This window comes from Schistocerca gregaria, chromosome 5 (assembly GCF_023897955.1).
Source record: "Schistocerca gregaria isolate iqSchGreg1 chromosome 5, iqSchGreg1.2, whole genome shotgun sequence".
NCBI classification, from domain to species: domain Eukaryota; kingdom Metazoa; phylum Arthropoda; class Insecta; order Orthoptera; family Acrididae; genus Schistocerca; species Schistocerca gregaria.
The window spans coordinates 293,812,882-293,884,970 of record NC_064924.1 but is presented as its reverse complement, the minus strand read 5'-3'; the positions used below and the strand labels follow the sequence as shown (position 1 = coordinate 293,884,970).

The 72,089-nt window shown below is 40.5% G+C and overlaps 1 protein-coding gene across 1 annotated transcript; it reads left to right on the top strand.

The window, feature by feature from the left end:
* The first annotated feature begins 14,585 nt into the window (after window positions 1-14,585).
* On the top strand, window positions 14,586-49,483 carry LOC126273107 (thioredoxin reductase-like selenoprotein T homolog CG3887). The gene is made up of 4 exons (XM_049976551.1): window positions 14,586-14,818; window positions 46,219-46,348; window positions 47,215-47,410; window positions 47,489-49,483. The coding sequence occupies exons 1-4, from the start codon at window positions 14,658-14,660 to the stop codon at window positions 47,611-47,613; spliced, it is 612 nt and encodes a 203-aa protein (XP_049832508.1). The 5' UTR covers window positions 14,586-14,657; the 3' UTR covers window positions 47,614-49,483.
* The last annotated feature ends 22,606 nt before the right edge of the window (window positions 49,484-72,089 follow it).

Sequence of the window (72,089 nt, the reverse complement as noted above, 5' to 3'; positions counted from 1 at the left end):
ATCAGCTATCGATGGCCCTTCAAAATTACCTTCTTTCATCGAAAAGCCTGTAGTTAGTGACGTAACATGTAAATAAAGAAGTTTTGCATAACAAACTTATGGAAAAATACTCTCCGCTTTGCATGTAATCAGTTGCCAAAATCTCATTTTGACATGTCAAAGCGTTTACGAAGTATGAGGAATGTTGCGGATATTTCATTCTGGCTTTATCGCTGACGTCTGCGATCGCAAATGAGTGTGCTGCATCACACCAGTTTCCAGTTTTCTCGATACTGGTAACAGATAGAGACCAGCACCCAACTCAAAAGAAAAGTTCAGTATGTTAGCTAACTTTCACATGCAGCAACGTATTACGTAATATGCACCAAAAGTAAAGACATAGCGACACTTATTTTTCATTGCAAACTTTTTCGAATTTGGTGCAGTGTCTTGCTCAAGTGCAAGTAACACAATAAACATGACCGTTAACGAAATGCTGGACACGTCATCATGAAGCTGACATTTAAAACTGTGATTAAAACCCAATAGGTTCTGTAAAATCGTTTGAGAAAGACTACAGGGCGTGCGCCTCGATTTTGTCACCGGAGCTTGACGACGACCGGCCGAAAGCAGACAAACAATGCAGAACTCCCCTTCCCAACAAACGAATGTACCCCTCCCCCCCCCCCCTCCCCCAGCGCATTGGACGAAAACGTCACAGCACATTGGGCCCGTATCCTGTGCGGGCTATACGATGTTTTACACAAGACAGTTTTTTCTCTAACTAAAGAGTAAAAGTTCATTTTCAACAATGAGTGATAAAGGAGAAAAAAATCACCAACAGTCTCCGGAATTCAGGGCCGCTGTGATACAGATTTCAGACTTGCAGTCATTCATTACGTGAAGAGAAATTTTCAAAAATTGTGGCTGAGGAAGTGCTGCATATGTCTAATGGTCCCTATGGTTAACAGTAACACCAGTAAAGAATTGGTAAGAAGGCTGGTATTTCTGTTACTTATTTAATGTGATTAAGCGCAACATAATTTATGGTTTATGTTACGTCTGCCACAGACGGCCCCTGCCAGGCAGACTACACTCAGGACAACCCTGTGTACCATATAACATACACAAGCACTTGCAGGCGCAACCAAGAGGAAAACAATTCTTCAAAATAAACAGAACTTGCTAGAGACTAATGCGAACCTTTTTCTGCTGAGGTCACCTCACAGACACAAGGAAGTGGGAGTACTCCGCCGACCTCCGCCGGCTTTATAAGACCAGCGCAGCAGCAGTGTAGCCAGTTCCTCGCCAAGCTAGGACTAGCTCCGACGGACCTCACCGACGCCTTGATGAATGGTCGTCTACATGTTATTTGTTTTCTTTGTGTGTATATAGCGATTGTTCGAGAAGTGTTGGTTAGTTGGTTTTGGGGGATTAAAGGGACCAGTTTCGAGAAGTGTAGTTCAGTTTCAATAAACGACATTATACTGAGTGTTCTACAATACTGAGTATTCTTCAGTTTAAACCGTGACCTTCAGATAAATTCGTTATCCTGCCCATAACCTCCACTGATTTACTGCTCTATACAGCGTTGTTAAAGGGTCACTTTTTCGAAACCCCATAATTGTCTCTCTTTGCCATGCAGAAATATGAAATTTGGCTCAATGGTACCTAGAACCTTCCTCTGTAATGGTGCAAAAAAGTGGCGTCCTGTGACGTCAAGCTCTGGCACGGTGACACTTCAGACAAGATGGTGACACATGCAGAAAGCAAGACCAAAGTTCAGAAGTATACGGTGAGCCCTAAGTTGAGTTAATGAGTTCACAACGGCACCAAATATCACCAATATTCTGCCCAACGCCGTGGACTTGTCACTCAATGGGAAGATCGTCACACCCTTTCTTACTCACATTTCAAACCTTCTCTTGACACCTCTACGTTGGAGATCAGAACCGCTATGCCCAACGTTGCTGGCCGCTGTGACAGAGCGGTTCTAGGCGCTTCAGTCCAGAGCTACGCTGCTGCTGTGGTCGCAGGTTCGAATCCTGTCTCTGGTATGGTTGTGTGTGATGTCCTCAGGTTAGTTAGTTTTAAGTAGTTCTAAGTCTAAGGGACTGATGACCTCAGATGTTAAGCCCTATAGTGGTTAGAGCCATTTGAACCATTTTTCAATCCAGTGTTGAAATTATGGGGCTTCCTTCTGAGTCGCCCTTCAGAATCGACACTAACGTTCCTGTACAGAGGCAACCATTCCCTGATTTCCATGCGCTGGCGTAATAGCCATCCATTTCGACATCCCTCAGATGTCTCTTGCGGCCAGCAGGCACTAGTTCAACGATGTAGCGCCTCTAATCTGTGGTGTAACGAAATAGTTGCCTGCACATCAGTGCCTAGAATTCCAACACGTCTTCACTGGTCATTGGGACTCAGTTCGAAGCGCGACTCATCACTGAAGACGATGAGGTTCAATGTTGAACGTGCCAGTGCCAGACACCGCTGCAAACAGGCTTGTTGATGTAGAGACGTCAATGGTGGTCGACACAAGCGGCGCCGTGAGCTCAGACCCCTATCTGTGAGCCACCTATTAATGGTCCTTGTGGTCGCTGATGCACCAGCTATACGCCGGATCGATTATGATGAATCCGGGGCTCTGAGTGCCTGCTTTCACGGCTGCGAATTTGACTGTCTCAACGTAGGACCGCTCTCTGCTTGTAAAGCTATATTACTAGAATGATGACTGTGCACACGACACTCTGCAAAGGTCTCTTCAATTTTTCTGTACGCACTATCTATCTTAATCGTAGTGATATATGACTCTACATCCTTACATTTGCCCCCTAACCATTCCTGTTTAGCCATTTTGCACTTCCTGTCGATCTCATTTTTTAGACGTTTGTAATCCCTTTCGCCTGCTTCATTTATTGCATTTTTATATTTTCTCCTTTCATCGATTAAATTCAATATCTCTTTTGTTACCCAAGGATTTCTCCTAGACGTCGTCTTTTTACCTACTTGATCTTCTGCTGCCTTCAGTGTTTCATCTCCCAAAGCTACCCATTCTTCTTCTACTGTATTCCTTTCCCTTGTTCTTGTCAATCGTTCCCTAATGCTCCCTCTGAAACCCTCTACAACCACTGGTTCTTTCAGTTTATCCAGGTCCCATCTGCCGTTTTGCAGTTTCAGTTTTAATCTGCTGTTCATAACCAATAAACTGTGGTCAGAGTACACATCTGCCCCTGGAAACGTCGGTCTTACAAATTAAAATCTGGTTTCTAAATCTCTGTTTAGCCATTATATAATCAGTTCGAAACCTTCTGGTGTCTCCAGGTCTCCTCCACGTATACAACCTTCTCTCATGATTCTTAAACCAAGTGTTAACGATGATTAAATTATGCTCTGTGCAAAATTCTACCAGACGGCTTCCTCTTTCGTTCCTTTCTCCCCATCCATATTCACCTACTACTTTTCCTTCTCTTCCGTTTCTTACTGTCGCATTTCGATCGCCCATGACTATTAAATTTTCAGATCCCGTAACTATCTAAATAATTCCTTTTGTCTCGTGATACATTTCCTCAATTTCCTCCTTATTTGCGGAGCTAGTTGAGATGCAAACTTGTATTGCTGTGGTGGGTGCGGGCTTTGTACCTGTCTTGACTACAATAATATATGCTGTTCATAGTAGCTTATCCGTGTTCCTATTTTTTTACTCATTATTAAACCTACTCCTGCGTTAACCCTATTTGATTTTGTATTTATAATCCTGTATTCACCTGACCAGAAGTCCTGTTCCTTCTGCGCCCGAACTTCACTAATTCACACTATATCTAACTTTAACCTATCCATTTCTCTTTTTAAATTTTCTAACCTACCTTCCCAATTAAGGGATCTGTTATTCCACACTCCGATCCGTAGAACGCCAGTTTTGTTTCTCCTGGTAACGGCGTCCTTCTGAGTAGTCCTCGCCCAGAGACCCGAATGGGGCACTATTTTACCTCTGGAATATTTTACCCAAGAGGACAACATCATCATTTAACCATACAGCAAAGTACAGGCCCTCGGAAAAAATTACGACTGTAGTTTCCCCTTGCTTCCAGCCGTTCGCAGAACCAGCAGAGCAAGGCCGTTTTGGTTGATGTTACATGGCCATATCAGTCAATCATACAGACTGTTAGCCCTGAAACTACTGAAAAGGCTGCTGCCCTTGTTCAGGAACCAGCATTTGTTTGGCCTCTCAACAGATACCCCTCCGTTGTGGTTGCACCTACGGTACGGCTATCTGTATTGCTGAGGCATGCAAGCCTCCCCACCAACGGTGAGGTATATGGTTCATGGCGGAGGGGAAAGTAACACTACATATGATAAAAACAAAGACGCTGTCTTTTGATGCTTGGATATTTGTGTTTCCCATCCAGTGCATTTATGGGTATGTTCGAAACAAGTTTATATCACTGTATAACGTAAGACAGACTGTCTTCACAAAAAGTTGTCACAGTTTGTTGTGAAGAATCGGAAGTTTTTGCTGTAGGAAATTCGTCCTCAGTAAAGTATGATAGTTACAGCAGCAGCAGAAATTTATAAACAGTTGCGTACAGAAATCACACCATAAAAACTGTGAAATCATGAAAGAGAGTTTGCTGCTCTTTCGTCATAGTTAAGACAGACAGCATATGACATCATCATACTGAAACCATGATCTCAAATAGCTGCAGATAGACTTCAATTGCAAGCAGATTAAAAAATAAACTTAATTTATCTTCACTGTAATATTTACATCCGAGTCCCTTTTATAATATTCATACAGTGTGCAACAATTAGTTAAATGAAAACAGTGTGAATGGAAGGAATAATTAATTTTACAGCTTCCGTTTTTTTAATTACCGAAACCCTTTGATACCTACAGTTCCAGTATTTCGTGCGAAAACTTATGAGGATGTTCACGTTGTTTTTAGTAAACTGGAAAATGCAACAATTTCAGGAGGCTGGAGAGATTCGGATAAAGTAACCGAGGCAAAATTGCGAACGCAAGATGATGCGCTCCATTTTGCTACAAATGATACCACGGGCAGTAGAGCAACTACGTACGACGTTTTTAAGCCAACACTGGTACAACGGTACAAAAGGAAGAACACGGCAGGGTCTTACAGGGAACAACGCCAGTGCAAGCGTATATTGGATGGAAAATCTATTGAGCATTTTGCTAATCGCAGTAGGAAAGTTAAAGCTAAAACGTATGAGTTCAGTGAGAACGATTTGCACAATGACGCAAAATTGTCTGAAACAGGGCAAAGGGCATTACATACAGTTTTGAAGTCGGTCGTGCAGTTAGGTTAGCATGTTGTGAGACACTTGAAAAAGCCATATAAACCGCAATTCGTTTTGTGGAAGAGCTGTGGAAATCTCAAATGGACTGCAAAACTACACTCCTGGAAATGGAAAAAAGAACACATTGACACCGGTGTGTCAGACCCACCATACTTGCTCCGGACACTGCGAGAGGGCTGTACAAGCAATGATCACACACACGGCACAGCGGACACACCAGGAACCGCGGTGTTGGCCGTCGAATGGCGCTAGCTGCGCAGCATTTGTGCACCGCCGCCGTCAGTGTCAGCCAGTTTGTCGTGGCATACGGAGCTCCATCGCAGTCTTTAACACTGGTAGCATGCCGCGACAGCGTGGACGTGAACCGTATGTGCAGTTGACGGACTTTGAGCGAGGGCGTATAGTGGGCATGCGGGAGGCCGGGTGGACAAACCGCCGAATTGCTCAACACGTGGGGCGTGAGGTCTCCACAGTACATCGATGTTGTCGCCAGTGGTCGGCGGAAGGTGCACGTGCCCGTCGACCTGAGACCGGACCGCAGCGACGCACAGATGCACGCCAAGACCGTAGGATCCTATGCAGTGCCGTAGGGGGCCGCACTTCCCAGCAAATTAGGGACACTGTTGCTCCTGGGGTATCGGCGAGGACCATTCGCAACCGTCTCCATGAAGTTGCGCTACGGTCCCGCACACCGTTAGGCCGTCTTCCGCTCACGCCCCAACATCGTGCAGCCCGCCTCCAGTGGTGTCGCGACAGGCGTGAATGGAGGGACGAATGGAGACGTGTCGTCTTCAGCGATGAGAGTCGCTTCTGCCTTGGTGCCAATGATGGTCGTATGCGTGTTTGGCGCCGTGCAGGTGAGCGCCACAATCAGGACTGCATACGACCGAGGCACACAGGGCCAACACCCGGCATCATGGTGTGGGGAGCGATCTCCTACACTGGCCGTACACCTCTGGTGATCGTCGAGGGGACACTGAATAGTGCACGGTACATCCAAACCATCGTTCTACCATTCCTAGACCGGCAAGGGAACTTGCTGTTCCAACAGGACAATGCACGTCCGCATGTATCCCGTGCCACCCAACGTGCTCTAGAAGGTGTAAGTCAACTACCCTGGCCAGCAAGATCTCCGGATCTGTCCCCCATTGAGCATGTTTGGGACTGGATGAAGCGTCGTCTCACGCGGTCTGCACGTCCAGCACGAACGCTGGTCCAACTGAGGCGCCAGGTGGAAATGGCATGGCAAGCCGTTCCACAGGACTACATCCAGCATCTCTACGATCGTCTCCATGGGAGAATAGCAGCCTGCATTGCTGCGAAAGGTGGATATACACTGTACTAGTGCCGACATTGTGCATGCTCTGTTGCCTGTGTCTATGTGCCTGTGGTTCTGTCAGTGTGATCATGTGATGTATCTGACCCTGGGAATGTGTCAATAAAGTTTCCCCTTCCTGGGACAATGAATTCGCGGTGTTCTTATTTCAATTTCCAGGATTGTAGATCGCCTTGTGCTCGAAGCTTGGTCAGGAACCAGTTATCATGGGAACTGGCAACAGGCCACAAATACTCGCAGGAAGGAGATTCGATGTTTCGTTCATGTAAGGAAAGGCCACATAGCACGGAAATGCAGAGTTAGGAATGCATGGAGCACGCTAAACGACAGAGAAGACAAAAGGCCCTCCACCACTTCCGCCCCCAAGAAGAAATAGTTACTGCGAGCTTCACGAATGACACTTTGGAGGCTCTGCTTGTTCACGCAATTTACCATGGACAAGACGTCCGTTTTCTAGTTGATACAGAAGCATATTTTTCTGATGTGGTGCCATGTAGTTAAGGAAATAAGCTGGAGGCAACGGAGCTGTACCATTAAAAGGCTAAAAGGCAACTGGGTGCAAAGATGTAGAGAAGTTGTGACTAGCTTCGTGATAGGCCAAGATGAATATGAGGCCGAAATGCAAGTGATAAGGCGCAGAGAGGAACGCTACTAAAGTATGTTAGGATTATATTTCCTTTCAGCTAACCACACTCAGATATATGTAGCAAAAAGAAAAATCTGATTCGGACGTAATGATTATGGCTGCTGTGGGAACTCTTAAAAGAAGTCACACTCAAATGCATGTCAGTGCCGCTGAGTAACCGAGCAGCGAAACAAGCATACCGTTCCGAGTTGTACATATGACTGAAAGTGGATGGACCCCCCCCCCCCTCCCTCTCCCCTGCAGACAGGAAAAATGCTGTATATCTACGAAAGATACCGAAGTGCCAAGGAAGTAATTAGTTGGCATCTTGGATATTCCAAGATGTCATCAGATCGCCGGGAAAGCATGAAGAATTACAAGTAATTAGTTGTTAACTGAGCCATAAGTAAACGGTGACTTGCTAGATCAGAGGCATTGCTATGTAGCAAGAACTGCCAGTGTCATTACGGACGAACCAAACTGATAATTGTCTTCCAGTAAGGATTGTTAACATGTATAGCACAGATGCAGAATTGCCACGCACAATATTGATGCAACACTATCGAAGACAGATCCATAAGATGTGATAGAAATCCCTACCGAGGAGAAACACGTACAGGTATTATCCCCTGAACGTCAGTAGGGAAGGGGCAACTAAAGAAGTACGCAGATCAGTCGAAGAAGTGGTTACTAAACTAAGCCAGTTACCACCAGAGGATCGGGAAATAATTTCATCAGTGCTACTTAGCTACTTTGATGCGTTCCATGAGTGGGATAATCTTGCAACAACTCCATTAGTACAACATAGGATACATACAGGATGAGCAGCACTCATCGCTCAACGACCGTACAGAATCCGCCCAGCGGACTTGTGTCGAGGTCCGGTGAGCCGGCCAGTCTGTGGATGGTTTTTAGACGGTTTTCCATCTTCCTCGGCGAATGCGGGCTGGTTCCCATTACTTCGCATCAGCTATACTATGTCGGCCACTGCTGCGCAAATAAGTTCTCCACGTATATGTACACCATCATTACTCTACCACGCAAATATAGGGGTTACACTCGTCTGGTGTGAGACATTCCCTGGGGGGTCCATCAGAGGCAAAACCACACAATAACCCTGCCAAAATGGTTCAGTGGTGGGCGGCGAAGGGATGAAGTGGACTGCGATAGTCCTCGTGGGGTGTGGACCACTGCTGCTGCAGCAGGGACAGATCCTCTCCGTCGTTTCTAGGCCCCCCCTCGATGTTAACTAGCTGGTGTGCCATCGACGCCGAGATCCATAATTCGACGCTGACAAACCACGTAGCCGCCGAATGAGTCCGGGTGCGACCCCAAGCACCACCTCATCACGGTATCTACTATGACTGAGGCAGTGGTAAGCGTGTACTAAGTGGGTATATGTGGCTTACAGTAGTATGCAAGTGTACAGCTGGTCTTTTACGGAAGTGACAGTGTGTTACTTCTTATGACAACCAAGTGATCCAGCGATAACATTGCCCTTATTGCCGAAACTAACATCTGTACTTCAACATGTTACGTATAAGGATACCAATTCTAGTTTTGCTTTGATCAATTATTTTTATTTTAAATTTTGTTCGTCCATTAAAATCCTCCCACATCAATCTGGTGTTCTTTGAGCCACAAAAAAGTATGGTAGTAGCTAGTGGTAATTCTAAACTTATTTTGAATTATAACCTACGTGAGGTAGAGGAACAATTTCAGAACATACTTGAAATCATTAATCTTGTTGAGGTAGTTCCAGTCAAACATGCGATATGGGACCAGAAATGTCGTGTTACCCTAATTTAGTTATGGTAACTTAAGATAGCCTTTACAGCGTACAGAAGGAAAATCGATTGCTTTTTAGGTCTTTACCCTACAATAATCTTGTTAGACACAAACAGGCATATTTTAAATTTGATCATACTATACTTAGAACTGTCTTTGGAACAAAACTAACAAAGATTTAGTGAGTAACAGAGCAGCTAGGGGGATAAGTATATTCTAATAGTATGGAATTTGCTCAACGTTCAGTGATACTATGCATTATGAATAATACCCTCTTTATTGGTAAGATTGTTAAGCGGATCATAGCTTATTGCACTGATCTCTAAAGTGAGACTACAAGACTCAAAAAGGAATTCCGAAAAGAAATCAGTAACTTGAACGCCCATGTAGTACTAAAAACTTTGCTGTTTAGATTTATTGGTAGCATGCACGACTGGATACTTCTAATCTGAGGCAGGCCATTGCAGCCAACGCAGCTAATCGTTTGAGCAGCGTTTTATTGCATCCTAAAGACTTTTTGGCATTGTTAAAGGCTATTGAAAGGGAACTAACTAATACTGTGATCATGATCCTCCCTGTCAATATGCAAATTTTATATTCCACAACCAATTGAGTGATGTAGATGTCATCTTGATGGACAATGAAGCATTCAGTAAACTAGCTCAGTTCTCAGGGTAGTTACGTAATCGTCTATAATTAATTGTCCTTTCCTTATGTATCCAACACTAAGCTCGTGAGAAATCGTGGGCTTATTGCACCAGAGAATATTTGCCAAGTCTGTTCAATGTACACTACTGTAGTACGTAACTTAATGTCGTGGTTTCGTCTCGATTCCCCAATATAAGATAACAAGAGTAGCATCTACAAATGAAATCCTATAATGGAACTGGAATTTTGTGAGCAGACTTTTTTCTGCCTGGGTAGTTATCTCGTTATGTAAAGAAAATCTCCAAATAAAATTGTTAAATTATTAGTAGCTGCCTCCGGTCTCATGGGATCTGAAATAAAGTTAATTGCCCTAATCGACGGCACGTCTCGTACATGAGCTAAAAGAAAAATGTTAAAGATTTTTCTAAGATGGCGCATAACAATGAAAATTCTTTGTTAAGGCCTATATCTACTTAAGACAATTAAAGGTATCAGATTTACAATAGATTGACCACAATTCCTTTGACAAAATAACCATTATATTTTTCGTGTTTTAAGTACACCTTACATTATCAGCTGGTACAGCAAGATGAGCTTTACACAAGAACGTCCTATTAGGTCCGAATCCAAGCAGATAAGATAATCGAATGACAAAGGAAAGATAGGTCATGCCTAGAAGCTCAAGAGTCCATGGAATTACATGTCCATTGCAGTTCTACCTCTTTTTCTTTGGCGTACTTATCGATTATTTATAAAATCTATCGTAATATTTAGTTTACTTTTTTTAAAAGAAAAACGAAGTCCACCCAGGAGAAACAGTACAACGGATAGAGCAAGGAGGACGTCAAAAGCAGACTAGCAGTGGCAAAAAGGGCATTCCTGGCCAAGAGAAGTCTACTACATATAGTATCAAGCATACACTTTCATTTGAGGAAGAAATTTCTGAGGAAGTACGTTTCCAGCACAGCATTGTATGCTAGTGAAGCAAGGACTTTGGGAAAACCGGAATAGAAGAGAATCGAAGCATTTGACACGTGGTACGACAGGCGAATGTCGAAAATTAGGTGGATTGATAAGGTAAGGAATGGGGAGGTTCTGCACAGGATCGGAGAGGAAAGGAATATGTGGAAAACAGTGACAAGGAGAAGGGACAGAATGATATGACATCTATTAAGACGTCAGGGAATGACTTCCACAGTTCTAGAGGGAGCTGTAGAGGACAAAAACTATAGAGGAAGACAGAGATTGGAATACATCCAGCAAATATTTGAGGATGTAGGTTGCAAGTGCTATTCTGAGATGAAGAAGAAGATGGCACAGAAGAGGAATTCATGGCTGGTTGTAGCAAACCAGTCAGAAGGCTGTAGACTCAAAGAAAAAAAAGGACTTCCTAATGTCTGATATTGTGCACCAGAATCAGGCCAAGTGTGCAACAGAGGAAGAGGAAGGAACTCAAGTAGATGAAGAAGAAGAAGTCTAGAAGACAAAGAATACCATATCAAATCGCCTCAGCAGCAGCTAAGAAGTGGTCTAGAACAAAAGAATGTCCATTTCTAACTGATTTCATCATGTGTACAAAAATGTCAATGAAAGAAGAATACAAAACTGTGAAACCTTTCATAGCCACTTATGTCCTTGTAGTTTTTGTCTTGGGATCATAGGGCAATGTTTGCTTGATGATTTTTCTGATGTTCTACCAGTGCAAGTGGATGAAACTGTCAACGATTTACTATTAAGTCCACCATCAACCATGGAGGGTGGATCTTTGACAATGCCATCCACCTGTATTGGCGAAATGTCGGAAAAATCGGTAAACATATGTGGGCCCAAGACCTTGATATCGAAGGCAATAGCCAAATTGTCAAAAGAAATGATCCTGAAACCTGTGAAGGAACACTTAACAGCAAATAATTTATTAACAGGAAATTAGCCAAACTATTTCTTGTCAATGGATTTTTCTAATAAAATTCAAGCTAGATAATAGTGTTGACAAGTATAGGACATGACTAATATATATATATATATATATATATATATATATATATATAATGCGCAAGCTAAAGAGGACGTTGTTTGGTCTCAAACAAGCTCCAACATGTCATAACAATCGTTTTGTGCCCTTTTCTTATCATTTTGATTCTAGAGAAGCGAAGGAGGACTTTGTTTATATGTGAAGGTCATTGGAGAGAAAAATGTTATTACTGTGCTTTATACAGACGATGGATCACTTATCATTTCAGATCAACAGTATGCTTTAGTGGGGAGTTGAAAGATAATTTCAGGATAGCTTTGGAACCAGCATCATACAACTTAGCTTTTGGAAAGAACATTTTATGATGATGTAATTAAAATAAATCAGAAAATATGTGCAATGAACTTATTTCACTGTTTTAATTTTTGAAGAAAGCAGATCAATGCTGACAGCTATGATAAGGAACTACTGACTTTGAAAACGAAAGTTATCTATCAGTAGAACTTAATTTCGCTCATTGCTGAGCAGTTGAACATACGGTGCACTTGATCTTACCTTCAGGCTGAGATTTCTTTCAAGTTCACTTCTTTCTGCTGTCATGGAGGACATAGTAAAGTTGAAACAAAGACTCTGATATATTGATAGCACAGCTGAAATAGCCATTGTGTATCGTTCAAATATGAGCAGTAAAATATTAGAAATCTATACAGCTCTACAGGGTAAGTTTGTACTATTTTTTATAATTTTTTGAAACTACTGGACATAAAAAAATAGTAACTGACTACTTGGAAAAGTGTAAATATATACCGACTATGACATATTAGAGTAAAAATTCAGTTTTAATGCTGGTCCAAAGTTACACTGCCATTCATGGTAATCTTAGACCAATCTTGAAAAACAAACAATTTTTCCTATATCTAATACTCTGGTTAAATTAAGATCGTGTTATAAGGAAATTAGAAGTAAAAACAAACAGTGTTACTCGTTACTGAACGTTTACTTTAAAATATCAAGATATTTGTATCGACCCAGCATAGTTCAACTTAAATTACTGTCACCAGAAGCTCTCTTTACAGCCAGCGCAATTAAAGGTATAATCAAAACCTAAGAGCTTGTAGGAAGTTGGAAATGTATCTGAAATATTACCTAGAAACCACAGAGGTGATAAAATTTACTTTTAGCACAATATAATGCAAGTAGCTGGAGAAGCAACTATTTGAAACATATTCGATAAGGGGTACAAAGATACCCTGACATGTAAGAAAACATTACCCTTATTAGCTGTAGCTTTTTTATGTAATTTAATGGTTGCTCAGTATCCAGTGTTGTGATCTTACATGTTGCTGGACCTATTTCGTGGTTAGAAAAAAGATAAAGTAACACTGCAGATTAAATTATGCTGTAAAGAAAATCATCTGGTGAGTCTCTTCATCTAATGAGAAAGCTGATGCAAATATCGATTCCTCAGATTGGCAATCAAGCTAGAGTGAAACTGACACAAAATCTTGAACTTCACTGATGCACTAATTATTTAAAATTTAGTATTTTTCCTTTCAAGAAAAAGCAAACAATGGAGAGCTAGGTATACTATTATACACTTCAACAGAGTATTGCATTACTACACATCATAGGGAAACATCTGACAAGGCCAACATTGTTGTTTGGGTCTAACTGCGATAAACCATAAGTTTTACTTCAATTAAATAAGGACAAGTATCAAAGCTATACAAGTTTTATATTAATTAAATCTATTCCTTGTTTAATAAAAACTCTTTGGAAGTGCTATAATGTAATAATCTCTAAAGTTACTGGGAGTATTTGTATTTGTACTGTATTTATTTCATACGCTTTCCACAGATAAATCAGTAGGTCTCTGTACCACATTTTGCTGACAGAGCTATATAAAAATGTTGTTGAAACATAAACGTTTAGGAAATTGTAATGAGAAAATCATTCACATCTGTGGTCTAAGTTGCAGACGACCAATATTTGATGTAAAGATTGACAGCTGACTCATGACGTAAATAAAAGTGGTACAACACGTATAAATAGACGGAAAGACAGTGGTAAGTAGCTGTAATCAGTCACAACTGACAAGTATCAAGGAGTATGTAACTGTTTAGAGTTATTTAAGGAATAAGGACCACACGGTGAAATGACAGCCATCTCATAGAAGGCTACTGGAAAAGCGCTGTGCAAGTCGCTCACGAAGAAGATTGCTTACTAAGCCCTGTTGCACACTAACTCTTGACTAATCATCGTCAGTCCGAACCCCGTATCTACTTCGAGTAATTGAAGAAGAAAATGAATAGTGAGCTGGGAGCTCGTTACAGATTTGTTTAGTCTACACGAGAAAGTCATATAAATGCTCAAGAAATGTGTGCCACAAGGACAGTGGGTGTAAAGCCATTTGCGGCCATACCACTTGCGACTAGGACAGAAAGGGAGGGAAATTATTCTATTCTATTTGCTGACAGAGCTATATAAAAATGTTGTTGAAACATAAACGTTTAGGAAATTGTAAAGAGAAAATCATTCACATCTGTGGTCTAAGTTGCAAACGACCAATATTTGATGTAAAGCTTGTCAGGGTGTTATAGAATAATAATAGATGTAGGGAAGGTGATTGCCAGATAGTTGTCGCATGCTTATAGTTCAGTTGCACTGATATATAAATGTGATAGATGCGAACATTTTGTTTATGTGCCATTATATTTAGTGCTTGATAACAATTGGTATTATCTAAACAGCAAGTTGACCTGCCGTATAGATTTTTATATTGTATGAGCTACAACAGATGTGATTTTTAGTGAACAGTATTTCAACATTATTACATTCGTTAAGGAATCGTCCCTGGTGTGATATCTCTTTAGAGATCACTGCTGGTGTGTTATCTCGTTTGCTATAACATCCTTGGTTTGTGTACAGCTTCACTCTGTAGTAGCTCTGGTTATTATGAATGTGTCACATGGTAGGGATTTAGCGTTATGGCACAGTGGGGTGCGTGTGCCGTATTTTGTCTGTTTACAATTTTTGCTTACGTGTCAGTTAAAGATCTATTTTCGTCGACCAATGCAAGCATAGAGAAACAAATACCAGTAACAAAAATTGACAGACTGACCGGACCTGTTTTGAAATTTCACTACTGGTAATTAAGGGCATCAGTTTCTGAATTTAGTGTGTCGTTGCAATGAACGTATGTGATTTGTGTAAAATATACGCTCGAAACGTGATTAGTGTTTATGAGGAAGTGTGTTGTGTTTGTACGTCTCCTGTGGTGTTCCTGTGGGCGAGGGATGTAGGTAGTATGGAATCAAATTGTCCAGTCCAGAATAATGAAATTAAGTGCGTCCCTAATACACTATTCGTATTGATGCAACCCAGTTCACTTACGGCACAGTGTCGCCAGCAATTGACACCGTTATTCGAATTCAATTTTAACTGCTAGTTTCAAGACTAATGAAACACTATTTCACTGCAGGAAGCGATAATTCTTTCTGGGTGGTTGCAGACTCATAATTACAGTCCAGACACTCGGGCTGACAGTTGCTTCTTGACATAGCCTACAATTATTGCTCAGACACCCAATTTGTTAGTTGCTATTCAATATATCCTACAAGCAAAAATTATGGGTACTATCTGGGTAGAGATGTCAAGTATACGGTTTCAAATGTATATTACAGTGCATACAGAAAATTTGAGCTCTGTATCTGCCTCACAGAAATGGGGTAGGGACGTTTATTGCAGTTGTCAATTTCTGATGGAACACTGCTATTAATGCTAATAAGACTTACCAGATGTCCGCATCTTTTCTCAATTTTACTTTCCCATGGTGTTGTTTGTGCTTTGCTGTTCCATGTGTGCTTATAACACTTCCAGGGGTGTGGATTCCATAAAGACCTCTGGTTGTATATCACTTTTAGATTTTTTTTTCTAATTGCATTTGCATTGTGTTTAAAAACACAGTACCAAGAAAATAGGCCATTACCTTTCTCTCATTAGTAACTTTTAAACTGAAATTACTGCATACTAAACATTACAGATGCTTTTACTATCTTCACTTTATAAGATGCATCCTTATTATATTTTACCCTGTCAGTGGTGGTGTATTATGTTTTTATTTATCAAATAATGTGATGAAACCCCTCTCAGTTAGCATACAATCTGATATCAGAGTCCAAATTCATTCTACAGTTTCATAGGCATATGTTAATGCCAGTAGCGTATCATAATTTTTGTTAGTTGCTGTTTCTTCATGTGGTAATCAATATCATTTGATTTAGCAATTCTGTCTATAACTTTTTGTCTGTTTTTATTTTGTTACATTCACATTTGGTTGTGCAGATCTTCCATTTTTTATTTTGTCATTTGTTTCATATTGGCCTCGTCATGCCCAACCTGGCATTTAATGTGCACATATAAATAACAAAGCAGAATACCACTTCGCCCAGTACCTGGTAATTTTCACTCTGTTTGTCTACATCCTATGTTATCTATTTGCTTACTCATCAGGAACGGACTTCGTTGTTTTAGAAAGTTTCCTGTTAGGGTAATTATTGTATTCAAATCTTTAATATAGACACACAGAAAATACTTTCAGAGTAGTAATTATCAGCTCTATTGCCATTAGAATTTCCTCATACTAGGTAGGACACTCTATGTTTACGTAAGCATCAGGATTGATTTGCTGCTGGATCTGAGGTTTTTTTTTTTTTAATTTGTTTCCTCATTTATTTAGTTCTAAAATAATAAATTGCGACAATTTGAAATAATCCATTCAAATGGGTTACCACAAAAATAATGTAGTACAGATAATTTAAGCATGGTGAATTATTTTCTGTTTATAGCAACACAAGTACACATCCATAAATAAACACCAATAATGCTGCATTGAGAGTAACTTTAAAAATACTCTTTACACTATAGGTAACACACTTTACATTTGGTTACTGGTTTGATTGTTCTCACACATTTCACCCTTACCTCTACCCTAATAGTGTGGGGGTACCTAGAATGTGCATTTTCTGGATGACTTTTGTGCATGCTGCCGATCTTGATGACAGTGCAGCTGCTGGATGTAGCAACAATATTGCTATTGGCTGATGGGGACTTCCTGTGTCAGCTTGATGTCTTGGGGACTGAAGCTAGGACCCACACTGGCTTGGTATGTTCCTTAGAGACTTGTGATTTTGCAGTAGATTGGTTGAGTGGCCTCCTCATCACAGCATCGGAAACAGATCATTGTATACTGGTTGGAGATGCATTTTGATGAAAACTGTGCAGAGCGTGATATACGCTTATGCACCCAAAGCTTTGTGGATGAAAAACAGGTGTTCACCATGGTGCAAAGCAGGCAGGTGACCATCTCTGCCAACGATGCTCTGCTGTCCGGTGTGTATAATGGGTGAAGGCCCAAAAGGACCCAGGGATGGGCCTTTGTCCATGTCTCACTTAAGCACTTTAGAGCTGCATTAAGAGTCCAAAGACATCTTTCAGCTATCACGTTGATGGCAGGATGTTAGCTTGTCATCTAATGATACTGGATGCTGTGCAAATTGGACAGTTATTGGAAAAACCCTTTTTGTAGAGCCACATGACAACACTGATCTCACTGCTGATGCCTGAGCTGCTAGCTCACCATACACGCCAGGGAATAGATGCCCATCTTCCTGGAGCATCAAGCCTCCCAGCTATGGCCGTTGTTCCAGATGACCTTTGCGGTGGAGAGGTGGTGCCAATGGGGAGAGCCCTCGATCAGAGTGGGTGAAATCAGAGCAAACTTTTGCACGTCAGACATATCAAATTCAACGAATAAAAAGACCATTCTGATCTGGCTATCTCATCAGACAGGTCTAGAAGATTGAGTTCGGACATTTATAATTATACTCTTTCCCCTACTTTGGCTACTCCATGGAAAGTGGGACAAATCAAATGATTTGAAGGAAACGATTTATCCAGTACCTGGTATGCACTCAAATAGTTGGAAGATACTTTTACTGTGACAAAAGCATTAATTTTTGTGAACACATTTAAGATAAAGTTGAGTCATTGGGGGAAAAAATGCGCATTGGGTTACTACTGATTAAAGCCGCCTATGTTGCACAATCTACACCAACTCATGCGTGTAAATGATTAGGTGACATAACAGTAACCATTACCGCACATAAAACTTTGAATAAGTCCAAGGAATCATTTTACATTAATACGTTACACTCCAGACAGATGAGGAACTATGGGCAAATTTTGAATGGTAAGGCATACGTTTCGTCTGGCATATACGAAAAAGGTCCCAAGAATAATCTTACAGATACAGTCATTGTCATTTTAACTTTTGAAGAAAATCTCCTCCCAGGAAAAGTTAGTCATAGGGTACAGGTGTGACCTGAAACCTTATGTCCCACCAGCCATGAGGTGCTTCCGAAGCATACACGTTAGTCATATGTCATCCTGCTGCACAGCAGATTCAAAGTGTGGAAACAGCAGATGGTCACTCCAAGGAGGTAGTTCTTGTAAATATCTGCCTTTGTGTGTCAGTTGTAGAGAACACCATCCTGCATGTTTGCCCATTCTTTAGGAAAGACAGGAAGATACAAGAATATAAATCTATTGCTGCATGCCATGTACTAAGGCGAATGGTAATTCCTACATCATGTTGGCATGATGACCTATTATGCGAAAGTGACACCCATCACCCTATCTACATCAATTTTCTCTAAACTGTACTACCCTCCACCCTTCTCTGCATGTACATACATATTCTGCAAGCCACCATGTGGTGCGTGATGGTAGGTACCCGATACCGCTATTAATTGTTTCCTTTCCTATTTCACTCACAGATAGAGCGAGGGAAAACAACTGTGCATATGCCTCCATTAGTGTCGTATACATGGTTTCCTTTACAGGTGAATCACAGTATGACAATCCTCACATGCTTGTTCCATTTCTGCTTTGCAATGTTACGCCCAGATATTTAAACAAGACTATGTCAAACAGGACACTACTAATTCTGTATCCAAATATTATGCATTAGTTTTTCCTACTCATTCATACCAACTTACATTTTTCTACATTTAGAGTCAGCTGCCATTCATCACATCAACTAAAAATTTTGTCTAGCAACTTACATCATCCTACCCAGTCACTCCAACACCTTCCCATACACCACAGCATCATTAGTAAACAACCGGATTGCTGCCCACTCTGTCTGCTAATTCATTTATGTGGATGTGAAAATTACCGAACTATCGGTTCAATAAGTCACAGCTGCAAAATACTAATGCGAATTTTTACAGACAAATGGAAAAACTGAAAGAAGCCGACCTCGGGGAAGATCAGTTTGGATTCCGTAGAAATGTTGGAACAAGTGAGGCAATACTGACCATATAACTTACCTTAGAAGAAAGATTAAGGAGAGGCAAACCTAAGTTTCTGGCATTTGTAGACTTTGAGAAAGCTTTTGACAATGTTGACTGGAATACTCTCTTTCAAATTCTGAAGGTGGCAGGGGTAAAATACAGGAAGCGAAAGGCTATTTACAATTTGTACAGAAACCAGATGGCAGTTTTAAGAGTCTAGGTGCATGTAAGGGAAGTAGTGGTTGGGAAAGGAGTGAGACAGGGTTGTAGTCTCGCCCCGATGTTATTCAATCTGTATATTGAGCAAGCAGTAAAGGAAACAAAAGAAAAATTTGGAGTAGGTATTAAAATCCAGGGAGAAGAAATAAAAACTTTGAGGTTCGCCGATGACATTGTAATTCTGTCAGAGATAGCAAAGGACTTGGAAGAGCAGTTCAATGGAATGGACAGTGTCTTGAAAGGAGGATGTAAGATGAGCATCAACAAAAGCAAAACGAGGATAATTGAATGTAGTCGAATTAAGTCGGATGATGCTGAGGGAATTAGATTAGGAAATGAGACACTTAAAGTAGTAAAGGAGTTTTGCTATTTGGGGAGCAAAATAACTGATGATGGTTAAAATAGAGAGGATAAAAAATGTAGACTGGACATGGCAAGGAAATCGTTTCTGAAGCAGAGAAATTTGTTAACATCGAGTATAGATTTAAGTGTCAGGAAGTCGTTTCTGAAAGTATTTGTATGGAGTGTAGCCACGTATGGAAGTGAAACATGGACGATAAATAGTTTAGACAAGAAGAGAATAGAAGCTTTCAAAATGTGATGCTACAGAAGAATGCTAAAGATTAGATGGGTAGATCACATCACTAATGAGGAGGTATTGAATAGAATTGGGAAGAAGAGGAATTTGTGGCACAACTTGACTTGAGGAAGGGATCGGTTGGTAAGACATGTTCTGAGGCATCAAGGGATCACCAATTTACTACAGGAGGGCAGCGTGGAGGGTAAAAATCGTAGAGGGATACCAAGAGATAAATACAGTCAGCAGATTCAGAAGGATGTGGGCTGCTGTCTACTGGAAGATGAAGCAGCTTACACAGGATAGAGCAGCATGGAGAGCTGCATCAAACCAGTCTCAGGACTGAACACCACAACAGCAGCAACATGTAGAAATTAAACACAGTCCTATGACACTTTCTTGGGGCACTCCTGACAATACTCTAGTCTCTGATTCACACTTGCCATCAAGGACAACGTACTGGGTTCTACTACTTAATAAGTCTTTGAGCCACTCACATATCAGGGAGCCTATTTCATATCCTCGTGCCTTCATTAACAGTCTGCATTTGAGGTACCGTGTAAAATAATTTTGGAAATCTAGAAATATGGAATCTGCCTGTTGCCCTTCATCCATAGTTCACAGTGACCATGTGAGAAAAGGGCAAGCTTAGTTTCACATCAGCATTGTTTTCTAAACTGTGCTGTTTGAGGGACATAAGCTTTTCAGTCTCCTTGAAATTTATTATATTGGGACTCAGAATATGTTCCAGAATTCTGCAGAAAAGCACTGTTAAGGTTGTTGGTCTGAAATTTTTGCGGGTCCATTCTTTTACCCATGTTGTATATAGAAGTCACCATCACTTTTTTCCGGTCACTTGGGACTTTGGGTTGGGCAAGAGTTTCGCAATAAACCCAGGCTAAGTAAGGGGCCAGTGCCTTAGATTGCTTTTTGTAAAACTGAGTAAGGATTCAGAGATATGACAGGTATCATCGGTGCCAACATGAGCCACGATTTGCAGACAGCTCCACCCTGCGTGCTCGATAGTTGCAGGCAAGGCTGCCCACACATGATGGGTTAGGCCCTCCAGGACTTTAACTTTCTTTCCAGCACTGGATCTTCCTAAGGGGCTCCATAATGCACCTAACATTGAAGCTCACACCCCCCCCCCCCCCCACTCGCCCTGCTGCAAAGGCAGATCCACCACATCAGGCACACTAGGAGGCCCCTTGGCAGCAGAACCCATGGCCAAAACAAGCGACCTCTGAGGTGTCCCAAACAACTCACAAGATTCTCTGCCACCACTACTCCCCTGAAGCAGGCTAATCATAGCCAAAACCACATGAATGTAGTTAATGTTCGTGAACTGCAGCCAATTTCTCCTGCATTCACACACAACGTGCACATGTAGCAAGACTAACTGAAAAAGTAAACTATAATAGCCAACATATACATAGATATGCAACTGGTTACCCTCCTGACATGTCACTAATGGATGCTGATACCTTCCTGTGTAGCTGACTGTTCAGAAGTAGTGACACTGAGCTGCAGACTGCTTGAATTTACACTTACAAAACGCGCACAAAATTTAAGCAATGCATACTACGAAGAAAACACAAGGTAAGCTAAATATGTATCTTGCTCCCCTGCAGATGTGTTACAAGTGATAGCTGGTGCTGTACTGAGTGGCTAACTAGGCTGAACTGAACATCACTTTTGACTTCAAAGCAAACAGATGAACAACTACTGCATACTGTACGCTGTGGTTCCCCTGCGGGTCTGAGTTAAGAATAGGCCCAAGGTTTTCCTGCCTGTCGTAAGAGGCGACTAAAAGGAGCCCCTCCCCCTCAAGGGGGTAGTTTGAGCCTGTGTCCGAAGACGGATGGTTCAACGACTTACATTTGTGGTCATTTTGGTTTTTCGCTTATTCTGGTTTCTTCCATCCTTTGTTTGTTTTCTTTCTTTGTCCTTTTCCCTCTCTCACTGTCTTCCTTACTTTTTACCTTGCTTTCTTGTCCACCCTATGGTCTCCGCCTCGACGTTTGAGAAAGTCTGTCCTTTCTCTGCCTCTCTCCCTCTTTTTTTTCCTATTCTTCTTTCCTCCCTGTGCATGCCTGAAGGTCGACCCACGCATAGCCGGTGACGGGGTAAAGCGTAATTGCCCGCCCTGGTTAGACAAGTAGGGCCCGTGCAAAACCCCTGGTAAAGGCCAGGCCCGGGGAGGGGTGATTGCCCGAGCTGACACCTTCCGACCATGCCGATTGGTCCCCTCCATCCGTTTCTCGGGAGGTGTGACCTGAGGTGTAAACATTCACCTAAGGCGGGAGCGCACTCTGAGTGGGTCCCCACAAGGAAGGAGTGTGCCATCGGAGACCCTGGCAATCATGGGGGATTCATCTTCAATGGATTTCTCTTCTTCTTCTTCTTCTTCTTCTCCTTCTTCTTCTTCTTCTTCTTCTTCTCTCTTGACTTGTGCCCAAAAACAGAAACTTGACCAGCCACCAGTGACAAAAGTACTACCGCCTGCCCCAAAGTTCCTTGTAGTTTCTAGATCTCGCAAGCTGCGATAGTCAGGTCGCACACCTCATCGAAGTCATTCTCACTGCAGCTGAATATTCCATCCCTCATACTACTTCTTCTCCATATCGTGTACCGGTCCCCTGGTGGACCGCGGCATGTAGAGACAGTATACGTGCTCATCGACGTGCTTTATGCACCTTTAAACGCCATGCTACGATGGCAAATTGTATTAATTATAAACGATTACGTGCGCAGTGTCGTCGTGTTATTACAGAAAGCAAGGAAGCCAGCTGGGCTGCTTTCACAAGCTCCTTCAGCGGTTTTACTCCTTCTTCTGTTGTCTGGGGTAGCCTGCGCCGGCTATCTGGCACTAAGGTCCACTCACCGGTTTCTGGCTTGTCGGTCGCGAATGGCGTCCTTGTGGCCCCTGAGGATGTCTCCAATGCTTTCGGCCGATTTTTCGCAGAGGTTTCAAGCTCCGTTCATTACCACCCTGCTTTCTTCCTCTGAAAACAGGTAAGGCCACCTAACTTCCACTCCTCAAATCATGAAAGTTATAATGCCTCTTTCACCATGTGGGAACTCGAAAGTGCACTTGCCCGGTCACGGTCCTCCGCTCCAGGGCCTGATTCTATTCATATTCAGATGCTGAAGAACCTTTCTCCTGCGGGTAAAGGTTTTCTTCTTCGTACTTATAGTTGCATCTGGATTGAGGGTCATGGTCCCACATGCTGGCGCGAATCTATTGTTGTCCCGATTCCTAAGTCGGGGAAGGACAAGCACTTGCCTTCCAGTTATTGACCTATTTCCCTTACCAGCTGTGTCTGTAAGGTGATGGTTAACTCTCGTTTGGTTTGGCTGCTCAAATCTCGACACCTACTTACCAGTGTACAATGTGGATGTCATAGGCGCCGCTCTGCTTTTGACCATCTGGTTACCTTGTCGACCTTCATTGTGAATAACTTCTTGCGGAAGCGCCAGACATTGGCTGTGTTCTTTGATTTGGAAAAGGCTTACGACACCTGTTGGAGGGTGGGCATTCTCCTCACCATGCATACATGGGGCCTTCGCGGTCCCCTCTCTCTTTTTTTCCATGCATTTTTAATGGATCGAAAGTTCAGGGTACGTGTGGGTTCTGTCCTATCCGACGCCTTTCGCTAGGAGAATGGGGTGCCACAGGGCTCAGTTTTGAGCGTCGCTCTCTTCGCCATAGCGGTCAATCCAATAATGGATTGCCTCCCAGCTGATGTATCAGGCTCCCTTTCCGTGGACGATTTTACCATCTACTGCAGCGTGCAGCGTACACGTTTCCTGGAGTGCTGCCAATGGCTTCCGTTTGTCTGCCGAGAAGACGGTCTATATTAACTTCTGGCGCTACAAAGAGTTTCTCCCACCATCCTTACATCTCGGTCCTGTTGCTCTCCCATTCGTGGAGACAAAAAAATTTGTAGGTCATACATTTCACAGGAAACTTAGCTGGTCTCCACATGTGTCATATTTGGCTGCCCGTTGTACCCGTTCCCTAAATGCCCTCTGTGTCCTCAGCGGTACGTCGTGGGGAGCAGATCAAACCATCCTACTTCACCTATATCGGTCGATCGTCCACTCGAAGCTGGATTATGGGAGCTTTGTATACTCCTCTGCATGGCCGTCCATCTTACGCCGCCTCAACTCTATTCAACATCGGGGTGTTATGTCTTGTGATCGGAGTGTTCTATACTAGTCCCGTCGAGAGTCTTCATGATGAAGCCAGTGAATTGCCACTCACCTACCGGAGCAGTATACTGGTTTTTTGGTATGCTTGTTGGTTATTATCAATGCCCAACCACCCGTCTTATTGTTCCTTTTTTGACGACACTCTAGACCATCTATACGGGTTGTATGTATCTGCCCTGATATCCCCTGGAGTTCACTTTCGTTGCCTCCTTCAGCAACTTGATTTTCCACTCCCTGCAACCTTTAGAGTAGGCAAGAGCCAAACGCCATCTTGGCTCCAAGCTCAGGTTCACGTTCACCTTGACCTCAGCTCACTCCCAAAGGAGGTTACCCCAGCTTCAGTATACCACTCGCGGTTTGTCAAACTTCATTTGAAGTTCATTAATACGATCTTCAGTTATACAGGTGGCTCTAAGACCAATGACGGTGTTGGGTGTTCATTTATTGTCAGGGCACACAGTTTCAAATACCGGCTCCATGGCCATTGTTCGGTCTTCACAGCTGAGCTATTTGCCCTCTATCAGGCTGTTCTTTACATCCGCCGCCACCGACATTCTGCTTATGTCATCTGCTCTGATTCCCTGAGCGCCATCCAGAGCCTCACTGATCCGTATCCGGTTCACCCTTTCGTGCACCGGATCCAACGCTCCCTTCAGCTGCTGGCGGTCGACAGTTCTCCGTTTACCTTTATGTGGGTCCCTGGCCATGTCGGTATCCCTGGGAATGAAGCTGCAGAGGCCGCGGCCAAGGCTGCACGGTCCTCCAGCCTCGGACAGCTTCTTCTTGTGTGCCTTCATCTGATTTTAATTGGGTCATTTGTCAGCGCATTTTATTGCTGTGGCATGCCAATTGGTCTACACTTACTGAAAACAAGCTTCGGGCCTTGAAACCTCTTCCCACGGTTTGGACGACCTCTTCACACCCTTCTTGGCGGGAGAAGGTTGTTTTGGCCCGATTACAGATTGGACACTGCCGGTTCAGCTACCGCCATCTGCTGACGGCTGGGCCGGCGCCATTCTACCCATGTGGGCAATTGCTGACGGTACGCCACAGTTTAATGCCCTGTCTGAATTTTAATACAGTGCGCATTGATCTTGGCCTGCCATGTACTCTGGATGAAATTTTAGCAGATGACCAAGGACCAGCTGCTCGCATTCTTCGTTTTATTCATTTGAGAAACGTGTCTAAGGACATTTGATTCTGCTGTTAATGTGCCTTTTATAGTGTTGTCCATTTTAGTTGCTGTTTTAACATTGTGCCTCGCAGTACATTCATAATTTAGTCTGGGCGATAATCACCGCTGTAGCTGTGCACCCAAAAACGCCAAAAAAAAAATGGTTGTGGTACCTGCAGCACCGTCTTTGGGAACCAGTTCCTGTACCCAGCCAGAGAAGCAGCTTCCTCCTCCAGCAAACACCGACGACACAACTCCCTCTTGGGACCCCTCTCCCCATAGATCAGAGGGCTGTAGGAGCTGCGACTTGGGCAACGCAGCACTGCCCGCTCTTCATCTGTCCCCACACCTGTCATGCATAGGCCCTCACATGAATCTCGGCCACCAAAGGTTGCAAAGTAGGAGGAGAAGAAGAATCGGGTCAAGGCTACTCTGGCTGCACAGTCCCAGTTTTTGAAACTCATCTTTGACAAAAAGCTGTCATATTTGTCAAGTGAAGGCTAGCTGCATGCGGAAACACATTTCCTCTGCTTCCTTGGCCGCACCACTTGAGGTGCAGATCACGCTATTCTTCTCCATATCTACCGGGCTCTGGTGCAGTCATGCTTGGACTATGGTTGTCAGGTTTAGCAATAGACATTGCCTTCAGCATTGCAGTTGTTAGGTCCAGTTCATCACAGGGAAGTTCGACTGGTCACTGATGCCTTCCAGGCTAGTCCTGTAGACAGTCTCTTTGTTGAAGTGGGTGTATTTCCTCTTCAGTTGTAACAGTACCAACTCTTGGCCTGCTATGCAATTTCCTGGTGACAATTTCCTGAGCAACCCACGTATCATATTCTTTTTGTATATGAATGGCATCAAACCCCCTCACATATACCATCGAGTGGGATTATCAGTTGAAATGCACCATGCAGCCCTCTGCCAGGACCTCTGCCTCTCCTCTTAAGAATGTACTCCCCATATTTTCTCACCCACAACCCCATGGTTGATACCTAGGTCAGGAATAGGGATCAATCTGTTTCTAGGTCCTAAAGTCTTGGTTGTCCCCATGGCCTTTTAGCAACGGTTCCTTTCAGTTCTTCAGAGTCCTATCATCCTTTACTCTCACAGCTCTGAAACAGTAAGACAAGATATGATTCTACATCCCTGGCCGGTCAGGAACACTGTTTGTTGCCAGGAACATGTTTTCCCTTTTATGGTGGAGCTAATAGCTGCTAACACAGTTCCATTTTATTAAATAGTTTTCCCTTGACCACATTTTAATATTTAGTAAGTCAGGTGACTCTGAGCCATTGACTGATATTACTCTTGATATCCTTTTGCCTCTGCTATTTATGACCACCTCACTGAACTTAATCATATTGGTTGTTCAGTTGTCTTTCTCTGGGTGCAAGTCATGTGGGTATCCCAGGGAATGAACTGGCCAACCTTTTGGCTAGAGAAGCAATTACCTGCCTCTCATTCATTTTGATGATGCCAGATGTGTATTCACGGGTGCACATAAGACCTCTGCTCACATGGAAATGGAGCGGCATCTGCCCCCTCTATTAAACTACGCACTGTCAAGGAGACTGCTGCTGAATGCCCCCCCCCCCCCCCCCCGCCTCCTCTTGTACCTGCCAGAATGAAACCATCATCGTATTCTGCCTCGACATCAGTCATACCCGACTGACCTGTAGTCTTATTTTATGTAACAAGTCACCACCACATTGTGATTGTTAGGCTTTGCAGACAGTTGCTTCTTGTGGAATGCCACCTCCTCCTGGCTCCCCACAGTAAGCATGCTCTTTCAAATTTTTTGTCTCTTGTCTTGGCTGGACAACTCACAGAAGATTGAAATGATTCTCCAGTTTCTATGTCACAGCGGTTTTTATTCTTGGATGTAACATCTGTCATCCTTCCTTTCCTCTGTTGTAATTGCTTTTAGATGTGATTTGCCTCCTTTTTTTAGTACTTCTTGTTTTATGGATAGCACTCAGTTGAATAGCAAGCGTCCTTCCTCTCCCACCCCTCCTTAACAGTTTGTCTACGACAGATCAGACGTGTGACGGCCGTGGGAGGGCCTGCCCCCTCTGCATGCAGAGCCCTGAGGACACCTACCGCTACCTATTTCTGTCATCTTGGTTTTGTTATTAATAGTCCAACAGACGTCCATTACATATTTATCTGTCTCTCTTGTAACGATCTGGATCTCAACTAGAAGGTGTTCTTTACTCTGTAACTGTCTTTTGCTTTTAAGGGGGTTGACGGGGATCAGATGCTGGTGGGGTTTTTCTCACCATAGCTGAGCCCTGGCAGACCATTCATCTACTCTAACTTATGTAGCAATCCAATCCAGTTCAGCATAAATCATTTGTCTACTCTGACATCAGTATTGCCTTAAGTGCCTGAGTTTTACCACTCGTACACACTTTGTTCATCTGGCCATATTCCTGAAGCACATAGCTACCTCTTGATGAACAACAGCTTGATCAAGGGACCAATGGCATCGGTGTTTAGTCTCTTACCTCCTAATCAGCCAAAACCTGGATTTCATTCTGACTTTCTTTAATGTCATTGTTGATGGCACATGACTACGTCTGAGAGTCTTTTATTGTTATGGCACCAAATTTAACTGTTCACAAAATAAACTGTCTTCATTTATACTTGTTTCTTCACAACCAAGTTATGTGAGTAAGGCTTATACACCACATAGCATAATGTACACATAACTTAAGTGCACAGAATTACTTTTTATATGTAGCTACACACACACACACACACACACACACACACACACACACACACACCACACACACCACACACACACACACACACACACACACACACACACACACAGATAACTTGATACTGAGAGTAACTTGAAAGATAGTCCTTGTACCAGAGGTATCACACAGCCTTGGACCAATTATTGCTACATGCTTGGAGGCATTCAATGAAATGTTTCTGTAGACATCATAAAAGGTTTCTGAATTTCTTATGGTAACAAGGGGCTACAAGGTATTCTCATGAACAAACAGGCTACAAATATTATCTTTGTTTCATTTCTTAATTGATAAACAAACCATACTGATGTAATTGAATTTTAGTCATTGCCTGGATGTCACTCACCACATAAAATTGTAAGAGATGAAACTCAAGCTTCTGTTAGTGTTTCGTTGTTGATAGACAGCATCAGTGCAAAATGGGCAAATGAATGTACCCCTCTTCACCACCCTTTTGCAAACTATTTCCATAGCATTTGTTGTCTTGCATCCGATGAATGTTGGTGTGAACTCAGTTATTGCAAATGATGATGCCAAAAGTATTTGGATACCCACGTACCCCATTTTCGAACTGCCAGTTATAAAGCTATAATTTATTTATTTGTTTAACCTGATAAGATTTGAGTCTCTAGTTCCTCTCATATGTCACACTAGGCTGGGGTTCCAAAACTTTTCTTCTGGTGGAATACCTTGTTTATTTTGAAGGTTAATACATTTTTTAAAAATGAGAAAAACTTGTTTTGTTCAGTGATTACTTCAATTTTAACTCCTAACTGATAGCTCAGAAACTATAATAAAATATTAAAAAGTAAGAAAACACATAAAAAACACCATGTTTTTGTGGAGCATTTATTCACTGCCTATCGAACACCAGTGTTCTGCAGAACACAGTTTGGGAAATTGTGGACTGGGGTTTACATAGTTCATAGCATATAGCATTTTGCTATTACTGCAGTGCTTAATCTTGGATATGATTTCCACTAATGTGTAATACAAGGCAGACAAAATCAGTTTCCTGAAACACAGGTATTAATTTTGCCAAGTCTTTGAACAAATTGATTTTGCATTCCATCAACATTTTACATTGTCTTGCAGATTTTTCAGTGGACTCCAGTTAATGGCTTTGAGCAGGTCAGGCCAGTATATCTCTCATATTTCCTTTGAACTATGATACAATTGTTTTTGTTTGTAACTAAGAGTATTATCAAGATGATAAAGGAAATGTAAAAGCCTGTTTACAATCTTTTCATAAGCACCTACATTCATTTTGCCATTGGCCAGTAGTAAATACCAAAGAGAACTAAATTACTGTATTCACGAGGACTTGTTCATACAGTACACTTCATAATTTGTGGGTACCTATTATAAATCTTTTTTTTTTATTTTTGTGTCTGCTGCATGCAGACATGCTGAGCCGAACATTACTTTGGTATTCCCTAATGTATCTACTTGCAGTGAGTAACATGTGTTTGGACTGATGTTAGCAGTGTGGCCTGGGTCACACTACACTTAATATTTGTGGAGTGCTTTGTGCAATGTCTGCTTCTGTCAGTCTTCAAGATTTGTCACTGCCGAGGTGAGCACTTTTGTTGGTGTGAAAAGTAGTTTCTGACTTTGAAGTTTTTCAGTAAATTTACAATGTTACTACTCTACAGAAATGTACAGATGGCTTTTCAATCAATAATTTCTGATCCAGTTTTGGTAACATTTTCCAAAAGTTACTCTTGCTTTCAGACTCGAAAAATTTATTGGATAATTTTGCTGAAATATATTCCTACTGACATAGATGGCTTGAAACTGTAGCTATCGGAATCTGTGGAGGAGTTATCACTTATTTCAATATCCAATCATACTATCTCACTGTTTCTCTTCGTGAATATCCCCACTATCTCTCTCTCTCAGTGCAACCAAGGCACAAGCCCTGAAGAACTTTAAGAATTAAAGCATAGCTCAATGTAGCAAACTGAGTCCACAACAGACAAAGTATCTGAAAATAACTTAGCAGTGAGGAAAGTGAAAAGCTATTGAGATACGGTAAGGACTGCGCTCAGATCTGTACTGCTCATTAACAATTGGGAAGGAGGCTCGAGCCAACTTCTCATTAATGCTGAAGAAAAACTCAAAGGCCACGCATGGGAAATTAACTCATAAACTGCTGTTTAAGAGTTAAGCCTATAAAGGTGATGTTAAAGTTTAGTGCTTGTGTGTTGTTTCCATATCATACATCTACATCCATACTCCGCAAGCCACCTGACGGTGTGTGGCGGAGGGTACCCTGAATACCTTTGTCAGTTCTCCCTTTTATTCCAGTCTCGTATTGTTCGTGCAAAGAATGATTTTCGGTATGCCTCTGTGTGGGCTCTAATCTCTCTGATTTTATCCTTATGGTCTCTTCGCGAGATATACGTAGGAGGGAGCAATATACTGCTTGACTCTTCGGTGAAGGTATGTTCTCGAAACTTTAACAAAAGCCCGTACCGAGCTACTGAGCGTCTCTCCTGCAGAGTCTTCCAATGGAGTTTATCTATCATCTCCGTAACGCTTTTGCGATTACTAAATGATCCTGTAACGAAGCGCGCTGCTCTCCATTGGATCTTCTCTATCTCTTCTATCAACCCTATCTGGTACGGATCCCACACTGTTGAGCAGTATTCAACCAGTGGGCGAACAAGCGTACTGTAATCTATTTCCTATGTTTGTGGATTGCATTTCCTTAGGATTCTTCCAATGAATCTCAGTCTGGCATCTGCTTTACCGACGATCAACTTTATATGATCATTCCATTTTAAATCACTCCTAATGCGTACTCCCAGATAATTTATGGAATTAACTGCTTCCAGTTGCTGACCTGCTGTTTTGTAGCTAAATGATAAGGGATCTATCTTTCTATGTATTCGCAGCACATTACACTTGTCTACATTGAGATTCAATTGCCATTCCCTGCACCATGCGTCAATTCGCTGCAGATCCTCCTGCATTTCAGTACAATTTTTCGTTGTTGCAAACTCTCGATACACCACAGCATCATCTGCAAAAAGCCTCAGTGAACTTCCGATGTCATCCACCAGGTCATTTATGTATATTGTGAATAGCAACGGTCCTATGACACTCCCCTGCGGGCCACCTGAAATCACTCTTACTTCGGAAGACTTCTCTCCATTGAGAATGACATGCTGCTTTCTGTTATCTAGGAACTCCTCAATCCAATCACACAATTGGTCTGATAGTCCAGATGCTCTTACTTTGTTCATTAAACGACTGTGGGGAACTGTGTCAAATGCCTTGCGGAAGTCAAGAAATGCGCCATCTACCTGTGAACCCGTGTCTATGGCCCTCTGAGTCTCGTGGTCGAATAGCGCGGCCTGGGTTTCACACGACCATCTCTTTCTAAACCCATGCTGATTCCTACAGAGTAGATTTCTAATCTCCAGAAAAGTCATTATACTCGAACATAATACGTGTTCCAAAATTCTACAACTGATAGACGTTAGAGATATAGGTCTATAGTTCTGCACATCTGTTCAACGTCCCTTCTTGAAAACGGGGATGACCTGTGCCCTTTTCCAATCCTTTGGAATTCTTCGCTCTTCTAGAGACCTACAGTACACCGCTGCAAGAAGGGGGGCAAGTTCCTTCGCGTACTCTGTGTAAAATCGAACTGGTATCCCATCAGGTCCAGCGGCCTTTCCTCTTTTGAGTGATTTTAATTGTTTCTCTATCCCTCTGTCGTCTATTTCGATATCTACCATTTTGTCATATGTGCAACAATCTAGAGAAGGAACTACAGTGCAGTCTTCCTCTGTGAAACAGCTTTGGAAGAAGACATTTAGTATTTCAGCTTTTAGTCTGTCATCCTCTGTTTCAGTACCATTTTGGTCACAGAGAGTCTGGACATTTTGTTTTGATCCACCTACCACTTCGACATAGGACCAAAATTTCTTAGGATTTTCTGCCAAGTCAGTACATAGAACTTTACTTTCGAATTCATTGAACGCCTCTCGCATAGCCCTCCTCACACTACATTTCGCTTCGTGTAATTTTTGTTTGCCTGCAAGGCTTTGGCTATGTTTATGTTTGCTGTGAAGTTCCCTTTGCTTCCACAGCAGCTTTCTAACTCGGTTGTTGTACCACGGTGGCTCTTTTCCATCTCTTACGATCTTGCTTGGCACATACCCAACAGTATAATGTGCACTTGTAACTGAAATTCTCATAGAGTAGCTAAATTTGTGAACAATTGCAATTATATTGAGACCTTCTGGCAGATTAAAACTGTGTGCCGGATCAAGACTCAAGCTCAGGACCTTTGCCTTTCTCAGGCAGGTGCTCTACTGACTGAGCCATCAAAGCATGACTCAAAACTCGTCTCCACAGCTTCAATCCTGCCAGTACCTCATCTCTTACCTTCCAGTTCTGGATAAAATCATATTGCAGTCAAACTCATTCACTTCATTTTTTACCATCATTGGAAGATGTTCATCTTTTGTTGCTGTTGTCAACACCGTAAACAAAATCAATATCTGGAACCTTGACAATCACGTATTCTGTACATATCATTCACAAGTAATCTTCAAAATTATGCAGAAAACATGTCAGTAATGTTGATATATTATGCTTGGAGCCATAATCTTTTAGATACAAACTTTACATCTCACAGAAAATTTGAAATGGTGTGACACTTGTCATTTGTGGCTGTAGCATTGCAGCTGTTAGATATTTGTTACGCCGATACTGAAAACACCATAAATATTTATTTTAAAAAAAAGTAACGCTAGTACCTACAGGTATGAGGTAGAACACTAACACTACACATAATACAATCTTATGTCAAAATGTAATAGTCATGTTAAACATGGGTACCAAAGGAAAGAAAAGGCAGCTTTTTATAAAGGTACCACCTTTCTTTGTAGCATTATAAATTACTGCTTAGGCCCTCCCCATTTCTTTCCCATAGCATCTCATTTTTATTCTTTGTGCAGTTATTACTTAAAATTATAAACTGGTTACATAGTGTTACTGGACCAAGGAGTGTCTAAGAGAGACATTGTGGGTCTAATAAATTAATGAAAACAAAAAAATTGTAAGATTACTTGCAGGGTCATTCCAGTTGCCATTAAATGTACAGTTCACAACTAAGTGTAGGCTTTTATGATTATTTTGACCTGTGCCACGAGTCAAAGTGCATTTCTATTCCCCTCATTTCCAGTTTCTGAGGCATAATACCTTTGGCAGTGTTTGCATATTGCGCAGTGTATGAAATAATTCAGCTTTAATAGACTCGTTACTTACTCTTCTTTCTGGCTGAATTTCACTGTGAAAGATTAGAAAATATTCGCTATGAAGGCTCTGTAGATAGATGAATTTGAAAATGAATGTAATTCAATGAAATTGATCACAGAAGATGCTTTGTTAAGCGAAATGTGTGTGGTGTAAAACAGCTCTTTTCATTGCCATAAGCTGAAGATAGAAAACCAATAATAGTTGATCATAAAGGATGCTGTGGAAGATGATCATGCAAACAGGTGTACACTTGCAGAAAAGTTTCCATTAAAATTACTTCTGAAGACTAATGACCTCACACAGTTCTTGTTACAAAAAGGTTGTTGTAACCTGAAATTCTGTCTTTGCATCCACTCAGTGTGATGTTCAGTATTATTGTACTTGAAATTGAAGTAATATGTTAGCATTATAGGCAACAAACACATCTGTGATGTTCAGAATGAGGATGAAACCTGCAATGAAATTGTACTTCTTGTCAGTGGACTCGCCTGCCAAAGTTACTGGAAAAACAAAAGATTCATTCTGACCATACAATTGTTTGAAAAAGGGTAACAAAAGTTAAACATCCCAGTGGCACCAAGGTCATGAGAATGGATTTAGTTGCAGGGGGCAATAAATTAAGGACATTCCATTTTTAATAATTGTCAAACAAAACTACTTCATAACTTTCTAAATACAGTCTCTAGAAGTGAATGAATGGTCTTTCGATAACGTATCCATCAGTGATAAAACTTGGGAAATGAATTTAAATTCTTTCTAGTACATACATCTGTGTTGAAATGAGCGACATTACGCAGCTGCAGCAGTAGTGGTGACCCAACAAACAACCATCTAAAAAAAGGGGAACTGAACTTGTGAGCAGTTATTCTGTGCCAGTTTCAAATGGCACTTACATAAGTTGTTGTGGGACATAATATGGAAAAGGACTTTAGTTACAGTGTAGGAAAGTATTTGGCATAAAGTCTAGAGTAATGTGTATCCACCAGGACTGCTGGAATGGGCATATACATGCACGCAATACTGGCAAACAGATACTACTGCACAATACATTGAAAGACAAGCTGTGTTCTAGAAAGTAGATATTGAAATATACTCATTCTTGGAAAGAATATCAGGAACTGAATTTTTTTAGGTTGTATTTTGGATGCAGAACACTTAAGACACAAAATTTTATTTATGTTACGACTGTTAGTGTTGTTCGATGGCATCTGAATTCAGATGCAGTAGTAATGAAAAATAATGTGTCTTTTCAAAAGTGAAACTTCCTTATGCCATGTTCTTTCCATTTTTGTGTCAGTGTTGACATTTTCACAAGAAGGCAATAATGTTTTGTAATGTCGGGGCACACAGCAGCATTGTCATTAGTGTCCTTGTGCAAGGAAACAAAATTCTAAAGACAAAAAAGAAATAAAAATAAGAAAATAATGTAAAATACTAAGAAAATGGCAGATATTTCAATTAATTGCATGAAAATATATGACAATATGCAGAATTTAAAGATGATATAATAGCTATCCAGTACTTCAGGACTGAAATCCCAGTACTGCCAATAGATACATCAAAAATAGAAAAAAATTATTCCAAATTTTTGAAAGTGTTAGTTAACCTTCATCAGCGATAAACAGGGTTTTGATGGATGGTCAGGTTGATCAGATTCAAGATTTCTGGAAGCCATGAACAGTTTTTGTACTTTTTATGTATGTATCAACAGAACCAGATTTTGTTTCATGAAGGATTGAGCCTTTGTGTGCTTGTTATTTTAGTTTTCTCAAATGAATTCTGCTATTGGTAAAATTAAAATATTTCAGGATTAGTATTAGTAATTTATTTGTCCAAGGGTCATTGCACAGTAATACAGGATTTTTCAGCATAATACAGTGAAAAACATAAGTTTTTGAGAGAGAGGTTAAAACACACACACACACACACACACACACACACACACACACACACACACACACACACACGTATATAATGAAGAAAGGACATGTCGTTGATTTTGCCTTGTTGCAGGAATTATCCTGGCATTTGTCTGAAAATGAGCCTCCATCCTCCTGAATATGAGAAGGTACCCCCTACAGTTATACACCACACAAATTAAATCATTATTTTAAAGAAAGTCATGGAATTATATTTGTTATATACACATTTGTAACATATTTAAGATTTAGTGTCGCAAAACAAAACAGAACAAACCCTCAGTCAAAACAGTGGCATCACTAGAGAGATAAAGATACAGCATACCAAAAATGTCTGGGATAAGATTAAGTTAAGCTTCATAATGAAGATGCAGTATGGCAGATCTAAAGTGGCTGGTGCTCAAAAATCAGCATTCTGAACACATTGTCAACAGCAGAGGTACTCAGAGAGAAAGCATGCCTCTGTGGAATCTGCCGACAAAACAACTGGCTCAGATCCTGTGTACAGGGCAGAAAATAGTGTTATATGGTAACAACATGCAGGTATGAGAGTTAGAATCTGACTAACTGGGGAATAGTAGATTATGTAGTTCTACCAGATTCTGTCGGGAGTCCTCTGCTATTTCTCTTATAACCTAATCTCCTACCTCTGTCCTCAAACAAAGCAAGCAATTTTACAATGTTTGCAGATGGCATAAGTCTTGTGATAAACAATAAAACATCCACTGACACAGAGATAAAAGGCGAACTAGTTACTTTCAGATGTACTAAACTGGTTCAGCATAAACTCTGTCTCAATAAACCTCACCAAAACCAGTTACATTCATTTCCACTCTGGTTACAAAAGCCCAAAAGAGAAACATTGAGAGCCAGCAGATACAGAGGATACATTGTGTGAAATTCTTAGGCGTCCATATAGATAGCTGTCTTAACTGAAAACACTGTATCCACTAAACTTGAAAAGGCTTAGCTCAGTAATTTTTGCCATCCAGGTAATTGGCAAAATTGGGGACATGAGTGTTTCAAAATCTGCCTACTTTGGCTACTTCAACTCACTTGTGCGTTGTGTAATAATCTTCTGGGGTAATTCACCACTGTTGAAAAAATTCTTTGCAAGTCAGAAAAAGGTTGTTCGAATTTCATGTGGAGTGCCTCCAAGAATGTCGTAATCTTTTTAAGCAAATAAGGATACTAACCACTCCCAATATCTCATTTAATTGTGAAATTCATGCTTCACTACCCCTCTCAGTATGAAATGAGAGAGTCCTAACACAGGAAGAAAATGTGACATACACTGTGACCTGAAAAATATGTCGCTATTACAAAAAGATGTAAAATACACTAACACAAAAATCTGCAGTGCATTCCCAAGTAATATTAAGTGTCTACAAGGTAATAATTTAGTGTTTAAAAGGAAGCTGAAAGAGTTTTTGCTTGAGAAAGTTTCTATAGTCTAGAGGAATTCTTTAGCAGAGATAGGCAAGATTATTTCCCATGTATTTTTGTGTATTCCTGCTTCAATGTATCTTGCTGCTTTTGTTACATTAATTTGTGTTCTGTAAGTCAAGATGATGATATTTTTTACTTAGAAATAACTGTGTAGATTATATGTGAAAATTGCAACTTAAAGTCTGTTTGTGAGTGTAATTACTGATTGTGTTTTTTATTGTCATTTTCGAATTTGTATTCTTAATCTTAGTTTCTGTTCCTTAATGGTTCCACATCCATTTGTTACCATGCAAAAATGGATCTATAGAACATGTATCACAATAAAATAAATAAAATACACTTGGTGTGCTTTGGGAAAATGTGATATGGTCATAGTTGTTCATGCTGTATTTTCTTAACTTAGCAGACAACATTAGAAGTAATATTTAACCATGCAGCAGAAACTGAGTAAATGTCTAGGAGCATAATATCGTATTAAATGTTGTAGTGCATAATGAGCAGATAAATACATCAGAGCTGTGATCATTCATCCCATACAAATGTCTCGAATCATCAGGACAACAGGACTGAGCACTTATCTCAGTTCAGTCGTGGATCATACATAACAGACTGTTTCCTCAGTAATAGAGGACACTATGGCACCTGTATACAGAGAGAGATTGTGTACATGACACTAAACAATTTGTTCTGGGATATTGTTACATAACATTTTTTTAGGATTGGGATCATATTGTACCCATGGGGAGCCATGAACACATTTCATTGACAAGAGCGTTACAGAAATGTTAATCAGCTATTACACTCAGATGTCAGACACCCAGATCGGTACCAAACATAGTATACCGATAGAGTATCAACCAAAACTCTGATATAGTTCATACCATGTGCTGTTTTCCAGCAGAACTGGCATAAACGTTAATTAAAAGTAATATCAAAACTGGGGAGAACATCAAAAGCATAGCGGTGAGGAGGTAACTTAAGTTGCTCCCATGGTGAAGTTACTAGAGCGTTAGATTTTCGTACCAAAGGTCCCACATTCAAATTCCAGTGATGATATTTTTTTTTTTTTTACTGTATTATGCATGAAAATGTTGTATGGGACAACATGTTTATGACGTATAAAAGGGCTATTTGGAGTTTACAGCAATAAAGTATGCTTTTGCTTAGTTTCTTTAAAAGTAGTAAACTTGTAGAGTACATTTGTAGTTTCACAGAATATATAGTCAGAACAGAACAGAAAAATAAAGAAACAATTACATCACATGTGCAGAAGTAATTGCAATAATAATAATTATTAATGAACAAAATAATAAGATTAATAAGAAGTTCATAACATTCAACTAACTAAGCAAAAGCAGATTGCCAAAAGAACATTGCTAAAGACTCAGGAAAGTCCTTTTACAACTCAGGAAAATGTTCTCCCACACAACAGTTTCATGTGTAAGCAGTTTAAAAAAGTTGTCATCAATGATGTTTGATTACTCCACCTTCTCACCCATGACAGATGTGCAATACAGTCAATCACAGGTATGCTCCTTTGCACCGTAGCTCTGGAGATACTTTTAGTTACCATTTCCGCATGTTCTACTCGATGACAGCACAGAGCATGAACTAAATTGGTGTTTTGGTTCATACTCTATTGGCATACAATATTCGGTACCAATCTGAGTGTCTGACATCTGGAGGTTTGGGTGTAAGTGTCAGGTACGCACTAAAAGGTAAAGAATGAGTTGTATTCCACAACAAGTTATTATATACAGACTATCGATATTAATACACATACGTCTTTCTTAATGCACCATATTACAACAAAATTTTGACTTGTTTTTTGAGAAGTTAAATGACTCCCACTTTCTCCATAAACATAAAGTGGGTCTGCAAAGAATGCTAGCAATTTGTTTGTATTTCCATACTCTCATAATGTAGTGTAGTCATTGCCCTCTTTATAAAGACCTTCAGGTAAGTGGCACCGTTGCCAGAATATGACATTATGCTTCTCATCACCCTTCTTGTATAATGTATTCAGTTTATATTCATCTTTTCAAAGGATGTCAAGTGATCTGAGGGGTGAAAGAAAAAAAAGTAAAAGTTATCTACATCTTATCACAGAATGAGAAAAACAGCTGCTGGCTGAAGTAAAGACTGTAATGATTTCGGTATTCTAAATCTTTCCATTGCGCCTAGATTGTAAGTGATGATAGTTTGTTGAATCATGGAAAAGCTTGGAGAACTGTACTAAAAAATGACTACCGCAAGTCGGGGAAGAAACACAATGAGGTGTGCTACCTCTGCAAAACTTTGGTGCTAAAATTTCTAATTCACATTATTGTTATTTTCAACATGGTTGTGTGTGTTCTGTTCATATTTTATAACTCTTGATTATTTTTCTCTGTTCTCAAAACATGTTTTCATATTCTGGAGTTTCCCATACAGTGACTGACTGTTCAAATGTAGGGTATCTGGTTGGTGTTGAAAGACCTTACAGAAATTATAGCTGTGTATAAAACCAAATCTACAGTACCTAGGCAAAATGTTCTGAGCCTGGTACAGGTATGGTGCTGATATCAATGAAAACTTGTTCAGATTGTTACACCTTCACAATAAATAAGTGAAGCATCTCCAATTATTGCAATTTCACATGCAGTGTAAATAAATACTTTTTTCCTTTTTACACCCTCAAGCAATAATTATGTATCACTTACCTGAATTACTGAATAGGACATTTTCTCCACAGTCTTACTATTCACACAGTGACTAAGTTGCTGATTCCTAAGGCGCAGTTGGTTTTTGCGAGTAATGTTTATTGTACAGAAGAGCTTGACATTTGAAACTGTGTAGTCACACATTTTCTAAAAATGTTTATCCCACTAAAGATATTTTGCTGTAATATTAACTTCAATACTGGTTAAGATACTAGATGTATTTATTATAGATATTTTTTATTTTACCTGATGTAAAGTAACCTGGAAGTTATTTTATTTGAAGGTTTCATTGTTTATACAGAAATTTAATGGTGAATACAACTTATATTCTGCTCCAAAAGTGTAGGATCTGGTTAATATTTTAAAAAAGACGTGTATATTACTTAGAGGAACAAGAAAATTATGGATTTATGTTATTGACTCATAAGACTACCAAACTGTTAGAAATGTAGGGTGGTATTTGAGGTATGAGTAGAAACAGTAGTGAGACAAATTATGATAGTGGGTTGTTGTTACAATATATTCAGTGTATAATTGTACAGGGTGTTTCTGACCAAGAGTAGCACTTGCCACTCAGGTACATTTTAAACCATAGACAAAGACCTGGTGAAGTTTCCTGTCAGAAATGTACTTCTGAAGAGCATGACAGCTAAGTTGTGTTTTTATGAAAGTATAATTGTATCAGTGAGTTCCGCAAAAAATTATCGTACACCAATGTGCTTATCATAATGAGTAAATGCCTGTCAAATACAAAGTATTTTATTAGTACAGCTTCATAAAGCATGCATATTGCTTGCATTTCATTCAGATAGATAAACTGGAATACCATTCACTCATTAAAATCTTTGGTGGTTTATTGGAAATGAAAATTCATCCAAGTTGCTTGATTTTTATGGAGTCGGCTCCTTCATTTTTGGCAGTTAAAAATGTCTAATTCAAATGTGATCTTTCGTCTATTGAAGCTGGCCCATGTGAGAAACTAAAGCCCCAGATGGAAACGAAAGTGGGAAGTATAGTGCAGGGTAATCAGTAAATAAGGTGTGCAAAACAATCTGATACCAAAGACATAGCAAAAGCTTTATTTGTTTGAATGCTAATCAGAATCAAATGCAAAAATATTTCTCAGCATTGGTTGGACAGCTGCAAAAATAATTCTACTGATTTTTTTGCACGGAATTTGTTGCTGTGAATGAGATGTGAGTCCAGTACTTCTCAATGAAGGAAAAAAAAAAAAAAAAAACAGTGCTCAAAGCAGTAGGTGGCAGTTGTCAGTCTTCCACCAAACATGAAGCTGATTTCACCTCCCAGAAAGGATATACCTGCTGGCTTCAGGTATCCAAGAGAGATTCTTCACATCAGTTGCTGTTAAAAGGGTCAAACAATGTACCATGTAAGTTTTATGGACCAACTGAATGAAAAATAAATAAGGATAGGCATGATTTGGAAAAAAGGATCATCTTTTATTAAGACTCTCCATCTACCCCTACACACAAAAGATACTTTAGCAATGCAGAAGCTGAGGTATTTGCAGTGAAAAATGTTTGAACAGTACACTATTCATCAGACTCCAATGATAATTTTATGGCAGCTTCAGATGAGTTTTGTATACTTCAGAGCTAGTATTACTCACTGTAAAACTGTTGGACAAATTTAATTGAACTGAAAGGAGTCTGTTTTGAAACAGAAATGCATTTTTGGCCTAAAAATCTTCTTCTACTGGAGGCAGAGAATTTTCCACCTTGCCATTGTGTAAAGATAATGTCTGTATGACACAAACTTGAAAATTATTGTTCTCTTCAGCAGAAAGACATCACAAAGGTAATAAAAAAGACTTGTTGAGGAAATACCTTCATGTGTAGGAACCTATCAGGTTGCTAGATGTCACTGTCTGCTAAAAAGATAAATAAATTTCCTTATTGCATTTCACTGATACTGACTTACATTCATAGTGTGCAGAAATAAGTCTAACAGGATCACACAAATAAGTTGCAAGTGTGGCTCCAAATCAGTTTTTTATAGTAGGCTTTTAGCAAGTAACTGAAGAAAGCCACAATAGATATTTTGTTTGACTCAATATTTTCAGTGAATTTTGTACACAGGGTTTCAACAAATGATGTAAGTGCAGTTTGCAAAATAAATTTATACCTTTTTGCATAAAACATACTCAATAGCTGGTCTCAAGATTTCTGTAAACCACAAGTACATAACAAATTGCTGATAAGAGGGACTGTAATACAAGTTTTGCAAAATGAGTTGTCAATCTGTGTATAATATTATAGGCAGAAATGATGATTATGGCTATATGTCAAGCTGTAGATTATCTGCTATTTGCTGAAAATTCCAGTATGTCTCATTTACATGTCTGCAACCATAGTCAAGTGATCAACATGACAGACCTCCATGCTGGGATCTCGGGTTCGATTCCTGGTATGGCCAGCAACTTTTCCATGGTGAGAGGACTGGACTAAGGTCCAAAGAGCCTCATGATGCAAATTGAGGAGCTACTTCAGCAAGAAATAGTGGCTCCAGGGTTTGAATGTTGACAACAGCCGGGGGTGCAGTCTGCTAATCCCATTTCCCGCCTACTGCGTCCGATGATGAAAAATGCATATGATACAGCAGCCAGTCAACTGTCGTGTGGTCTCCAGGCCCAGATTGTGGCGTTTCCTTTGTACTTGTTTACACAAGAAGTTCCCACATAATATGTAGAAGCATGACTTAAATTTTATGTAAACATTTTGATAAATGTTATGTGACAATGAGATACCCATGTCTGTTTTAGCTGTATACACAACAGTAATATAAGTGATCATTTATTAGGTAAAATAAACTGCAGTCAATCTTAGAGCATGGCCTCCAAGAGGATGTCAATGGTGAAAGATAACAAGTCGTAGTGTGCATACAGTGAATAATTCTGCTGGAAAGACATTAAAAAATAATACTTGAATATTTATGTCAGTTATTTTTAAGATAATGTTTGGAGGAACAAACAATGATCAATTGCAATGAGGTATTTGATTTATGTATAGTCCACATTTTGTTTTTCTGTGCATAAATGGTTCTGGTTTTGATTGAGGTTAGTCATCTTCAGACATTACATTTCAGTTATGCCAGTTAGAGTACCAATTGACATATACTTGTATAACATACTAAGTAAATATGCATGCAAATGCTGCAGGTGATATTTTGGACTATAGGTTAATAAAATGCTGTTTGGACTGTAGCAAAGATCCAGTCCAAAGTAAAACTGTTTTAGATAACATGGTATTAGAGCAAGTAATGTTGTGCAGCTATTTGGGTTGTCAAAATAAACTTAATGCTTAGAAATGCCATGTACACTGAAGTGACAAAAGTCATGGGCTACCTTCTAATATCATGTCGGACCTCCTTTGGCCTGGCACAGTGCAGCAACTCAACATGCCATATCATTCACTCAAATTGTTCAGAACGTTCTTCAAACTCGTCATGAACAATTGTGGTCCAGTGACATGACATCGTTGTTTGGGAACATGAAGTCCATGAATGGCTGCAAATGGTCACCAAGTAGCTGAACATAACTATTTCCAGTCAATGATTGGTTCAGCTAGACCAGAGGACCCAGTCCATTCCATGTAAACACAGCCCATGCCATTATGGAGCCAACACCAGCTAGTACAATGTGTTGTTGACAACTTGGGTCCATGGCTTCATGGGGTCTGCACCACACTCAAACTGTACCATAAGCTCACACCTACTGAAATGGGTACCCATCTGATCAGGCCACAGTTTTCCAGTCATCTAAGGTCCAACCGATATGGTCACAAGCCCAGGAGAGGTGCTGCAGGCGAGTCATGCTGTTAGCAAAGACACTCGCATCAGTTGTCTGCTTCCATAGCCCGTTAATGCCATGTTTTGCTGAACTTTTCTAATGGCATGCACATCAAATGCCCCACATTGATTTCTACAGTTATTTCACACAGCATTGCTAGTCCCTTAGCACTAACAATGCTATGAAATAACACTGCTCTCAGTTGTAACATGAATGCTGTCGGCCACTGCATTGTCTATGGTGAGAGATAATTCCTGAAATTTGGTATTCTCAGTGCACTCTTGATGCTGTGGATCTTGCAATATTGAATTACCTAACAGTTTCCGAAATGGCATGTCTCATGCATCTAACTCCAACTGCCATTCATCTACATCTCCATCTATACTTTGAAAACTACCATAAGGTGCATGGCAGAGGGTATGTCCCATTGTACCAGTTATTAGGGTTTCTTCCTGTACCATTCATGTATGGAGTGTGGGAAGAATGATTGTTTGAATGCCTCTGTGCGTGTAGCGGTTATTGTAATCTTATCCTCATGATCCCTATGTGAGCAACGCACAGGGAGTTGAAGTATATTCCTAGAGTACGGTTCTTGAAACTTTGTTAATAGACTTTCTCAGGGTAGTTTATGTCTATCTTCAAGAGTCTTCCAGTTCAGTTCCTTCAGTATCTCTGTGACACTCTTCCATGAAGTAAACAAACCTGTGACCATTTGTGCTGCCCTTCTCTATAATATGCTCAATATCTCCTGTTGCTCCTGGTCCTATACACTTGAGCAGTATTCTAGAACTGGTTGCACGAGTAATTTGTAAGCAATCTCCTTTGTAGACTGATTGCACTTCCCCAGTACCCTACCAATAAACTGAAGTCTACCACCTGCTTTACCCATGACTGAACCTATGTGATCATTCCATTTCATATCCATACAAAGTGTTACACCAAGTTATACCAAATAGTCCTCTGTCCACTCACAAATTTCACTTGATATCCCATATGATCATACTTTTGCCAATAAGTGTAGGTACAGTACTGAATCAAATGCTTTTTTGGAAATCGAGAAACGGGACCGATGGCCCTTGTAGTCTGGTCCCTTCAATCCCACAAACCAACCAACCAAATCAAGAAATGGTGCATCTACCTGGTTGCCTTGATCCAAAGCTTTCAGTGTGTCATGTGAGAAAAGTGCAAGTTGAGTTTCACAAGATAAATGTTTTAGAAATCCATGCTGGTTGGCACTGAGGATATCATTCTGTTCAAGATACCTCACTGTGTATCAGTGCAGAATATGTTCTAAGATTGTACAACAGATCAGTGTTGAGGATATTGGACAGTATTTTGTGGATCATTTCTACTAACCTTCTTGTACCATTACATGTTTAACATCTGGTAATTCCCATTGTATGGCCATAATCACATCACAGATCTTTTCACATCAATCACCTGAGTACAAATGACAGCTCTGACAATGCACTGCCCTTTTATACTGTGTGTACACGATTATTACCATCATTTACGCATGCGAATATGGCTATCCTATGATTTTTGTCACCTCGTGTGTGTGTGTGTGTGTGTGTGTGTGTGTGTGTGTGTGTGTGTGTGTCCGTAACACATTTTAGAAAAAAATGTGCCAAGATTCAAGAATACAGTTATATAAATTTCTAAGGTCTATCTACTACTTTTCTATGGCACCATGAGGTGTGTGCCAAGAAAAGAACCTTATGTTGAATACAGAGCACCAGAATGACAGTCCCAAGAAGAAAAATAGGTCATTGTAGAAAACAACATATAAGAAAGTAAATAAAACACCATCATGAGAATTAGAGGTAGATGCAGTCTTGGACAAAATAAACAAGTACTGTAACAAATTTCTGATAATTAGCCTTAGATGGTAAACCATAAGGGAGAAGAAACATTGGAAGACCTCAGAAGAGATGGAAGGAATTTGTAAAGACAGAACAAGCTTAAAAGCCTAGTCCATTAATTAAAGGAGCTGATTTTAAATATTATGATTGTTGGGTGGAGACAGCTGGGTAACTTCAGGTGAGTGAAAGTGATTCCACCATTATGCGTACTATAGGAATGAGAAAAATTGTGATATGACAGGTGAGAAAATTTGCTGTTAACACAGGAAGAATAGTTGCAAATACTTCAGGCACTCGTATTTGCTCCAGAGCTATCTATGACTTAAGTGTCACAGTGCATACTCAAAGTTCAAGCAGGGTGTTCCACTTCTGCCCACTGTCATGGCAGATTGCAATAGTTTACTAGACATTGTGACTGGAACAGATGGCTGTAAGCCTGGGTGATGTTTTTGAGTTATTGTGTTTCAGGTTATTGTTTTTTGACACCAGCTGCCCTGGAAATAACATGTCCTAAATATACCAAAATGCCATTGTTTAAGCAAGTGGCATGATCAGTGTGAAGTCACAGTAGGTATTTGCAGCTGAGGCATGCCTACATTAGAATTGTATTTACTTAGATTCTAGAGAGATATGTTAAAACTTCTCTGAGGTGTGACTTGCTCTGCATCCTGCTGTCATTTTTATGGTTGAAAGCATTTATGCTTCACAGAATTGCCCACAATGTTAAGATAGTAGATGAGGTGGATGTGGCACGAAAGTACTGGCCAGCTCATGTACTTGATCTGAATGTCATAGAATATGTGGGACACACTCTTAGTAATGTTGAACACAGTATTTTATCATTTGTGATATACAAAACACACAGATGAAGCTGTGGGAAAAAGCAGCTAATATCTTTCTGAACAGCCTCTCATAGTGTGCCATACACAGGATGACTTTACGCAGTGGGCAGATTCCTCACTGATCTGCCGGTGTAAATGGGCAATAGCAATGCTTATGTCCCTGTTCTATTGTTGCAAATGTAATTTTTATGTACCATTCTACTGTGGCTGTCTCTTGAAGGGATTCCTTCCATATCATAAGTGAAATGTATAGTTTATACTCATTCACATAGAGATTTGACATATCGCTACCCATTTTGATGAAAAAACGACACACTATATCTATGTTGACTTGCTGTGTAGTTACTTATTGTTAAATTTGAACAATATTTCATTTCATTTCAGCTACTCGTGTGGATATGAGAAGGCATTTCAAGAGTATGCTAATATAATACAGCAGAAGTATCCCCATATTCGTGTTGAGGGAGAAAATTATCAGCCTCCCAGATTAAGTCTGGTTATATCTAGGATACTGGTAAGTCACTGGCGATTCTAGTGTATTTTGTTTGCAATTTTGCATTTTGTGCGGGGTTTCTAATTGAAATAAAATACAAAATGGATGTTTTTAAGTGTTGATGATTAGTTGTCAACGGCACGTGCTGTTTGATGGTCTAGAATAATTTGTCCATAAATCACATAATGGCAGTTGTCAGTATTTTATTTATTTATTTTATTTTTATTCTGGTGAAATCAGTTACTTCTTAAGGTTTGTGATATAATAAGATTAGTAAATTTGAAAAATGCAAAAAGAGATGAACAGTGTACAGGGTGTCCATAATTAAAGTTCAAGTTTAAAACACTGTAGAAACATATCCAACATCAAATTTGAATAGCATATTGAAGATGCAGGGGGGGGGGGGGGGGGGGGGTGGTAACATCATGGAGCAAAAAAGAAATTTAACAAAAATTTTACTGATAGATTGTGCTGCAAGTGTCTTAATGTACTCGTAAATGGGGTCAGCTACAATAACAAATGAACTGCAATATGACAGCTATCATTTGAGCTGTACATTGCACACATACTGTTCATTGTGCATGAAGCAAAGTTTTGGCAGTCAATAGTTGTGTCACTGTTAGTTGGATAAGCCCATCCAGTATAACAAGGCTGTATAGCCCTGCAGAAGTTCTGGACACTCCAGGGTATGAAAAAGGCATTGGTCCAGTGTCTGCCGGTGCAACATGCAGACAGAGAAAAGCAGTTCATCTGACATCTGCCGATAATGTGGCCTAATTAAAAATCATATAGTAGAACATAACTGCTCTGGATTTGTTGTTAATTTGTGAGCTATGTAAAATTTTGTACTTATTGTGTAGTGTTAACTGACAGTCTTTTTTTTTTAGTCTGTTTCCAGACTTTCCCTCATATTTTTAATTATTACTGGTTTCAACATCTTTGAAATATTTCAAATTGCTCAACCAGTATGGTGGTCATGGTGCATTGACAATAAGATTTATTCTTCCATGATGGTGTATTTTATGTGCAATTCATTTGAAAGCATGTTGATGTCCACTGGAGCTTTTGAAATAACATTTAATGGTGAGTACAGGCTGAAGTTTTTTCCTGCATTGTCGATAATGACTAGAAGAGTAAAAATGGTTAATTTATTATTTCTAGATGTTCCGGTGTGGTCAAAATTGGAAACAGGAAGAATACCGCAACCTCCAGAACTCTTTCAAATAATTGATAATACATTACAGTTCCAAAATAAAGCTGACCTAAAACCTAACTTTCCTAAATAAGTTTTAAAAGCTGTTGGAAGAGTATTGTGCCACAGCCCTGTGAAATGTATTTTATAATGTTATTTAACAACTGTGATACCATTATAGAGTGTGAACATTTTTATGTTAGCTAAGAAGCCTGTGTTAATTGTGAAATATTTATTATTTATTTTGTTGAGAGATTTATATATAATAGATAATACTCTGTGTGTGTGTGTGAGAGAGAGAGAGAGAGAGAGAGAGGGGGGGGGGGGGAATTTAAATATGCTAAAACAAAATACGATATCTTTAGATCAGTCTTGTCTAATGCATTATTTAAATGGACCATATGATATTCACTTCTGCTAGAATTAATTTCTCTTTAAATTTGTGTTGCTATATCAAGTATTGTTTCAAATACATTGTTTTCATTACTCAATAGATTTGCAAGTTATTTTTAAACTTTTAAAATAAGCCATTTCTTCAAAAATGGATATTGTATGTAATTACAGAAAGAAAAGAAAAACAGACATCCAGATTTCAAATTAGAAAGAAACAATGACAGTAACTGAGTGAAGCTGTACTGAAAAATGCACTTGAACAGTGTGTGTGGAGAGTATCATCCACATGTGGGAGGGTGAAGGTTCAGGTCCCTGGCCTGCCAACAAGGTTTAGGTTTTACATGGTTTTCACCAGGCTGTTGGTTTAAATGAGTGCTTTATTAAGCACTGCTAGATGGTTCCATGTGTGTGCACATTCCCAAGTTGTTATGTTACTAGGTGCAGCTGAGAATGTGCACACAGTTGAAACCGGCTAGTAGAGCAGCCTGGTGTAAACAATATTGTTCTTTAAATTTGTCATGGCTGTGGGGCCCACTCTTCAGTCAAATTTCTGAGTAAATATCTGAGCGGTGTCTGTTTTTTCAGACACTACTCAGATATATATGTCTCTAAAACAGAGGGTAATGGCTCCTCAACCTTTGTTTTAGTGTGAATCATTGTCCCAACTCCTGTGGGAATAAGGATTTGTGAGTAGAGGTTAATGGGCAAGGAATGCAGCAAGCGATAAGTTGGAAATTTGAGTCAGTTGGCGGCCGTGTCTGGTTGGCCAAAGTGGTTAAAATAACGCTCTCATGAGAAGTAGTAAATCTTGGTTTGAGTCGCAGTCTGGCACAAATTTTCAACTGTGCAGATTGTTGCCACAATTTCCGACTCATCCTTTCCTTTCCCCCTTACTACATTTCATGTTTACAAATTTGTAAGTGGTTTCTTTGAAAAGCACACAACCAGTTTCTTTCCTCAAATTGGAGCTTGTGTTCTGTATCTAGTGACTTAATCATTGAGAAGATGCTGAACTCCCTTCTTCCGCACTTCCAATGCAGCCGTGTTCGTGGATATGCTTTTCCAAACTTACTTGCACTCTGACTACTTGTAAAGCAGCAACTGTCATTTGGAATGAGGGGTGCAAACAAGAAATCACAGTTAAACTCGATATTCCCTACAGTATATAGACAAAATATGTGCAGTATGGGACATCTGTGCACTGAAACATGATAGTTCTTTTGGTTGGTGTAACTGTAAAATGAATAAAATCATTTTTGGAAAAAGTTTCTGTTAATGTCAACTTGATTTGCATGTCCATTGTATTTGCATAATAAATAGAAAAACACTAATTTGTTAATGGGTATACCTTACTTCCACCAACTCTGGGTAGATGTAGTTCTCTTCATTGGAAAAAGTGTACACATAAGTTTTACAGAATCCTGACTGAAAACTGTTGAAGTTAGCATTAGTGTACTGTGGGGAATCCTTGTAGGAGTGCACATGACTAGTTTTGTTACAAAATTTACTTGCAGCTGTAATTCCAGACAGAAAATGAAACCACATTAAATACTGTGTTTAATGTCTAAAAATTGACATGCCGTCCTGGATGACTTTACTGAAATCTATCCCTTTTCCTAGACCTTTCCAGTCCTTTTCCTTCACCACTCTTCCTTCCCCTTCCACCCTTCTGCCTGGAGAAGGAGTCACTGGCTCCAAAAGCTTGCCTAATCATAACTTTCTTTTATGTATGCATTCTACCATAAAATTAATTCAGTATATCATGTGATAGGTAATAATACACAATAATTAAAATGTTAATCTCTTATTCCCTTCTGCGACATAAACAAAAAACTTCATGAATTTACCAACAAACTTACTCAACTGTATCATAAATATAGCATCTTGGCTAACTGATGAACTAAAACAACTCATGAATCTCAAGAAATGCTGCACATTGGACACGAAAACTGCATCCTGTGCCTCAGAATCATATAGGTGACGAGCAGAAGCAGAACATTCTGTCAAGCTGAGAGAAGTGTAAAATTCAGGCATGTCCATACATAACCGACAACAGAAATAGTCCTAAGCAAAAATCTGCCTGGTCTTGGTACAGACAAAGTAGAAGCTACAGCTGATCCAATTATCCCAGCCAAATAACTTAACTGGTACTTCATATTACCTACAACCATAACTGAAACAGAAACTCATTATTTCATGGGGGTAACTGACTGTAGCCACGACAGGTTCTATCTGGAGCTTTTTACATCTACATCTACATGACTACTCTGCAATTCACATTTAAGTGCTTGGCAGAGGGTTCATCGAACCACAATCATACTATCTCTCTACTATTCCACTCCCGAACAGCGAGCGGGAAAAACGAACACCTAAACCTTTGTGTTCGAGCTCTGATTTCTCTTATTTTATTTTGATGATCATTCCTACCTATGTAGGTTGGGCTCATCAAAATATTTTCGCCTTCGGAAGAGAAAGTTGGTGACTGAAATTTCGTAAAAAGGTCTCGCCGCGACGAAAAACGTCTATGCTGTAATGACTTCCATCCCAACTCGTGTATCATATCTGCCACACTCTCTCCCGTATAACGTGATAATACAAAACGAGCTCCCCTTTTTTGCACCCTTTCGATGTCCTCCGTCAATTCCACCTGGTAAGGATCCCACACCGCGCAGCAATATTCTAACAGAGGACGAACGAGTGTAGTGTAAGCTGTCTCTTTAGTGGACTTGTTTCATCTTCTAAGTGTCCTGCCAATGAAACGCAACCTTTGGCTTGTCTTCCCAACAATATTATCTATGTGGTCCTTCCAACTGAAGTTGTTCGTAATTTTAACACCCAGGTACTTAGTTGAATTGACAGCCATGAGAATTGTACTATTTATCGAGTAATCGAATTCCAACGGATTTCTTTTGGAACTCATGTGGATCATCTCACACTTTTCGTTATTTAGCGTCAACTGCCACCTGACACACCATACAGCAATCTTTTCTAAATCGCTTTGCAACTGATACTGGTCTTCGGATGACCTTACTAGATGGTAAATTACAGCATCATCTGCGAACAGTCTAAGAGAACTGCTCAGATTGTCACCCAGGTCATTTATATAGATCAGGAACAGTAGAGGTCCCAGGACGCTTCCCTGGGGAACACCTGATATCACTTCAGTTTTACTCGATGATTTGCCGTCTATTACTACGAACTGCGATCTTCCTGACAGGAAATCACGAATCCAGTCGCACAACTGAGACGATACCTTATAGGCCCGCAGCTTGATTAGAAGTCGCTTGTGAGGGACGGTGTCAAAAGCTTTCCGGAAATCTAGAAATACGGAATCAACTTGAGATCCCCTGTCTATAGCGGCCATTACTTCGTGCGAATAAAGAGCTAGCTGCATTGCACAAGAGCGATGTTTTCTGAAGCCATGCTGATTACGTGTCAATAGATCATTCCCTTAGAGGTGATTCATAATGTTTGAATACAGTATATGCTCCAAAACCCTACTGCAAACTGACGTCAATGATATAGGTCTGTAGTTAAATGGATTACTCCTACTACCCTTCTTGAACACTGGTGCGACCTGCGCAATTTTACAATCTGTAGGTACAGATCTATCGGTGAACGAGCGGTTGTATATGAGTGCTAAGTAGGGAGCTATAGTATCAGCGTAATCTGAAAGGAACCTAATCGGTATACAATCTGGACCTGAAGACTTGCTCGTGCTTGCAGTGCTGTCAAGAAAAGCCAAAGCAATTGTCACATCAGCGTCTGCTAGACACGATGGCATGATGAAGCTTCTTATTGATGCACTACTTCCCACTATAACAGATATCTTCAACCCTCCTTAACCACAAGTGTTTTCCCTGAGTCCAGAAAACAGGGATTAGTTAAGCCACTGCCCAAAAATGATGATGCCACATCACCCTCTGATTACCAAACTATTTGCATTCTTCCTTCACTGTCCAAGACCTTAGAATAAACAGTCCATTGCCCAGCTAAGAAACTACCTAACTATAAACAACCTTCTAGGCAAATATAAATTGGGTTTCCATAACATCACAGGATGCCATCTGCTTTAATAAAGATAATAGGTGAACTGAAATTGCCATGGATGCACAAGAGACAACTATCATGTGCTTTTTATATTTCAGCTAAGCTTTTGACACTGTCGACTTTGGCATTTTACTTGCCAGACCTAGCAACTTAAATTTCTTGCCGAGTGTAGTGGCATGGTTTCGTTCATTCTTGATGATTTGCATGCAGTGTGTTATGTCTGACACTATAAATTCACAATGCAGGCAGGCACTATCAAGCACCCTCAGGGCTCTGTATTTTGGTACTATACTCTTTTCATTGTTTGTCAGTGGTGTCTCACCAGTTTTGTCCTACTGAAAGTAGCACATGTACACTGAAGACCTCCAGTTGTATCTAAGGGCAAAACAAATAAACCTGAGACATCTATCAAGAATTTCAATACCAACCTGTGTGCACTATCAAAATGGGCACAGGATATAGGATTAAAGCTCACCCCTTCCAAAACCAAGTGGTATTGGTTCACTATTCTAGCCCCATTAGCCAGAAATATTGGTAATCCCCACCATCTTGAAGTGTAAATGAAATAAATATCTACTTTCCTCCTTCTGCACAGTGTCTAGGAGAAATAATAGATAAAAATTAAATTGAATTGAGCATGTAACTGCAGTGCGCAAGAAAGCATCAACATCTCTCCATGGCCTACACAAATATAAAAAGCTCTCCCCTCTTGACCTGAATAAAAAACTTGTACAAACATTTATACCTCCAGTTAGTGGTTACAGTAATGTTATCCTGCAACACCTTACTCCATAAAGCTCACAGTGATTAGAACTGGATGTAAATGTCTGTGTTCGTTATATTTGTTATGTTTAACTCTTTGAGCTTTCACCATCATATGCACAGCTATACTGACTGTGTGCAAACAATACAGAGATTTCCAAACCCTCTGTCTTCTCTAGTGTCTTATCAGCGTAGATTGTCACTCGTATCTCTCCTCAACCTTAATGTTCTTGTCTGAACAACATGGCAGAAACACCCATTCCCATCATAGCACAATCCTCTGTGTTCCACTCCATCATTCAGCCACTTTCTCGAAGTCCTTCTCAGTATCAGGAACCCTGCCCTGGGACAACCTCCCATTTAATGTTAGAGAAATGAATAACATCTCCAACTTCAGAAGACAGTTAATGACATATGTACTAAAGCAACATTAAGGATTAATTACCATCATCCCTGTAAGCAGTCGTTACCCTTGTACATCATTCTTTCCAACCAGATCTTCTCATTTGCCGATATTCTTAGCTTCTCCTTAAATTTCCTTTCCTCAGAACACTCTGTATCAGATAACATTTATGTACACCTATGGATTCTTTTTACATCTGCCACTATTATAATTACCACATAATAGAGACAGCAGCTGCAATAGTACAAGTACTGCCAGTATTAACTTCATTAGTTCAAAGTCAGAATTATTTACTCGCATTGCCACTTTAGACACTCAAATCATTTTAATATAATTTGTAATATTAAAATTGTTATTTCTTGGGTAACTAAAATGTTAAAAAGGTGCGATATGTGTGAAACCCTTGCCCAGTGTAAGAGAGGGCATGATTGCCCAAATCATATTGACTTCAATAAACAAAAATAAACAATCAACAGAAAAAAGGACTTCTAACTCAGTCTATACTCAAAAGAAGGATGTGAAATGTATAAATTATATGACTTGTGTAGTCTCATGTTGTGTACAGTGGAGCTCCCTTGCATGGATGATTCCGCACCACGTGCAACCATCGCTGATGTTAAAGGCGTAATGCATATCTCCCTCGATGTATCAACTTCACTCTGAAATTCAGAAAATCCTCCCTAGAAACTGTGATTAAGTTGTCACATCTCACAATAATGTGACAAAGTAGCATAATGACTTTCAAAGTCTTCCAAAACATCTTTGAACCCTGTGTAAGCCCACGCCTGCGGATGACATTAGACATATAAATTGCCCCTCTCATTGCTTCTGTTACATTAACGCTCTTTGTATGTAAATTCACTTGATGGAGAATGCAATATATTGCAAAAACTAATTAGGATTTCTATAGCTCTCACAAAACTGGTATTTCATCCAATTGTCCTAAGTAGCCAAACAAATGGAACTTTTACATCGAACACTGACAACTCTATCCTGTACAAACATGGGTGTCAATTTAGTTTGTATAGGAAGGATCAGTTAAGGCTTGTTGCCCCAGTCCTTGGCAATGGTGCTATTCATACAGTGTGAAAAACTCTGTAAATCTTGTATTCCAGCTGTAACCAGGAAAGGTAAATATGGAACTAGTTTTGAAGACAGACCACAACAACAGAGCAGAGGAGACACCACCGAGGCAGGTGTACAGTCAAGAAACATAAACATGGAGCCGATTACAGAAGTTGCCATCAAAAACATGGCACCTACAATCTGTTAGTTGCCACAGCATCAGACTATAGCTGAGAGGGTGTCATCAATTTTCACGTGATCTCCAAGCTATGCTAGCCACCATATGACCATGGCTACCTGCTCACCCAAGCTTTATATAAAGCCAGCCAGATTCAGCTGACTAAAGGTACTTCTTGTTTGATTCTCTCTGTTCTCCATCTGCCTGAAGTTTCATACACCATTGCTGACATTACTATTAGATGGACTACTTACAGGTTCACCTTGAGACTAACAAGTGATTTCTGTACATTAAACTCTGCCCCAGATTACCTTACAAACCCCACTTATGGAAAAACTTCAGAGTGAGTGCTAGCCCACCAAGGAATGCAAGAAGAGTGTCTGTGAAGTTTGAAATGGAGAGGCAAGGTTTTGCATTCGATTCCCAATCTGACAAATACTTTTAATCAGCTGGGAAGTTTCGCAACAGAGCACACACTGCTGCAGTGTGAAACATTCATCCAACTTTGTTGAGTGCCATTGAACATATGTTTGAATGTATTCTTGTGTATGTGGTAAATTGTTATTTATTCTGTAGAGCACCTAGAAAACTGTTACAGTGTTTGTAGGGATTCCATAAAGAGCCATAATGTCCTGATATTTTTGTTCACACATTTTATGCTGTGACATTACCAAATGTTATACTGAGTAACTGGCTCAAATAACCTTTATTGATAATGTATCCAGGAACTGTTAAAACACTTTCGTCTTGATGTTGCTTGCTTTTTCATAGTCATGAGGTGATCACTATAAAACATAGCAGTTTCTGACATTACATCATTGGGCCTTTATTGACTGGCATCAAGAAGCATCATATTTGTCTTCTAATGTTTAAATTCGTCTCATTTACTATCCCTGTTAGTAAGACTACCCACTAGGTGTCTGTCAGTGAACTTGTTAGCACATTTTTCTAAGTAGACAGACAACAGTTTCTTTTTTCAAGATCCTGTGTTAAGATAACACTCAAGATTTCTCAAACGTCTCATGGTGATGTGGAACTATTCTACATATGCATTCAGTTTATTGCCCAGAATTAAGGGCACTCCCTAATTTTCTGAAGGTGAGATTGTGCTGCTGCAGAATCCTAATGATCTTTGGCAAAGTACTATGTGAATTATGTGGAAGGGAAACTTATATGGGGTCCACTGTTTCATGGCAGTTGACTAGTTAATATATCATGATTGAGAAGCTCAAGAATCTCTTTCCATACATTTTAAGCTAGAATATTGACTGTTGGTTTTTCAATACTATGAGTTTATAACTTATGGAAGTACTACATTTCTAGCTCTCTTTGGGAGAAATTGATGGCAAGCGATAGCCTATAAATGAAATTCAGTATGCAAGGATTTCAGAGCTATTGGTGGTTTTCTATCAGTCGAAAGAGTGGGAAGGTTAAAAGGGAAGGGCAGGTCACTCAGACATGAGAAAGAGAGGGATCCACCTCATGTAAAGGAGAAGGATGACAAAGGTGAAGGAGGAGGCAACAGAGGACTCTTCCAAAAATAAAATATATATTAGAATTTTATTTTTTTAAATGCATTAGGCAGTAATTAAGGGTAGATTCGGAGGTTGAACTTCAGTCCAAGATATGGGCAGTGATTAGTCATGTATTTTCCACCAACATACAAAACAGTGCCAGTATAGAATTCATGCACAAAGAAGTCTTTTATGGTAGGGGATGTGACATAGGATAACGCAATGACAGATGACTGCAGACACATATCAATTTTCCATGTATCCACTGTTATCATACCTCAATAACCAACATGTTTGTTATGGGTAAGTAAGCATAAAAAAAACTGCTCATGAAGATTGCTGGGTATCTGATTGTTTCTTCACAACAACAATTTCAAAATTCCAGAGGCTACCAAAATTGTGCAGCTACTCAGCCAGAGCAAACATCAGTAGAAAATTTCATAACATAATGAAAACACTTGAGACTGGGAATTACGTCCCGAAAAACAAACTGTTTTTCTAATCAGCAGCAGCTTTTTTTAATTTTAGAAATGATATCAATGTGATTCTTCTCTTTAGCATAATAGAAACAAGTCAAATGAACAATTGTTTATGTACTATGCATAGATTGCTCTTCTCTTTAGCATAATAGAAATAAGTCACATGAATAATTGTTTATGTACAATGCATAGATTACTCATATATAGTGAATGAGCACTTATCCAAATATTCTCTCTCTGCACAAACCCTCCATCGGTACTGAACTGGCAGGCAAGTGCAGCTTTGATAACCTAAGCCTAATTTTCTAAAAGCTTTCATGTGGTCCAAGACTGTTAACTACATATATTATTTCTCATTTTCATTTCAGTGATAGAATCTACATCTAGATAGACTCAGCACGCCTGATCAGTGAAAGAGGGCACTTTGTACCAATATTAGCAACATTCTGTCCTATACAATTTGTGTGTTGAATGATGAAAAAATTACTGTCTCTAAAGTTACCTGAACATCTCTGTTACATTTTAGTATGACCTGTACCAACGTGTTACAATCCTGTCAGCCACATCTCTTGAATTTGTTAGTAATTGCTGTCATACACTTTTGATAGAGACTCAAAATTGTGGAGCAACGCTTCAGAAGTGGGTGCACTAGTAGCTTGTATGTGTGTTCCTTTAAAGAAACACTGCCCGGGCCCTTCCAATGATAAAGTTTTGCATCCACCTTCTCAAATATTCATTTTACACTTTCATTCCATTTCATATCACATCATATATTACTGCTAAATATTCAAGCAACTTGACATGCTCCACATGTTCACACTAATCTAGTTGAACAGGAACTGACTCTTTCTCTTTGTTTCAGGCATTAGTCAACATATTACCAAATATGTACAAAACAAATTTCTAAGGTTCCACTTGGAAGAGGGCTATGAATTTACAGCTGGCATAATTTTCCTTCCAGTTCTTATCAAAACTGCTTTCATAGCAAGTGATTCCTTTGCAACAAGCCCAGTCAGCAGCTAGTGTTACTGTAACATAATTACAGTCAAACCTCTATATATCGGATCTCTAGGGAAGGCAAAAGTCATTCAATATATCAATGGTTGAATATAATAGAGGGAAACAAAGTTTACAACCCACGACCTTTTATTCCTGTACTGTGATTTTTTTCACATTTGTGTGTGATATAGGTCTATGTTTAGTTTCAGTAACATAAAAAGGAAACAAGATAGATTTTTATGCATTCTGCTTTATTTCTTTTGAAATAGACAACAATTTATAAGTTGAAAACAAAATACTTTAACATGAAAAAATTAAATTCAGTAAAAGAATGCCCAGTACATACATAAAAATTTCCAGAAATCATTGGCTTTAAAAGTGATCCATAATTTTGGCTTGCTTTAAATTTTTGATCACCTGTGAGGCAATTTCATTGTCTATTATTACAGTGGCTGAGAACACATTATCCTCTATCTCCTCACAATTCTCCACATATGCTCTGATTATGTTGAGAGCTGCTTTGCCCTGCCTGGCTGTCACTGGTGGTATTGCTTTGCCCTCCCCCTCCATATCTTCCTCTTCGTTGAACTGCCGCCCTCTTTTTCATTCTGTCCTCACGGAGTCAACAACCTCAGCTTCTGTTAGTGATCCTGCAACTGTGACATCATTGCCCACATTCATGCAATTTTCTAAATGAATGTGAATGGTGTTAAAGTGAGTCACCAGATTTGCCCATTCGGACTCCAGTGTACTAACAGGGGATATCTCCCAGAAGTATTGGGAGTATTTAATAAAAATTCCCAAAACCCAATGTCAGAATCAAACTAACATTTAACATACAAAAGTATTAAACTCACCAGCTGTTCATTTTCATCTGTCATCAAAAATCCACAAGTTCAAAAACAATTTGCTCCCCCACATTTCTCCGTGCTTTATCCAGCATTCTCATAGCATTTCAAACAGTGGTTACTGAGCTGGGGGTAATTACCCCCTAAGAAGTAAAATGAAATTTTCTGAGGAGTAAAAACACAGTGGTGCAATTATGTTTCAGTCATGGAGCTAAATAATCTTTAAAGACGATTGCTATTATCACTGTTTTGTAAAACTGATTACATAAGTCACCAATAATTGCAATTTATTTTAAAATACAAGTGTTTACAAAAGGATGCAGTGTGCTGGACATTATACATTGCCAGACAAATTTGTGAACAACATTTTCCTCACATTGTCCACCCACCAAACACATACCTTGGGGTGTGTGTGGGGGGGGGGGGGGGCGTGTACACCTGTCGTTTTTTCCCCCTAAGGTAAGTCTTTCCGCTCCCGGGATTGGAATGACTCCTTACCCTCTCCCTTAAAACCCACATCCTTTCGTCTTTCCCTCTCCTTCCCTCTTTCCTGAAGAAGCAACCGTTGGTTGCGAAAGCTAGAATTTTGTGTGTATGTTTGTGTTTGTTTGTGTGTCTATTGACCTGCCAGCGCTTTCGTTTGGTAAGTCACATCATCTTTGTTTTTAGATATATCTTTATATTATAAATCACATATATAGAAAAATCTTATTAAAATGCATTTTCAGAGTTGTTGCTGGTTCCTGAAATAGACCAGTAATTGCTTCATTACGCATTAAAAGAACTAACTGTCAGGGCAGCAGGAGAATAACTGCACTGAGGTGTCAAAGTCAAGGGATAGTGATATGCATATAAACAGGTGGCAGTAGTATTACAAACACAAGGTGTAAAACAGAAGTGCATTGGTGGAGCTGTCATTTATACTCATCTGATACATGTAAAAGGGTTTCCAATGTGGTTATGACCACACAATGGGAATTAACAGCCTTTGAATGTGGAACGATAGTGATAGACGCAGGGATTATTCCATTTCGGAAATAATTGGGGAATTTAATATTCTGAGGTCCACAGTGTCAAGAATACCAAATTTGAGGCATTACCTCTTGCCATGGACAACACGGTGGCTGGCGGCCTTCACTTGATGACCAAGGTAAGAGGTGTTTGTGTACAGTTGTCAATGCTAACAATCAATGTGGGATGTACAACAAATGTATCAATTAGGACAGTGCAGCGAAATTTGGCATTAATGGGCTATGGCAGCAGATGACTAATGCAAATGCCTTCGCTAACAACACAGCACCGCCTGTAACACCTCTCTTGGGCTCATGATCACATCATGACTGGAAAAGCATGGGTTGGTTAGATGAGTCCAAATATCAATTGGTAAGATCTGATGGTAGGGATCAAGTCAACAAGCCACTGTACGAGCTGGTAGTCACTCCATAATGGTGTGGGCTGTGTTTACATGAAATGGAGTGGATCCTCTGGTCCAGCTGAACTGATCATTGACTGGAAATGGCTGTGTTCAGCTACTTGGAGACTATTTGCAGCCATTCATGGTCTAAAAAATGGTGGAATTTTTATGCATGACAGTGCGCCATGTCACCTGGCCACAATTGTTCGCAATTGGTTTGAAAACCATTCTGGACAATTGAAGCTAATGATTTGGCCACCCAGATCACCCAACATGAATTCCACTGAACATTTATGGGACATAATTGAGAAGTCCCACCCCCCTCTCCCCCATGAACCATGCATTGGTGGGGAGGCTTGAATGCCTCAGCGATACAGATAGCCGTACCATATGTACAACCACATCAGAGGGGTATCTGTTGAGAGGCCAGATAAATGTGTATTTCCTGAAGAGGGGCAACAGACTTCTCAGTAGTTGCAGGGGCAACAGTCTGGATGATTGACTGATCTGGCCTTGTAACACTAACCAAAACGGCCTGCTGTGCTGGTACTGCGAACGGCTGAAAGCAAGGGGAAACCTACAGCCGTAAATTTTCCTGAGGGCATGCAGCTTTACTGTATGATTAAATGATGATGTCGTCCTTGTCCCCATTCGGATCTCCAGGTGGGGACTACTCAAGAGGACGTCATTACCAGGAGAAAGAAAACTGGTGTTCTACGGATTGGAGCATGGAATGTCAGATTCCTTAATCGGGCAGGTAGGTTAGAAAATTTAAAAAGGGAAATGGGTAGGTTAAAGTTAGGTATCATGGGAATTAGCGAAGTTTGGTGGCAGGAGGAACAAGATTTTTGGCCAAGTGAATACAGGGTTATAAATACAAAATAAAATAGGGGTAATGCAGGAGTAGGTTTAATAATGAATAAAAAAATAGGAGTGCGGGTAAGCTACTACAAACAACATAGTGAACTCATTATTATGGCCAAGATAGACACAAAGTCCACGCCCACTACAGTAGTACAAGTTTATATGCCAACTAGCTCTTCAGATGACGAAGAAATTGAGGAAATGTGTGATGAACTAAAAGAAATTATTCAGATAGTGAAGGAAGATGAAAATTTAATAGTCATGGGTGACTGGAATTCGGTAGTAGGAAAAGGGAGAGGAGGAAATGTAGTAGGTGAATATAGATTGGGGGTAAGAAATGAAAGAGGAAGGCACGTGGTAGAATTTTGCACAGAGCACAACTTAATCATAGCTAACACTTGGTTCAAGACTCATAAAAGAAGGCATTCTAACTTATAGCTTGCATCTGATTGAACTTAGGGGTAATAGTCCCAGAAAGATTGGGAATGACTGATCTAAAATGTTGTCATTACTATGGAGTGTCATTTGGACCGTTTCATACCTGTAGTTTTGTTTAGCATGCTTTATTATTCCTTGATTTAACAGCTGCAATTTCGACGTAGTGTTATGTGGTGAAAATTGCACAGTTATGTATTTTAATGGAGGGATAGCATTGTGAGCACTTCAGTTGTCCACCAACAACAAAATTTTACGATTTTCATGAGTCATTTTCCTGTAAAAATCCTTTAAGTAGTTGGAAAACACTTCTGAAGTTATCCATCTTTCTTGTTCACAGTGTACTCCACAGGGAATGACTTGCAATCCAGAAAACATTGTGGTTTCTTAGGTTTTCCAGTCATAAGCGGCTTTAGTTTTTCTGTGCCAGTCATATTTGCTACTAACAGAATGGTAACAAAATCTTTGCTCAGCTTGCCCCCACAACATTTCCCTCTTCGGAAAGTCAAAGTTTTGTCTAGAAGACATCTGTAAAAAAGCCCAAGTTCATTTGTGTTAAAAACAGCATTCGATTTATAGTCTTGAAGGATCCTCAGCAATTTTAACTTCCACTCATCACAGATTTTGTTATCTACACTGTCATTTTTCCCATTCGCTCTTCAAAAACCAATACTGCATCTTTTCCTGAAAATTTCTAACAACCTATTTCTCGCACAAAATGTATTTTACCCCAACATTGCTGCAAAATAATCTTTCAAAATAAGTCCCCCAATGTTCACAGTGTTTTTCCCCTGTTGTCGGAACTGCTGCACTAAACACACTTCTAAATCTGGAAACTCAGCTTTATGTTGTCACTTCCAATCTGTCCCTTTCATCTGTGGTAATCACACAATCTTCCTTCTTGATTACTGTCAACAGTGTGCTTGCCAGACGCTGCAGCTATGTCTTCCTTTTTCTTAATTCCTGCTTTCACTTTGCCAATTAACTTTTACTTTTCAGCACTCATCAGGCACTTTTTCTTAGGGAGCATAGCTGACATTTATGCCTCATACTGCAATGCAATGCAGATCTCACTGACACACCGACGCAGGAAGAGGAGGGACTGGGATTTCTGTATTAATGAACACTTCACTATACAGAGGTATCATATGAAAGATTTTGATGTATAGAAGTGACCTTTTATTTTTTTGTCCACTGAACTTCGATATGTACAGAATGTACATAAAGTCCAGGAACACTTTCAATTATTTATTGTACAAGAACCAAACATTGTACAGATATCATACATATGCCATTTTGAAGAGAAACCCTGAAATTTTTTTTCCATGTACACTGCCACAGCTTAGTTTGGTAATTTGCCGACAGTCAGTGCTAGTCACAAACATGGCAAGTTCAGGTGTGGAGTGAGCTTTCTGTGTGTTGCAGTTTGACAAAAACAAGTGTGCTACAGCTGTCCAACGAATGTTTAGAACCAAGAAACTACCAACAAGGAAGGCCATTTACTACTGGCATGGGTTGCTAGTGCCCGGCAAAGAGAAGCAGACGTCCCAGTGTGAGTGAAGTGAATGTGGAGCATGTTTGCGACTAGTGCTAACTATCGGCAAATTACATACATGAAAAAAAACTTTAAGGGTTTCTCTTCAAAATGACATATGTATGATATCTGTACAATGTTCGGTTCTTGTGCAATAAATAATTGAAAGTGTTCCCAGACTTTTTGTACGCCCTGTATAGAAGTAAAATCTGCCCTTCTCAAGACTATCAAAAACTTCGATATAATGGTGGTTTTTTTTTTCGAAATATTAAGGTTTTTGGATTTCAAGAGAAGGGAATGAAGAAAAAAATAAGTGTAGCTAGGACTTCCATATATCAAGGTCTGACTGTACATAGCATGCAAAAGCAGAAATGTATACCGTCTCCAAAACCTGTCAACACATACAGGAACACCTAGAAATAATCTTTCTGTAGGTCTTCCAAAAACAGAATCATTGTCAGAAGTAACATAAATGTTTATCTTTTTGTAGTTGGTTATAGGACAGGAATTCTTAAGCAGTTCAGATAAATAGGTCAACAGCAAAATGATTATATATATATATATATATATATATATATATATATATATATATATATATATATATAAAACAGAAAGAAACTTCCACATGGGAAAAATATATTAAAAACAAAGATTCCAAGACTTACCAAGCGGGAAAGCGCCGGCAGACAGGCACATGAACAAAACACACAAACACACACACAGAATTACGAGCTTTCGCAACTGGCAGTTGCTTCGTCAGGAAAGAGGGAAGGAGAGGGAAAAATGAAAGGATGTGGGTTTTAAGGGAGAGGGTAAGGAGTCACTCCAATCCCGGGAGCGGAAAGACTTCCCTTAGGGGAAAAAAAGGACAGGTGTACACTCGCACACTGGATGCACGGCCAGCACATCTTGGCACAGTGTTACACCGTCCGAGTTATCTGAATACTTCCCACCAACACCAACCTATCCGAACTCCGGAGATGGGAACTCGCCCTTCAGTATATCCTCTCTTCTCGATATCCGCCAGGCCTCAACCTCCGCTAATTTCAAGTTGCCGCTGCTCATACCTCACCTGTCTTTCAACAACTTCTTTGCCTCTGTACTTCCGCCTCGACTGACATCTCTGCCCTTAACTCTTTGCCTTTAAATATGTCTGCTTGTGTCTGTGTATGTGCGGATGGATATGTGTGTGTGTGTGCGAGTGTACACCTGTCCTTTTTTTCCCCTAAGGGAAGTCTTTCCGCTCCCGGGATTGGAGTGACTCCTTACCCTCTCCCTTAAAACCCACATCCTTTCATTTTTCCCTCTCCTTCCCTCTTTCCTGACGAAGCAACTGCCAGTTGCGAAAGCTCGTAATTCTGTGTGTGTGTTTGTGTGTTTTGTTCATGTGCCTATATATATATATATATATATATATATATATATATATATATATATATAGTAAAAACAAAGATTCCAAGACTTACCAAGCGGGAAAGCGCCGGCAGACAGGCACATGAACAAAACACACAAACACACACACAGAATTACTAGCTTTCGCAACCGATGGTTGCTTCTTCAGGAAGGAGAGGGAAAGACGAAAGGATGTGGGTTTTAAGGGAGAGGGTAAGGAGTCATTCCAATCCCGGGAGCGGAAAGACTTCCCTTAGGGGAAAAAAAGGACAGGTGTACACTCACACACACACATATCCATCCGCACATACACAGACACATACACAAACACAAACACACACACAAAATTTCGAGCTTTCGCAACCGGCGGCTGCTTCGTCAGGAAAGAGGGAAGGAAAAGGAAAGATGAAAGGATGTGGGTTTTAAGGGGGAGGGTGAGGAGTCATTCCAATCCCGGGAACGGAAAGACTTACCTTAGGGGGAAAAAAGGATAGGTATATACTAGCGCGCGCGCTACACACACACACACACACACACACACACAGATATATATCCATCCATACATACACAGACACAAGCAGACATATTTAAAGGCAAGACTCTTTGCCTTTAAATATGTCTGCTTGTGTCTGTGTATGTATGGATGGATGTGTGTGTGTGGAAGTTTCCTTCTCCACATGGGAAAAACATATTAAAAACAAAGATTCCAAGACTTACCAAGCGGGAAAGCGCTGGCAGACAGGCACAATGAACAAAACACACACACAGAATTACTGTCTTTCGCAACCGATGGTTGCTTCTTCAGGAAAGAGGGAAGGAGAGGGAAAGACGAAAGGATGTGGGTTTTAAGGGAGAGGGTAAGGAGTCATTCCAATCCCAGGAGTGGAAAGACTTCCCTTAGGGGGAATAAAGGACAGGTGTACACTCGTACACACACACATATTCATCCGCACATACACAGACACAAGCAGACATGATGTTGCGAAAGCTAGTAATTCTGTGTGTGTGTTTTGTTCATTGTGCCTGTCTGCCGGCGCTTTCCCGCTTGGTAAGTCTTGGAATCTTAAGAACCACAAATGATGTGGCACTTAAATAAATGTGAGACAACCTGATGCACACCAAGACATAGACATACAGCATTGTGCTTACACTGAAATTTGGTGATGGTGGCTATGATGATGAGCTGGTACGAGTCTGTTTTGCTTCTGAAACCTTGGAAACAATTTACACCTATAATGTGGGTGAAATGTCTTCCAAAAAGATAGACACTGCAATAGTAGCAAAACGAGGCCATACAAAGTATGATCAAAAAGTACAGGAATGTTTATTTTTCTTAATGAATCTTTATTTACTCATCAGCATCAACTTTGTCCCATTCAGAGGAATCTCCCTCAGGTATAATAAACTTGTGCAAGTGCCTTTTCAATCTTGGAAGCAATTCTGGCACTCACTTTTTGTTATGGTGTTGAGCTCCTTCATTGATCCTGTTTTTATCTCATGTTTACAGATTTACTTCTTCCACAATGGAAAATCCTGGACGGAATGTAACAATATTATGAAAAGGAATTTTGCTACTCACCATATAGCTGAGATGCTGAGTCACAGATAGGCACAACAAAAAGGCTGTCACAGATAATGCCATGGGCATTAAGAATGTTAGTGTAAAGGGAGGTGGCATGAATAGTGATGAGCAGGGCACCATGTGGTAAAGGGACAGGAACTGTGGAGGGTCTGTGAAGGAAATGATTGTATCTTTTATATAGGAGGGTAGGTTCCGGGTAATAGGTTGAAGGTGTTGGTCTACGAGAGCAGAGATTCTCTCAGTAGAGGCACAATAACTAGCCACAATGGGGCGAGCTGAGTGGTTTGGTTTATGGACTTCAGGAAGCATGTAGAAGTTATGAGTGCAGGGAGTGGTAGGGGTGAGTAGAGAGATGGACTCCAGGGAGAGGTTCTGAGATGGGCCTAAGGATTTGAATAGTGACTGGAGATCCTGCTGGATTTGTGGAATAGGGTCACTGTGGCAAGGTTTGTTTTAGATGGTGGACTGCTGTTCTTTCAGTGGATGAAATCCGGCAGGGTCTCCAGTCACTACTCAAATCCTTAGGCTCATCCCAGAACCTCTCCCTGAAGTTCATCTCTCTACTCACCTCTACCATTAAACCTAACCATCCAGGTCATCCCATTGTGACCAGTTACAGTACTCCAACTGAGAGAACATCTGCTCTCGGAGACCAACACCTTCAACTGTTAGCCGGAACCTATCCTCCTATATAAAAGATACCAACCATTTCCTCTAATGACTCTCCACAGTTTCTGATCCTTTACCACAAGGTGCCCTGCTCATCACTATTGATGCCACCTCCCCTTACACTAACATTCCTAATGCCCATGGCCTTACCACTATTGATCACTACCTTTCCCAATGCTTGACGGATTACAAACCAGCAACCTCTTTTCTAATCACCATGACAACTATATCCTCATTCACAATTACTTCTCCTATGAAGCCATTACCTACAAACAAATTTAGGGTACAGCTATGGGCACCTGCATGGCACTATCTTATGCCAACCTATTCATTGGAAGAAAAAAAAAGAATCCTAAACCCTTCAACACTGATGACATCTTTGTGATCTGGATCGAGGGTCAGAAGACCCTATCCACATTCCTCCAGAACCTCAACAGCTTCTCCTCCATTTGCTTCACCTGGTCCTACTCAGCCCAAGAAGCCACCTTCCATAATCTTGACCTCCACCTCAAAGATGGCTACATGAGTTCCTCTGTCCATATTGAACCTACTAACCACCAGCAATACCTCCACTTCGACAGCTACCACCCATTCCATACCAAGAAGTCCCTTCTGTACAGCCTAGCCACCTGTGGTCATCACCTTTACAGTGACAAGCGGTCCCTCTCGAAATATACCGAGGTCTCACTGAAGGCTTCATAGACCGTAAGTATCCTCCCAACCTTGAACAAAAACAAATCTCCCATGCCATATCTTTCCATTCCCCCACGACACCCCAAAGTCCCACCATCCGGCCACAGAGGCACATTCCCCTCGTAACTTAGTACCACCCAGGGGTGGAGCAACTGAATTGCATTCTCCGTCAGGGTTTTGACTGCCTCTCATCATGCCCTGAAATGAGAAATGCCCTGCCTACTATCCTCCCACAGTGGTATTCTGCCGTCCACCAAACCTATGCAATATACTCATCCATCCTTACACAGCCCCTGCTCCCAATCTCTTACCTCATGGCACATACCCCTGTAATAGACCTAAATGTAAGACGTGTCCCATACATCCTCCCACCACTACCTACTCCAGCCTGGTCACTAACATCACCTATCCCATCAAAAGCAGGGCTACCTGTGAAATCAGTCCTGTGATCTACGAGTTGAACTGCAACCACTCTGCTGTATTCTATGTGGGCATGACAACCAACAAGCTGTCTGTCCGCATGAATGGCTACCAGCAAAATGTGGCCAAGAAACAAGTGGACCACCCTGTTGCTGCTGCCAAACATGACATCCTTCATTTCAATGGTGTTTCACAGCCAATGCCATATGGATCCTTCCCACCAATACCAGATTTTCTGAATTGCACAGGTGGGAACTTCCCCTGCAGTACATCCTACGTTCCCATAACTCTCCCGTTCTCAACTTCGTTAGTCACTGTCCTCACCCATCCAGCCCCTTAGCCCCTTCTCTGTTCCCATTCCAGCACTCCTCTTCCTCTCTCCCCCCCCCCCTTCCCACATCTCCTCTGCCCACTGCGTAACCTGCAGCACTTCACTGTCTGTCACCCCCACTATACTATCCCTCTCCCCCCCCCTCTTCCAGACTCCTCATTACCTCCACCCAGTCGCCAGTCTCATCATGCACTGGTGCTGCTGCTCGCAATGTGGCATCAGTTGCCTGAGACTGCAGTCATGTATGTGTGTGTGTGTGAGAGAGAGAGAGAGAGAGAGAGAGAGAGAGAGAGAGAGTCTTAATGGTCAAAAGCTTTTAGCTTTATTTGTAACAGTCTTGTGCCTATCTGTCACTGATTATGTGCACTATTTGGTGAATAGCAACTTTCCTTTTCATAATATTGTTACAGTCCATTCTGTATTTTCCACTGTTTGATTTTTGCCTGACAGCTTTTCTTCAATTCTAACCCCAATGCTGTTTTCCTTTGTCACTATATTCTGATGCATCACTATACTCAATGTCTGTCCTTCTTTCTCTTCTTTCCCATGTTTCTCTTTTCACCTACAAACTGCACTGCACACTCTACTTATGAGCCACACTGTATCAACTGTCTTGGCCACGCACAACAGAGGGCTGCAAGACCATGCCCATAGTTGGTGCAGCATCTTATGTCTTACATTACTCCAACTGACATAATTAAACCTATTCTTTCAAATTGGTCACACTCCCTGTGTCAATCTCCCATATTTTCGTATGTTATTTCCTACACCTTTCCGGTGCCACACGATCTTATATCTCATCCTACGATCCCTCCCAATCCCCTACACACACACTCTTTCTCTGCTCATCCCATTTCACACCAGTGGCAGATACATATGGGGTGTGTGCACCAGGTGAGTGGCTAGCGACTTGGAGGGAGGCCAGCTTGCCAGCTAGAAATGTGGGACAGAATGGGTGACTAGTGGCTTGGAGAGAGGTGAGTTTGCCTGCTAGGAATGTGGGAGGGAGGGGTGGCAGGTATAGTTGTAGTGGCCAGTGAGAAGCAGCACACACTTAAGGTGACATGGGACATGAATTGGAAGAGGGTGACAGGACAGAGGGAGAGGAAACTGGTGGGTGGAGGGTGCAGAGACAGTGGGTTGCCTGAGGTTGAGGCCAGAACGATTACAGGAGCAGAGGATATGTTGTAAGGATAACTCCTATTTGCATAGTTCAGAGAAGTTGGTGGTGGGCGGAAGGAACCAGATGGTTCAGATTGTGAAGTAGCCATTGAAATTGAGCATGTTGTTCTAAGCTCCATATTGTGCCACCAGGTGGTCAACTTTGTTGGCAGTGGCCATTCATACTGCAAACAGTTGGTTGAGAGTCATACCAACATGAAGGGTGTGCAGTGTTTGCTGCAGTGTTGGTATATGACATGACTGCTTTCATATGTGGCCCAGTATCAGATGACATGGTGCCTAATGTTGAGGTGGTCAGCATGAGTGACCATATTGGGATACACTTGGCTCCGGCAGTGACAGCAGTGGGGGCACCTGGGATGGTGAATCGGTGCACAAATCGGCGGCTGACTATTACATGTCGCGTGGTGGTCAACATTACAATTCTCTTAGGCTCTTGGTAGTGGGTATGCCATCTGTTGATAAATGTGAAGACATAGCCATGTAGATGACATTCGTTGGTGTCTGATAAGTGTATGTAGATAGGTGAGGAAGTGGTCCACTAGCCATCACCCAATTGCCACTGTAGGCATCCACTATCAGGTCACTGTCTACAAGTTTCACACTGATATTCTCAAGCTCAAATCTCCGCATGTTAAGTATAATGACAACTGCTCCCTCGGGGTCCAGAGTGGCTGTGTGTGTGTTGAGGACAGATTTGTACCAGCATGTCTCCATCTGTCATGCTCCTTCACAGCAAAAGGGTGTTCTGAGCACACTGGTGCATGGAGCATGCAAAATCTGACTGTGACAGCCTAGCAGTTGAATTGCAGCACTTTCAGTCTGTGTTCCACATGAATGGTTACAACAACCGGCAGATAAAACGCTCCATTAAGACTGAAGAAGCCGAGACTGCAGCCTTCTGAGGATGAAGACAAACTGGTTGCAATGGCGATTATACCATAGGTCGGGAACACATTGGCAGAGATCAGCAGAATACTCAGAAAATACAATATCAAGTGTGTTTTTCGCCCTCCAACCAAAATGAAAACATTATTAGGATCAGTCAAGGATGACTTAGGATCCCAGAAACAGGAAGTTTACAGCATCCCTTGCCAGTGTGAGAAAATGAATGCAGGTCAGACCATCCGGACGGTACAGGAGAGATGTATTGAACATAAACGCCACACAGACAACAAACAGCAGACCAAATCTGCCATGGCAGAGCACTGAATCTCACATGGACGACATGAACTACAATGGCACAAAGGTGTTACAGCAATCGAACACCTTCTGGGACTGTATCCTCAAAGAGGCAGTGGAGATCCAGCTGCATGACAAACTAATAAATAAAGACAGTGGTTTCCAGTTAAGCAAGGCATAGGATCCAACATGACATTCTACATGGGAATCCACTCCTGTCAGTACACCTGAAGGAGAAGAAGCATTGCCACCAAGATGGCAGTTCCGCAAGCAGCTGTAGCTTTAGAAGGACTGCGGCCCATGATCTGTCATGGCGCCTGCTCCTCCCACCACCCGGTGCCACCCTTCCCCCACCACCAGCTGCAGACCACTCAGAAGCGTCCAGACGGAGGCTGTGGGAGAGGGGTGGAGATTATATAAAGTCGGCATCCATCAGAGGTCAATCAGTCTACAAGAACACTTGAAGATGGGAAGAAGTCTGCTTACCGAAATACCGTGCCTTTTGGACGACGCTACCCGGCTGAATACCTGAGGAATTTTCAAGATTTCTATACGCCGAGAAAACCTCAGATCACACATGAAAGTACTGACCTTTCCATGCCAAACAGTGGTAGCTTGGGGTGTGTTCTGAGTCCCAGAGTTGAGGTATCATGCAGGTGTGGTTAAATTGATGCTTTTGGGCAAAACAGTACAAGTGACAAAGGATCATGAAACAATCACGGCATGTATGCCATTCCAGAAATCATGTCCAGGTAGTGTGAGATCTGTGGCAGTCCACCTTACACCGCAGTTGTATTTGCAAACAGCATTCATGACACGATTGGTACAGGATACGTCTTATTGTTCATATTTAGTCTGACTTGTCCAGATGGATAGTCAACTGATACACTTGATATTGTATCTTGTTCAAAGTCCAACAATAGCCCATTCAACAGTGGCCATTGTCATGGTGTATTGATGCATTTGCTATTTTAGGGGAGAAACCCCTCGTAGTCAAGTTTAGTCTGTATCTGAGCACTAGTGGACAGTTATTACACTCGTTGCTCACATTAATCCCAGACGTGTGATCTTCAGAGGCTACTGGTATGGTGTAACTGATGCAAGATAGTTGCATTGTTACTGCATATTATCATGGTGAGAATGACACATCTGTGTTGCATGGTTGTCATGGGTCACCAATGTCATATATTCACCTCCTGTCACACATTGTAACACATCCAAACAGTCACATGCTACACCTATCTCCTTAGTCTCTCCTCCACACAGATATCCCACTCTGGCATGGGAGTTCCTAGGTCAAAGATTTTATCAGTGCTGGTGTCCCAACATCTGTCTGTATCTTCAAAGAAAACAAAGTTATGGCATTCACGCATCAGGAGTCAATTCCCAGTAAAATGATAAATTATCAAAAAATAGAGAGAGTGAGCGCATTCATGACAGAAATGGACATACAACATGAAGTAGAAAAATTTAAATACATGAGCAGAACAGTCTATAGAAACTTCAGAACTAAGTAAAAAAGGAAACTCGACTTAAGTTCTACCAAACAATGTCAATAACAAATAAGACATTTGGAAGTGAGTTGAGGACTGTTACAAAAAGAAATGAACAGAGACAGCAAGCATTGGAGATATCATTCCTAAGAAGAGTAGCTGGTTACACACTATCTGACAGGAGAATGAATGCTGACACTAGAGAACTGGGAGACAAAAGCTTAAATGAGCAAATTAAAGAATACAGGAAGAGCTGAAAGGAATATGTCACAAGAATGAAAGATGACAGAATACCCAAATGAATTATGAATTATTACCCAGCAGGCATAGGATTTTAGGAAGACTGAAGCAAATGCCTAATACATACAGAAAGAAGAAGGATACGTCTCATATTAAAAATATTATGATTTTTTGAGTAACTGTGATATAATACACCCTGAAATTTTGCATAAAACCCTAGTGCAATGTAAGAGTGCCCTGAAGGGATTAATCTCGTCAAATTAAATAAATAGAAAAATAAAAGCTATATATAGTCAAGCATTATCATATATGTAATAATAATTACATAAATACATACTGTTATTATCATAAAGAACAATATCCAGTAGAGTCAAAATCAAATGGAACAGCAAAGTGTCAAAAAAAAGCAACCTGTGAACTGAATCACTGATTGAGCCAAGAGAGCAGA

Bases quoted from the DNA above. Each gene is read 5' to 3' on its own strand.
- LOC126273107 (XM_049976551.1), top strand. From the start codon at position 14,658: ATGGCACAGTGGGGTGCGTGTGCCGTATTTTGTCTGTTTACAATTTTT. The intron at 14,819-46,218 runs GTAATTAAGGGC...ATTTCATTTCAG, and splicing joins GTTTTGAAATTTCACTACTG to CTACTCGTGTGGATATGAGA. The intron at 46,349-47,214 runs GTAAGTCACTGG...TTTTTTTTTTAG, and splicing joins TGGTTATATCTAGGATACTG to TCTGTTTCCAGACTTTCCCT.